This window comes from Moschus berezovskii, chromosome 13 (assembly GCF_049115385.1).
Source record: "Moschus berezovskii isolate FMDL1 chromosome 13, NW_MosBer_1.0, whole genome shotgun sequence".
NCBI lineage: Eukaryota > Metazoa > Chordata > Mammalia > Artiodactyla > Moschidae > Moschus > Moschus berezovskii.
This window is the reverse complement of record NC_142472.1, coordinates 34,743,887-34,815,975: the sequence shown is the minus strand read 5'-3', so window position 1 is coordinate 34,815,975 and position 72,089 is coordinate 34,743,887. Positions and strand designations below refer to the sequence as shown.

The window sequence follows — 72,089 nt, the reverse complement described above, 5'->3', positions numbered from 1 at the left end:
CTGAAACTGGTTTCCTAGGGCATCCACAACAAATACCACAAACAGAGTAGCTCAGAACCTCAGAAACTTGTTGTCTCACAGTTCTGCAAGTAAGAATCCAAAGTCAAGGTGAAGCTTGACCATGCTTTCCCTGAAACCCATAGAGGAAGGTTCCTCCCCTGGCCCTTCCAACCACTGGGAGCCCCGGACTCCACTTGTAGTAGCCTAATTTCAGCCTCTGCTTCCACCTTCAAGTGACATTCTCCCTGTGTCACTTCACGGAGGCTTTCCTCTGTGCATGTCTGTCTCTGTATCCAAATTTCCCCTTTCTGTACAGATATCAGCCATATTGGATTAGCGCCCACACTAATGACCTCATTTTAACCTGACGGGTTGCTAAGGGTCAGACACAACTGAGTGACTTCACTTTCACTTTTCACTTTCACACATTGGAGAAGGAAATGGCAACCCACTCCAGTGTTCTTGCCTGGAGAATCCCAGGGACGGTGGAGCCTGGTGGGCTTCCGTCTATGGGGTCACACAGAGTCGGACACGACTGAAGTGACTTAGCAGCAGCAGCACTCTGAAGACTCTGTTTCTAAATATGGTTACATTTTGAGGTACTAGGGACTGGAACTTCAACATATCTTTTTGAGGGCAGGTGGACAAAATTCATCCCTCTTCAGTTTTTTGCCTAGAGGTCACAGCCTAGTTCCCTTCCTCCACAGCGAATAATCAATTAGCTTTTTAGAGTACAACTTCTGCTTGATCACAGATCTTGGAATATGGATTTACATAATACACCCATCAAGGTAAAGCATAAGTGAGTCCATAACTTAGAAACCCCCTAATTCTTCTCCAAGTCCCTCTTTCTGTCCACTGGCCATGGATGGCTGCCCTCAACCTTGTTCCCTCCAGCCTCTCCTGGCCTCTACTGGCTCCAGTCACTGCCTCTCGTGCATGTGTGTGTGTGTGTGTGTGTGTGTGTGTGTGTGTGTTAGTCCTTCAGTTGTGTCCAACTCTTTGTGATCCCATGGACTGTAACCTGCCAGGCTCCTCTGTCTATGGAATACTCCAGGCAAGAATACTGGAGAGGGTTGCCATTTCCTTCTCCAGGGGATCTTCCCGACCCAGGGATCAAACCCAGGTCTCCTGCATTGCAGGTGGAGTCTTCTCTGCTGAGCCACTAGGGAAGCCCCTGCCTCTCATTCAGTTCAGTTCAGTTCAGTCACTCAGTCATGTCCAACTCTTTGTGACCCCATGAATCACAGCACACCAGACCTCCCTGTCCATCACCAACTCCCGGAGTTCACTCAAACCCACCTCCATCGAGTCGGTGATGCTATCCAACCATCTCATTTTCTGTCGTCCCCTTCTCCTCCTGCCCCCCAATCCCTCCCAGCATCAGAGTCTTTCCAGTGAGTCAACTCTTCGCATGCCTCTCATTAGCAGCCCTGAACTCACCAGACACTTCCTTTTTCCTCTTTCTTAATCTGGTTCCTTAACCAAAGACCCATAACTATATATCAGCTGAATGAAAATCTCTATACTCTGCCAAATAGGTACAGTCTATGAAAAATGACCCAGATGGTGGGGAGGACATTTTAGTTCATCTGAAGGGAAGCTCTTCACAATTCTATGTTGAAATCCAAGTCCTTAATTGAAATGTCAGAACTCTGGGGAAGGGTGATACATTTTGCCACTAACTCCTTCATGTGAATGGCAGGGGTAGGGTTCATGTTAGGACATTGTGGACTCCCCTGTGGAACAAAAAGACCATAAGGGAAGAAGTAAAGACTGTGCACACGTGTGGACAAAGATATATCAGTGCATTCTCGACCTGGTCCAAGCCAAGAAAAACCAGCTAATTTAAGAGGGGTCCCTAAGTTGTTTTACAGGCCTCGAGTCTTGGCAAAAAATGGACCTGTAAACATTGTCTCTATGTCCTCACTATAAGCACCCTGTTTCTCCCACTCTATAAATTCCAAATTTAAAAAAAAAAAAAGCAATGGGTGGCCTGTAGGAGGCAATCCCATTTAGATAGACACAAGAGTGTTCTGCTTTAAGGAGGAATAAAAGATTCCCTCGTTAAAAATCAGCCCCCCATCATTCCCCTCAAGGTTTACAACTCTCATCATTAGGATTACTCTTTAAGTTAAAGACATCCTATCTTTCCAAGACACACGATGGAAGCAGAACATTAGCTGAGAGGAATGCAGTGGGCCCTTAGTGACCTTTAGTATTTTCAGGAGCTTTGGGTATTGTATTCCTGGTGGTCACTTCAGTCAGCTGTCCCAAGGGAACAAGTCCAACTGTAGACATATGTTCGTTTTGTTCTCTGCTATATCCTCAGAGCTGTGCAAATCCCTGAATGTAAAATGAAATATGCATCTGCCTCTATAAAGCAGAGACAGGACAGCACCTAGCATTTCGTGTTGTTTGGAAGAGTTAATGATTAACACATCTGACATGCTTAGAATGGTTTCTGACACATAGTAAGCTCCCAGTAAATACTATTATTATGATCATTATCATCATCATCATCACCAGTGACTGCTAAAACATGGGAAGTAAAGATAGGAGAGGAAAAATGTCTAGAAAACCAGAACAGGAAGGCCCCATGGGCTGATGTGAATAGTTGCAGCAGGGAGGGTGGGGGAAGGAAGTGGGTGGTAAGCTGAAACAGAAAGAGAGCAGACCAGCTTCCCCTACCATGCAAGACTATACAGAAGCCCCTGTGGACACCGAGGTCCCAGGCACACAGCTCTGACCAAGGTCCGCTGGGGGCCTGGCACTGAACTGCGGTCATCCTTTGCCTCTGGGGTTGAGCCAGGACATTTGCCTGTCTGCCCTACTGTGCACAGAGAAGGGTGACAGAATGCAGGAGAGCACTGCGGGGAGGAGCCTCTGGATCTGAGAGTGAACCAGATCAACAGGGAGCACAGGGCACTGGAAAGGAGGTGTCCCGGATTCCCAACAAGGGCCTACAGGACAGCATCTGGCTGAAAGGAGAGGCAAGGCATTGCAACAGTTTCCCGGAGCACGTTACTGGTGGCTCGTGAAAAGGAAACGCATTCAAATAGGTTTCTGGGTTAAATACAGTTAGATGTACTTCTTTAGAATAAGCTTTCTCAGAGCTTCGAATATGCCACAATGCATTGGGCATTTCCAGAGGTGGAGACTGTGCAGTTTCCCAAATGTATTTGACCAGATAAGCCTGTTTTTAACACAGTATCCAGAAGCTAATGTCCTGCTAGAAAACCCTGGAGGTGTGGATAATGCTGGAGTGAGTGAGTGAAGTCGCTCAGTCGTGTCCGACTCTTTGAGACCCCATGGACTGTAGCCCACCAGGCTCCTCCCTCCATGGGATTCTCCAGGCAAGAGTCCTGGAGTGGGTTGCCATTTCCTTCTCCAGGGGATCTTCCTGACCCAGGGATCGAACCTGGGTCTCCCGCATTCCAGGAAGACGCTTTAACCTCTGAGCCACCAGGGAAACCCAAAAAACCCTGGAGATGCGGATAACGCTGGACACAGTATTAACTGAGCCTCACAGCAGCCCTGGGAGACCCAAGACTGGGGTCTCCAAGACCAGGTCATTTAGAGTTTCTGAGCCCTTGCTTCCTCATCTGAAAAATGAAGGGTTCTTAGTTTAGTGGTTCTTATCTAAGAAGCTGGTAAAAGCCATGAATCCTCTCCCTGAAACTAGGTATATTTATATATGTGCCAGACTCTTTTTTTTTTCTCACAAGTTCAAGGAATCATAAGTCTCTCAACCATAAGACATTCTAAGATCCCATATCCCATCATCTCTCAGATGGTGAAGGCACCTGAATTAGAAGGACATCATGACAGACAACCATCAGTCTCACCTACCCAGCACCCTTTCCCTTTCCTTTTGGTAACGGCACTAGTTTCCCTTTGTGAAACCCCCTTTTTTCCATCCTCAGTCCATGCGTTTCAAGAAAAGTAGAATAACTCTCTCCAATTCCAGAAGTGGGCACATCCCCCAAGCTTAGCCAGTCAGAATATTTTATTCCCCCGGTCCCAGCAAATAAATCATGGATGGCACCGTGTTCATGAGAGAGTTCTCTAGGGCATGTGCTGGAGCTATCAGATCAGAAAGGAAGGGGGAGGGGTGCGGGGAAGGAGGGAAGGAAGGCAGACTGGAAGGAGAGAGGGAGGGAGGGAGGCAGGGAAGGAGGAATTCAAGACTTTACATTGTGGCTACTAAACTAGCAGAAGAAACGCTGGCAGTCTACACAGCCACCTTTATCTTTGAGACGAAGAGCAGTTCTTGATGATATTAGCTGAATCAACCCTGACAACCTCCTCCTCCCCCGCAAATATCCCATTTATGTGAGCCAATATATAGTCTCTTCTGTTTACACTAACTTGCAACTGCATAATTCAGACCTCCGTCTTCGGTCTCCCAGGGCTGCTGTGAGGCTCAGTCAAGAGGCTCACCATGTTAATACTGAGATGACACTCAACAGAGAATAAGCCGGAAGGATATTTAATGGGGGACTGTGTGTTGGTAGGTACCAGTAGGAGCTGACTCCTGTTCCATGAGATCTGTGTGCCAAGAAGACTACAGAGACCTCAGCTGGATTCTTCCACCTGCTATCTGCTGCCTGAAATGCCATCCTGGAGCATCTGGGATGCAGGGTGTGGCGGGACGGGGGAGGAGGGGGGTGAGGTGCAGGGTTAAGCAGGAGGTGTGGGGGGATGGTTTAGCCTTTTGAGATTATAATGAATCTAATCAATCTTCTTCTTTGAAAAATAAGTGAACATATTTGCCTGCAATTCCAGGGCTTCCTTGCTGGCTCAGGTGGTAAAGAATCTGCCTGCAATGCAGGAGACTCAAGTGATGCCAGTTCAGTCCCTAGGTCGGGAAGATCCCCTGGAGAAGGGAAGGGCAACCCACTGCAGTATTCTTTCCTGGAGAATCCCAAGGACAGAGGAGCCCGGCAAGCTACAGTTCATGGGGTCGCAAAGAGTCAGATACAACTGAGAGACTAATACTCAGGGATTTACAAACTCCCTGAAGCCTAGAAGAGACTTCTCCCTCAAGGGGTTCCAGGACTGTATGACCTCACTTAGGCAGAGAGGAGTGGCTGGACTTGTTCCATGAAAGATTCCAATTTCTGCAAGGCCTGAAGCTGGGAAGGAAGAAAAAAGGGAGATTACCACCAGCATAGGAAGAGAAAGGAGGGTGGCCAATCATCCACAGACTCTGGCATTTAAACAAACAATGTGAATTAGTCTCACTACCCCCATCAGCCCTTTGAGGGCTTTTCCAATTCATGGAAATGGGAAGCCAGCATAGCTAGAGAGCCCCTTAGTCAAGTTTGGAATGAGCTTGTAGCCTAAGGTCTGGATTTCTGTTAAAGTGATTCCTGGAGAGAGAACGTTTTAAACTTCTGTCAGTCCTTCGTACCTTTTCCCAGGTAACATATTTTAATAAGAAGAATCGGGGCATCTGAACAAAAGTAGGAGGGAGAAAAGAGACGACAGATGTCCTCTGCAGGTGGCTTTGTCTGGGTGGTGGTGGAAAGCAGTAGTCTCTAAAAAAAGCAGTCGATCCTAACTTTGAAACCTTTTGCTGGATAACTGCTTTAAAGGGCTTTGTTCTTCCAATTGAGAGAGATTTTTTCTTAAAAAAAAAAAAAAACAAAATTAGCCAAGATCTTACAATCAGGGAACTACTGAGTATAGAGTTGGCCTTACATTTAATTACAAAGTTACAGGCTGATGATTTAACAGAGCCTCACCTATTTTTCTTCCTATCCAGAAATGTTTTTCTCTTTCTGATCTTTTATTATTTTAAATTATGAAAGTATGATAACACATTCACAAGAGACTTAAAAAATACACAACAAGGTTGCATATAGTTCCACTATATATACAATTCTTTTTCTAAGTAGATAAATTAAGATTCTTAGTTGGCGTTTCAATATCAAATTTTAATAGTAAAGTTTAATAGAATTAATATAAAAATTAATAGAATGAATATACAGAGAAGTAGATGGATATAGTAGACCTGGAAAAAGCACTGTGAACCAATAGTATAAATCTTAATTATGTTGAATTGGCTTTTTTTCTTATTAAAACTGTCCTCTCCTATGGGAGTCCAACTGTTCCATTCCCAGCCCTCTCCCCAGCCTCCTTCCCCCACACCACTTCCAGCAAGCCTGTGCTTGTGACCCTCTTGAGGGCTCCTACACAGCCAAGGTCGCAGGTAGGACGAGGAAGGTGGCACTGCAGCGCAGCTCCTGACATAGTCCTGCCACCAAACTGTCTGAGACCTTTATCTCCTGCCTGCCAAGACATCAGAAAAACACATTTTACAATCCAGAGCCTTTTGCTAAGAACAAGAATGGTCTCCCCTGTGCCCTATTTCAGTCTCAAACTGAGAGCAGGTAATAATTTACATTTGCCCAACTCCTCCACAGCGTGAAAATGCTTTTCTCTATCTTTCTGCCTGTTTGTTTGTTATACTTGGGACCCCAGAGGGGAGCCAAGATGTCAGATCTGCTCCACAGTAACTGCCTCCCTCTAATATCAACAGGGCTGGAGTCAGCATCACAATGGCACATGCAGATGCAGCCTGAAACCCGGTTCATGGGGCAGCTCGCTGCCAGTAGATTGTGAATGTTGTTGAATGTTTGCCTCCATAAATCCTTGAGAAATAAAAACAACTCATTTCTTACATGAAATAAGATCTTTACATCTAATAGTCAAGAATTAAACCAAGCCATCAAGTTTCACTTTGTTTTGAAAGACTGGTTTCGATACCAAACTCACTCAACTTGGCATATTCCAATAGGAAGCTCATTGTGCTAAGTGAGTGCTAAGTTGCCTCAGTCATGTCCGACTCTTTGCAACCCCATGAACTGTAGCCACCAGGCTCCTCTGTCCATGGGGATTCTCCAGGCAAGAATACTGGAGTGGGTTGCCACACCTTCCCCCAGGGGATCTTCCAGCCCCAGGGATCGAACCTGAAGCTCATTAAAACCTAAGAAACAGCTTAGGGCAAAGGCTTTCCACCTTCAACTCAGATTTCATACAAGCACAGGTCAAAGCAACCCACTCCAGTATTCTTGCCTGGAGAATTCCATGGACAGAGGAGATTAGCAGGCTACAGTCCATGGGGTCACAAAGAGGTGGACATGACTGAGCAACTAACACTTTCCCTGTCACTTTTCAGGTCAAAAATATGGTCACCAGGACCTGTGTTTTATGAATGACGAGTCAGTGGCACAGTCTTGGGGACTGAATGGGGGACTTCACCAAGCACCACTAAGGAGGGTTAGAAAGAATGTGGCACCTTGTGGGTTATAAGAAAGTGAACCTTCCTACACATTCTAGAATCCCTTGGAAGCCTCTCTCTGTCCTGCATCCACAGACACTATCTTCATGTTGCCCGTCCACATCAAAGGGCTCTGTGCCCTGAACCACCTATCCAGGATGGGAGTTTGAAGACGGTGTTGCAAGAACAAGCTCGCCCCAGGAACAGTTTCATGCCATGGAGATGGCAGCACCATCTGGCAGGAAGCTTTTACCTCGCTCCCTAGCAACTGCTCCCACACCCATGCCTCTGGCTTCCCTAGCTACCAGGGCTCCCAATCGCCAGCCCACCTCTGACAGCTTCCCCTGTGAACTCCTAGAACTACAGAGGTGGGGCCCAGGCATTCTGCCTCCTGGACCACAGACTGACTCTCAGCATCTACTCCAATTTCAATCCTGCCAAGTCAGCAGTATGTTAGTCAAACCCCCCAAGTTCCAGTGTTTTAATTCAGTGTCAGGCAGTCTTGTCAGATAATGCAGTGGATCTCAATCCTGGATGCACATTTGAATCTCCTAGAAGCCTTTAAAAATGACTAAGCACCAGGTACTAGCTCCAGAAATTCTGATTTCATTGGCCTGGCATAGAGCAGTGTTTGGTTTTTTTAAAGCACTGCAGGTGGTTCAAAGGTGAGTCAGGGTTCCAAATTAAGGATCCAACCCAAGAAAAGCAGAGTACCAAGCTTGTGTGCAAATGCAAAAAAATAATTTCTTGCACAATTATGACTGGACAAATACTAAAGAATGTTATCCCAGTTTAATTTAAACAAGTAATTTCACTAGATTTTTTTAATTTGGCTAACAGTGAAATACATATTTCATAATTATATTTTATAAAAAGCCAGTTCAGTTTTTTCTTTTTCAGGACAGCTCCATAAAACTGCATTACCAGTTGAATGTAAACTTCGTCTATGTGACTCCCTGGTTGAATATCATGCACCTTTAGATATAACTCTTTCATGCCTCTGAAGTGCTATGTGAAACCCTGAAACAGTCAGGTTATATAATATATAATAAAAATATCATTAACCACTTTTCCAATTAAATCTACACAATTTTTCACTTAATCCTCCTGACTGTTTCTGTTCAAGCTGAGGTCCACAAAGCACAGGAGAAATGCAGAGTCCACAGCTCCACCCCAGACCGACTAAATCAAAATCTACATTTTAACTGGATCCTCAGGAGAACCCACAGCTACATTCACATTTGAGAAGCGCTATCCAATAAACTGTTCATGAGTCTCCAGGCAAGAATGCTGAAGTTGCCAAGCTCTCCTCCAGGGGATCTTCCCAACCCAAGGGTCAAACCAATATCTCTTATGCCTGCTGCATTGGCAGGAAAGTTCTTTACCACTAGCAACAATGGACAGAGGAGCCTGGTGGGCTACAGTCCATGAAGGGACTTAGCACACATCCAATAAACTACTTTTATCAGCCTTGATGTTAGAATAACTTCTTTGAAGGTCCTCCCTTTGTGGCCTCAACCCCCATGAATACTCTGCTCCCATTAAACCAAACTACACCAGTTTCCAGACCTCTCAACCCTCTTCCCCACCAACTGAAAAGCCCTGTCCCCTACTTTCTGCCTAAAGGCAGAATTTGCTTTTCTCAAAGTCCCAGTTGAGTCTCTCAACTCCAAACTCTTCGCAGATCTTCACAGCCCAGGATTCTTGCCTGCCTGGGAGTCCCTTGGACAGCCAGGAGATCAAACCAGTAAATCCTAAAGGAAATCAATCCTGAATGTTCACTGGAAGGACTGATGCTGAAGCTGAAGCTCCAATACTTGGGCCACATGATGTGAAGAGCTGATGCACTGGAAAAGACTCTGATGCTGGGAAAGACTGAAGGCAAAAGGAGAAGCGGGCAGCAGAGGATGAGATGATTACATAGCATCACCGACTCAATGGTCATGAATTTGAGCAAACTCTGGAAGACAATGGAGGACAGAGGAGCCTGGCCTGCTACGGTCCACGGGGTCACAAGGAGTTGAACACAAATGAGCTAATGAACAATAATCTGACAGCACTTATCTAGCTACACATTCACCCAGCAGTTCACAGCTGTTCTTGTTTTATTACTTAACCCTTATTCTGACTTTAATTTTCCAAGTAACTTCTGCTTTATGTCTCCTGCTAGTCCATCATTTACATGTTTTTGCACCTGTCATGGGACTTTGCACATAATAGATTCAACAAATACTTGGTGTTTGGCTTTGGCTCAGATCTCTGAGTGCAAACTGTAGGATACAAAAAAAAAAAAAAAAACTATAAATATGAGTCTAGCAACTAGTAAAAAATTTACAACATCTAAGCTTTGCTGGTATTAAACCTTCCAACATGCTGAACAAAGGAGTTGCAAAATAATATACTGTACAGATACTGAACTAGTTCAGATATTGGAGAAAATAAATATCAAAAATGAAAATAAGACATAATATCAGGTATCAACTAACAATGTAAATATAAACATTTCATGTTACTGTTTAGGACAACTAAACAAATAAAATCCCTTGGCTACCAACAGCTGCTATCAAACAAAATGCATTGAAAGCCAACTCTAGACTATAATGTACAAAGAAAAACCTACAGGGCTTTTAACCAAAATTGTGTTTACCAGGATACAAGCAGTCTCAAAACTCTTTCCATTCCAACCCTGGATATAACAACCCCCATACACTGTGGCAGGAATATTCAGGAGTGTTTTTTTCCTATTCTTTCAGAAAGTCCATAAGTATTACTGAGAATTTAATAATGTGTCCTGTAGCAGGTCCCAGAAATACAAAAAGTGGCTAACACATGTCCTTACCATCAAGGTGCTCATAGTCCTAGCGGAAAGAGGCATAAACAGATCATTTTAACACAGTGTGGGACACACAGTACTAAAGTATACATACACGGGGCATTATGGAAACACAAGGAAGGGCAGTCTAACTCAATCTGAAGCAATCAAGACCATGGGCTTTTTGGAGTGGGGATACTGGAGTTGAGACTTAGAGTTGGCAAAGGAATTAGCTGAGTGAAAGATGAAGATTGATATTCCAGGTCAGGGGAAATCTGTAAGGAGAGGGAAGAGGACATTGATCACATGGTATGTGGAAGGAGCCTAGATAGTTCTGCTTGGTATGAGGCTGGAAGTAATGAGATTTTCTCTACAGAGGCACCACTTGCTAGTTGATAAGGTTGGAGGTAAGAGACTGTACTTTATCCGAAAGGCAAATGGAGAATGTCTAGGTTCGAAACACTTCATGCAGCTTCTGAGGTCTAATAAGCAAAATAAGAACAGCTTAGATTCTAGATGAACCACAACTATAATAAATGCCACAAAATCCTCATCAACACGGCTACTGAGATACTGATTCAAACATTTCATGGGTCATCTCTGTCGATGGGTAGTGGAAGAGATGACCTCTGAGATAAATCCCTTCCAGTCAAGATTCTATTTTCTGATTTTAAATGGCCAACACCACTATGGTCCTATAACATGGAACGATCCTTCTGAAGGCAGTTCATACCGCAGGACATATACCATAGTGTTATTAAGACAGTAAAATGAAAAGAGCCTTAAAAGTGTCATAAAATAGAGGCCTTCTCACTCCTAGCTAACTTCTCTTTCCAGCACATTGTATTTTTCTCCAAGTATAGCCTGTCACATCAACAAATGTGTATAATTATTATTTCTTTATCCTTAGTATTTTAATTTAAATTATTTAATAGGTTTTTTCACTTGCAAATGTGTTCAGTTATTTGCTTCATACCTACAAATGCACACATACACACTGTTACTCAATTTTGAGAGGTGAGAAGCTAGTTTATTTGAATGCTGGCATTTTGTGAAATTGTGCCTCAGTATAAAAAATAAATTGCTTAGTCCTGGATGTTCAAAACCATTTACACCGAAGAAAAACACCAGCAGGAAATAATCCTGTTTGGTTCAGGCAGGTGACAAAATACATTATACCCAAAGTTATATATGAGCTGGAATCATCCAACTGCCTGCCTTTTAAATATGTCATGTCTCCAACCTGAACTGTGCACACTGCCTTCTCTAATGGCTTCTAATCTAGGCCAGACTTCTCAAAATGGATAAAACTGGACTAACTCAGTAAACTTTTGCCAGTTCACTGTATTTGGATGCCGTGTCTCATCTTTCCATCTCACCTGTGTAGGTATTATCTTCCTAGCAGTGAATTTACTTCTTGGAGATAGGCAAATGTCTGTATTTACACTTTTAGCTTTTTCAGGACCACAAAATTCAGCAATCATTCATTAGGAAAAATAACAATGATGATAAAGTTTAAAACAATATTAAAAAAGTAACTGTCATAATTTTAAAAAATTAAATTAAAAAACAAGTAGACCAGAGGTGAAGAGCATGGGCTCTGGGGCCAGACTGCAGAGTAGTTCTTGGTTTCCTCAGTTGGTAAAGAATCCACCTGAAATGCAAGAGAACCCGGTTCAATTCCTGGGTCGGGAAGATCTGCTGGAGAAGGGATAAGCTACCCACTCCAGTATTCCTGGACTTCCCTTGTGGTTCAGCTGGTAAAGAATCCGCCTGCAATGCAGGAGACCTGGGTTCAATCCCTGGGTTGGGAAGATCCCCTGGAGAAGGGAAGGGTTGCCCACTCCAGTATTCTGGCCTGGAGAATTCCATGGCCTGAATAGTCCATGGGGTCGCAAAGAGTCGGACGTGACTGATTGACTTTCACTAACACTAGTTAGATGTCTTTGGAAAGGTCATTTACTCATTCAGAGGTCTCAGTCATCCAGCATATAAAATGGGGATAATAACACTGGTTCTTATAATGTTCTTGACAAGATTTTTAACAGTAATCTACACAAAGCATATAAATCAGAGTTTGGAACATGTGCTAGTGCTAGTTGTTATTAACACTATCATCAACATCAGCAACAGCAGCATTATGCTGTGCTGTGCTTAGTTGCTCAGTCATGTTCAACTTTTTGCCATCCCATGGACTGTAGCCCACCAGGCTCCTCTGTCCATGGGGATTCTCTAGGCAAGAATACTAGAGTGGAGTAGAATCCCTCCTCCAAGGGATCTTCCCAACCCAGGGATCGAACTCAGATCTCTCGCCTTGCAGGCAGATTCTTTACTGTCTGAGACACCAGGAAAGCCCCAAGAATACTGGAGTGGGTAGCCTTTCCCCTTTTCCAGGGGATCTTCCCTACCCAGAAATCAAACCAGGATCTCCTACATTGCAGACGGATTCTTTACCAGCTAAGCTGCCAGGGAAGCCCCATCATCATTATAAGGTACCACAATCCACTAATCTAAATTCTCAGAAACAGTTTCATGGAATGTCACAGTGTATTTCACATTCACATATCTTCTTTCCCAGCAATTCCTGGGATGTTTGAAATACAAGAGAAAAAGAAAACAAAAAAAACAACTCTTCTCAAGAGATTATATTACAAAAATTAGTTAGCAGAAAAGTACTATTGACAGACATTGTTGGTTGAAAGGCCAACCCCAGTTCCCTAGGTCCTCTTCCAGCTTGCAGTGTCCACATGGCACAATGCAGCTTTTCCCTTCTCCCTACTGAAATGATTGCCAGCCAATGAAGGAAACCCCAAAAAAATCAAAGACCTTAGTGCTAACTTGCTGAGCCCCACAGCCTGTGTCAACAAACCCCCACCCTCAGATTTGTCATCATATATGGAAAAAAAAACTCCTTTACAATTAAGACGCCATATTCAGATTTTCTGCTGCAAGCAGCCAGATGCATTCGTGACCGATAGAGAAGTTTATAGATTCCGTGCTTCTCTTGAGACGACCTGAGAGATAACAGTCTGCAGTGGTCATGCTTTCCCATTGCCACTGATATCTGATTTCTTTTCAAAACTAGGGTAAAACTAGGTCCCTGGCACTCCTGCTTCTCTTTTCAGCGTTCCACCTTTCCCTGAATAAGCTGCATCCTGGAAACATCCAGGTCTTCTAGTTCTTCCCCATTCCATCTTCTTGTTCCCAGGTGCTGAGGCACTTCTGGCTGCTCCTGCTGCAGGCTTTTCACTTCCTGCCCTCCTGGAAGCCACATTCTGGGTGACCAGCATCCTGACGCTAATGCTCCTCATTCCCCTTGACTCCAGCTTCATAAGTTTTCTCTTCAGTGTCACCCGGTAACAGGAGCAGACATCTTCCCATCACTTGTCTCTCTCCACCTTACCAGTTTTATTACTGCGGCAAATTTTCCTGGTGCCCTGCGGTTCTCAAAAACCTCTCCTGTCCAATCACTCCTCAGCCCCTTCCTACTTCCTAGCAAAGTCTAGTTTCAGCTGAATACACAATAAAACTGGTAAAAGCCACACAGTTTGCAAATAGCATTTCCAATTGTCATATTATATTATTGTTTTTAGACAATCAAACTGTTCACTGAAATACATTATCAAGACATTTTTGAATTGTCTATGGACTTATTTCAGATAGTACTTCTTCAGATCTGAAAGTATTCACCATTTCCATAATAAAAAAAAAAAGCTGGAACTTGGACTCAGTGATTGATTTTTTTCTTCATCAACTTAGTTCATATTTTGGAAACAAAGGTTTGTCTGTTTAATATTTTATGAAAGATTACAGTCATCTTGGATAAACAACAGTGTCAATAAATAACATCTACATAAGGATGAAAAAAAAAAAAAGCCTATATTCTTGCTGCCAGCAGAAAGATATATTTTGTGGGTCTTTGAAAGCCAGAGGATTAACTAGCATTTGGGGGGAGATGTTTGGAAAGATACAAAACCTGTCATATTTTCTGCTTCATGAACTAAACATAAACACTGGGAAGGCTGTTATGGGTGTGTTACAGCTGTCTGCTAACAGATGAGGCTTTGGAGATTGTGAGCCGAAGGAACCGCAAAGACCATTCTGTGTTTAATAAACCTTATACCCTGCAGTACTGAGATTATCCCTGATAGGGAGTTAAAATTTGGGGGAAAAAAATAAAACAAAAAAAAAAGTTTTCCAAGTCATGGAGGTGTAATATAAAATGCTTTGATTGTAAAGAAATCACATGGGTTGTGAAGAGAAGCAACTGTGAGAGATGTCATTTTTGAAATTCACTATAATTTACAAATAAGAGAGGCCTGAGCTGATAAAGTGGCATCCAAATTGCCATTTTAAAATGATCTATACCACAGGGAAGACCAAACAAAATTTGTTTGCTTTTCTAGTAAAACACATATGTGCATCAAAGTGAATTAGAAATATTTTTCTCAACTAAGAAAAACTTTAAATCATAATAATAATGAAGATAAAAATCATTTTCAGGCAGTCACTCAATGATACACCAAGACTACACATACATGACTCAGGCATAATGTAATCCTCAAGACACATATTTCCTAAAATAAAGAGGCAGATAGCCTGGGTGTGTTTCTGGCTTTTGCTGTGCTACTCTGTGCAAATAACTTAACATCTCTGAGCCTCACTAGCCACATCTATAAAATGCAGCTAATAGCTATGTTGCAGGTTTGTTAAATAAGTGAAATGAAGTGATATTTTCAGTATTCAGAACCGTATATGTGTGTATATATATATGTATATAGTTCAGTTCAGTTCAGTCGCTCAGTCGTGTCCGACTCTCCGCGACCCCATGAATCACAGCACGCCAGGCCTCCCTATCCATCACCAACTTCCGGAGTACACTCAAACTCATGTCCACAGAGTCGGTGATGCCATCCAGCCATCTCATTCTCCGTCGTCCCCTTCTCCTCCCGCCCCCAACCCCTCCCAGCATCAGACTCTTTTCCAGTGAGTCAACTCGTCACATGAGGTGGCCAAAGTATTGCAGTTTCAGCTTTAGCATCAGTCCTTCCAATGAACACCCAGGATTGATCTCTTCTAGAATGGACTGGTTGGATCTCCTTGCAGTATAAGGGACCCTCAAGAGTCTTCTCCAACACCATAGTTCAAAAGCATCGATTCTTCGGCAATCAGCTTTCTTCACAGTCCAACTCTCACATCCATACATGACCATGGGAAAAACCATTGCCTTGACTAGACGGACATATAATAGTAAATAACAAATAATAACAGCTGAGTAGATTACCTGATGCCTAATGGAATCAATTTAAACTAATCAGTCAGTGGAAGAGCCATGAAAGCCAGTCTAACTTCTTATCTCATACAAGAATCCTCTATGAACCAAAATCATGACCCAGCAATTCCACTCCTGGATATATGTCTGGAAAATATAAAAACACTAATTCAAAAAGACACATGCACCTCAATGTTCATAGCAGCATTACTTACAATTGCCAATATGTATTGTTAATTGCTAAGTCATGTCTGAGTCTTTTGCAACTCTGTGGACTGTAGCCCACCAGGCTCCTCTGTCCATGGGATTTCCCAGGAAAAAATACTAGAGTGGGTTGCCATTCCTTCTCTAAGGGAGCTTCTCGACCTGGAGATCAAACCCATGTCTCCTGCACTGGCAAGCCGATTCTTTACTGCTGAGCCACCAGGGAAGCCCCATATACAGAGCTCTAGATATATATGTGTGTGTGTGTGTGTGTGTGTGTGTATGCCATTTTAGAGCAACATGGATAGACTGGGAGGGTATTCAGTCAGTTCAGTTCAGTCGCTCAGTTGTGTCCGACTCTCTGCGACCCCATGAATCACAGCACGCCAGGCCTCCCTGCCCATCACCAACTCCCGGAGTACACTCAAACTCATGTCCACAGAGTCGGTGATGCCATCCAGCCATCTCATTCTGAGGTGGCCAAAGTATTGCAGTTTCAGCTTTAGCATCAGTCCTTCCGATGAACACCCAGGATTGATCTCCTCTAGAATGGACTGGTTGGATCTCCTTGCAGTATAAGGGACTCTCAAGAGTCTTCTCAACACCACAGTTCAAAAGCATCAATTCTTCGGTGATCAGCTTTCTTCACAGTCCAACTCTCACATCCATACATGACCACGGGAAAAACCATAGCCTTGACTAGAGTGAAATCAGTCAGATAGAGAAAGACAAATACTGTATGATATCACTTATATATGGAATATAAAAATACAGCAAATGAGTGAATATAACAAAAAAAAAGCAGACAAACTAGTGGTTACCAGTGTGGGGGGCAGTATAGGGGTGGGGCAGGGGAGGTAAAAGTATTGAGTATAAGATAGGCTATGAGAATGTATTATGCAACATGGGGAATATAGCCAATATTTTGTTAACTGAGTGTAATCTTTTCAAAATTGTATAAAAAAAGAAAACTTAAAAGAAAACTTGACACTCTCTGACCTGAAAAAGGAGTACCCAAAAACTACCTCCCTGTAATTTCCACCTTGAATTCAAAATCTAACATTCTAACAAATAAATCCAAGTCTGCTTCCACATGGCAAACCATAACAGTTTTTAAGGAGCATAATGCCTGCGCATCATCTTCTTCAGGACAAGCATCCTGTCTTCACCCTTTGAGACTCTGTTGCAGCCCCAGTTCCTTCACCATGCAGGACGCTTGCCTCTACAGGCACTGAGTTTGTAGAGCTCCCCAGGAAAGTGGGGCAGGAAGTAGCTGGATGTGGTTCACATGGCGACCTCTGTGCTACTCTCCTTCCAGACCTTGATTTCTGTCAACTGAGGCTGGGATGGTGCTCACATTTTTGGGCATCCATCTCACGTTATTGCTTTATACTTACTTTTCAATTAATAAATCTAGCCTCTTGGTCTGCTGAAAAGTCAAAGCATTCAGCTCCATCTTACACTGACATTTTCAAGCCTAAACTCAAAACTGTATATTTATCTCTATTAATAAGTCTCACTTGATTATTAATCAGAATAAATGTGCATGCAAATAGAATCATAGTATACCAAATCAGATTTTAAATTTCCTAGAGGAAATTTGGGGTTTTTTTACAGGAATCTTATGATCAAATTTTGTAAGGCAAATCAGTATCCTTCAATTGACTTTTTGTAATTATCTATTAATATATTATAGTTGCCTACAGCAGGAAACAAATATATTAAACTTTGTATTATACCACATTATCTTATTAAAGTAGATCTGCCTTCCTGTACTTTAATTAAGCCAATATTAAAATTAGTTTATTTTCCCTGAATGTACTGAAACTGGAAGATTAGCATGCAGAAGAGAGATCCAGGAGGCCACAGACCCAAAAACTATGCCTAGGTCTAAAATTTCCTCAAACTTATAATCCACAAAGGGCAAACCAAGAGCTGATCTTGGCTTAAAAGTCCCCTCCCATCCCTTTTATATGAAATAATTCTGTGAAAAAAAATGTTTCAACTGACCCTCTCCTATTTGTTCAATTTCCATTTAGTTTGTTTCCACAGTTGGCTCCCTCTCCTCTGGGACTTTCCACCAGGCAAGGCCCTTCAGCTAAGCCTTCCACAGGCTGAGTCTAGCTCATGTCTCTTGTCTCATCTCTGATAAAACTTCATCACTGTTACCCCTAGAGCTTAACCAGCCCACCCACCTGTATCCTCAGTTCAGTTCAGTCACTCGGTCGTGTCTGACTCTTTGCAAACACATGGACTACAGCACGCCAGGCTTCCGGGTCCATCACCAAGTCCCGGAGCTTGCTCAAACTCATGCCCATAGAGTCAGTGATGCCATCCAACCATCTTACCCTCTGTCCTCCCTTTCTCCTCCTGCCTTCAATCTTTCCCAGCATCAGAGTCTTTTCCAAGGAGTCAGCTCTTCCCATCAGGTGGTCAAAGTATTAAGAGTTTCAGCTTCAGCATCAGTTCTTCCAATGAATATTCAGGACTGATCTCCTTTAGGATGGACTGGCTTGCTCTCCTTGCAGTCCAAGGGACTCTCTTTTCAAACATGAAAAGACCCGTACTCTTAGCTCTACCCCATATCATAAGACCAGTCCTGACAAAGTAAACGGTTGTCAAGATCTTCTTTTTTAATTATTTATTTTTAATTGGAGGATAATTGCTTACAATATTGTGTTGGTTTCCATATATCAACATGAATCAGCCATTGGTATATGTATGCAGTTGGTAAGATCTTAAATCAATCCTGTGGGAACACAACTAGTATCTAGTGTGCCTGGGTGAGCCCTGGGAACCATGACTAAGCTAGTCCTACCCAGCAGCTGGGGACACTGTGCACGGCCTTCCTGCTCAGGTTCTGACTGAGCCTTCCTGTCCCCTGACTGGGCTGGAAGCTCTTCCCCAAGCCTGGACACTGAGCTGAGGGCCTGACAACTTCCCCAGCCCATTTGCGACCCTTGTTACTCAGTTGTTACCTGGGATCAGAAAGACCATGTACCACCATGTCACCTCCCACGAGACTTTCAATGTGTTACTGCCCACGGATCTCCCACCACACTGGAGACTCAGCCACAGTTTACCCCGGATCTTTCAACAATTTGAACTGCTGATATGAAAGAAAAGCTTGAAGAAGAAATATGCAAACCCACATACAGAGTCAGAGCTTTCTTTTTTCTGAGTCACAAAAAGGGGTCTCAAATAGCTGAAGACACGTGGCATATTCCTGGGAATAGCAAGGAGTCAAAGCCAAGATATACTGAGAATCCAGGTGAAGGTGTCAAACCTCTGGCAGCACCAATCTACTCATGGGGAGGTTTTCTAATCAGCAGGACTCAGGAGTGTTAGACTGATGGCTGAATTCACCCTGGCTTGGGATTTTGCTAAGCAGATGTGAGAGAAGAACAAACAAAAAGACAGAAGAGTTGATACTGTCAAACAGAGACAGAATCTCTCTTAAAAATCTCATAAAACCTAAATGGCTTGGGAAATAAATATAGAATGTGGGTAACAGAGAAAGAAAACAGAAGAAACTGGAGTCTGCAAAGTCCAATGTGACAAACAAATGAATGATTCTTGCCAGAGGCTATGTCAAGGAAGCAAAATCTGGATACAAAATTTCAGTGCTGAAGACAGGGGTGATGAAAAGATGCAGAGTATGAAAACAGAAGGACATGATAAACAGGTCTATGGTGGAAGCTATTGAAGAGAAGTAACTCAAAGCCTGGGAAGCCTGTGTCATTGAGGCAGGTGCTGAAGGCATCCCGAATATGACACAGCCTGAGGGTCCAGAGAAGGACTGAAGCCTGGTGCCAAAGTGGAACCTTTTTAGAATGGTGAGTGCATTGACTCTTTCAGGACAATAAATTAGACACAGGATGTGTTGCTGATCCTATTCATGATGCCAGTTGTCTCACTATATCTTACTGTGCACACTGTTCATTGAACCCAGGGTAGGCAAGGCACAAGCTAAGAGGCCGGAAGAAGACAAGGAGCGATAGGAACTGCAGACATGTTTACCCTCTCCTGGCTGGCTCAGCAGGCGTAGAAGCAGACATAAGATAATACAACATAACTGCGCACAACACAATCATGATGCCGCTCCAGTGTAGACCCAATGCAGCAGCATCCAGGGTTTTCATGGTGAAGCTCATACAGGCTTACTGCACACACTAGCCCATGACCAAGTGAGTACCTCCTGAGGCGTAGGTGCAGTGCTACAAGCGATCTCAGCTGTTACATAGTCATTATTGACAAAATGTGGGGCAAGAGAGCCTGAACATGCCATCTTGGCTAATTTGCTCTTTCCACGCACGCGACAATCAAAAAAGGAAACCTGAACTATCTCTGAGGCTTCCACGGTGGTTCAGGGGTAAAGAATCCACCTGTAATGCAGGAGACACAGGTTCAGTCCCTGGGGCAGGAAGATCCCCTGGAGGAGGAAATGGCAACCCACTCCAGTATTCTTGCCTGGAGAATCCCATGGACAGAGGAGCCTGGTGGGCTACAGTCCACGGGGTCACAAAGATTCAGTCACGACTGAAGCGACTTAGCACACATGGGACTTTAACTTTTCCATTTCTAAGACTGGATGGGGCAATGAGAATTCTTGGTTTAAATGTTCTGGTTAATTTCACAAATCAGATTTAACTTCACCAAGAAAAGTCATGAAACATGGTTCTCTGGCATAACAGTAGCAATCAAGTGATATGGCACTACAGCATGAAATTTCAATAGTCCATATTTCAATTCTATGAAATAGAACACTTCCTAGAATTTCCCTTAGCAAAAAGAAAATGAATTCTTGGGGATTAATTATTAAAACATATAATGTACAAAAATGCATTTAACAAATATTTATTTCATTAGTTTAGAAAGCTATTTCCAAAGCATTAAAATTCTTGTTACCTATAACCAAAAAGAAAATGCTGGAAGAAAAGAAATGAGACTGCTGCTAGCTAGAACAGTGGATAGGAACTAGAGTAAAACTGTAGAATGTTATATAAAAGTGACTGTCATGGGAAAATTCCAATCACCTGTAGCCTCCCTAGTCCCAGCCATCAATTTCCTTGGAATAGCATTCCATTTCAATATATCAGTTCAAAGAAGATGTGCTTGAAGCACTGAAGTTCTAATATCAAACCAAAAGTAAAAACTCAGGCATGTAAAAGCAAAAGGTAAAGTTCCCTTGGTCCTGATTCCTTTGATAAATAATTAAATAATAATGAAATTGGAGGGCTAATTTCACTTTAAAAATTCCAACTTGTTCAGATGAAAGTCTGCTAAAAATTGCATATTAAATGACGATGCTTTGAGGCCCCAGTGCTTGATCCAAGGAAAAACTCCTTTGCAGTTTTGGTTAAAGTAAGATTCTCAACAAATAACCCCCAAGTATTTTTCTGATTAGTACTCATACACTAACTTCACAAAAACTCAGAAAACTATTAGGTAGGGGAGAAAAGAGATTGAGCAAACTATGACTGACTTTATGATTTTGTATTGGGGTATAGATGATTAATATTGTGATAAGTTTCAGGTGAATAGCAAAGGGACTCAGCCATACATATACATGTATCCATTCTCCTCCAAAGCCCCCTCCCATCCAGGCTGACACATAACATTGAGCAGAGTTCTGTGTGCTATACAATAGGTCCTTGTTGGTTATCCATTTTAAATATAGAAGCATGTACATGACCCTCTTAAGGAAAAGTATCGTATGACATCTATGATATGTGGAATTAAAAAATAAATGATACAAATGAACTTACAAAACAGAAAGAGACTCATAGACTTATAAAGCAAACTTATAGTTGCCAGAGGGAAGGAATAGTTAGGGAGTTTGGACTGGTTAACAGTTATGGTAGAACCAAGATTCTTGGCAGGAAATTAATTTTTAAATACATTTTTTTAATATTTTTCTTTCTATATAGTTCCCCAGGGGCTTCCCTGTTGGCTCAGATGGTAAAGAATTTGCCTGCGATGCAGGAGGTCTGGGTTCGATCTCTCGGTTGTAAAAGGGAATGGCTACCCACGCCAGTACTCTTCCCATGAACAGAGGAGCCTGGTGGGCTACAGCTCATGGGATCACAGAGTCAGGCATGACTGAACAACGAACACTTTTAATTTCACTGTTAAGTTTGGGTTGGGTTTATTACTCTTTTTCATTTGGGAACCAATTTTTATTCATTGTACTTACATATATTATACATGGAGACTGAGAATTTTAATTGAAACTACAAAAGCCCTAAAATTTAATAATTTCATTGTTGAGGGCTCATACACCTTAACAAGTAAGTCAACTTTTGATATTAATATTTGAAATGAGTTTTTGTTTTTAAATCACAAGTAAAAAATCAGGCAAAAAATGAGGGAAAAAAGAGAAACACATGTACATACACACACAAAGCACTTTTTGTTTTATTCCTCTAAATACCAAAGTGACGAAGATTCCATTTCTGGGTAGCATATAAGTATGCCAGCATTTTTCTTACATTGAAAATTTGGAGGGAGAATGGGTACTTTATTCTATTAGCTTTGAAAATTGTGGGAAAATATGTATCCAAAATAACCCAGACCAAGTGGGAGTATATGTTATTAGCAAAACAAAATTAAAAAGTTAATGTCCGTGTGCTAGTTTAAAAAAAAAAAAGCCATACCTCTATCTCAGATCTCAAGAATTCAATGTTTTTCAATTTTCCATAAAAGATTATCTTCTCACTTTAACATAAGAAGGCTGAGTATAAGCAAAACTGTATTTATTTCATGTTTCATTCTCTGAAATAAATAAATCAACATAAAGCTACTTCTCAGCTTGACACAGTAACAGTTAAACCATCCCAGACAAGGATTCTGTAACCTCTCTCTTTTAATTTGACAACTTAATCTCCAAGACTCAGTCTGGAGCACTTGCTGACCAAAACATTTTATGACCTATTCCTGGAATTATTCAAAAGAAAACAATAAAACATATCACACTAAGTAATTCTTCTTTTTGGAACACCAGGGTAAAATCTTACAAAGATTTGATTGAACAACAGTGTCCCTCCGGAAATAAATTTTAGCAAAGATGCTTTGACCAGGAAAATCTTTTTCTCGTAAGATATGTAAGAAGAGATACAAAGCAGTAAGTATTCATTTGTGCTTTTCCTCCCATCGGTGACAATGTAAGAAGGTTTTATCTACCTTCATTTTTGATGGCAGCATAAATTTAAGATAAGCTGTTCCCCTTGTAGACAATCCACTTGTAGATGTGTTGGCCCTGGTGTCTATTTTTTTCCAAGTTATTTCTCAAGAAATTCTTTATGATCAGGAAAAAAAAAAAAATCCCTCACAAAATAATGCATGCTTGTGAGTATGACTCAGCATTTTTTTTCCTTTAAAATTAGTCACTTCAGAAGAAGACAGATCATTAAACCTTGCCCTAAATATCGAAGGTTCTATTTCAGCAAAGTATTTAGAGATTCATGAGTGACTCAAAGTAGATAATGATTAGAGTTTAAATCAAGGGAAGGACTATATAGCATTAGCCAAAATGCTGGAGACCAAAGAAGAGCGATAATGATAAATATCAGCAAAACCACTTACAAACAAGTTTCTTCCTTTATAAAAGCTTCAAATACAGTACCATACTAATTCATTGTATTGCTTAAAATGACAGTTTCTCAACATGTCACAATAAAAATAATCAAATGGGTTTGCCTTAAAACATCTTACATGTTGTCGAGATGGTATAGAAAAAGATTAGATTTTCAACCAAAATGTGACTGGCAGATTCTTAAAACTGGTGTCATATTCACTTTAAGAATATACTGCTCAACTTTTGCAGATCCCTTGGCTTACCTTTGCTCTTGCATCAATGGAGCATTTAATCTTGTCTGCCTTCTTCAACAAAACCAATGAAATAGTCACACTGTCCAGCAAGAATTGTTCTTTGAAAATATGAAACTTAGGTGTCAAAACTTAGTCAGAATGTGTGCTCCCATGCACAACTAGAAGCCTATGGTCAACTGGATAGAATTTTTCTTCTGAAACACCATTTGCTTTTTCTCCAAGTCCAAAGCAAAGATCTTTTTAGTAAAGTAACTGAAAAGACAGGCTCAGGATAAAGGGCAAGTACAGACTGATTTTTTTTAGAACTGACCTTTCTTTAAGCTAGAAATAAACTAATTTAGAATTTGTACACAAGAATCAGAAAGATGTCTTTCCTTTTTTATATTTTTTTAAAAAAGCAAAAATGTACTTTTTACCCAAATTTTGAAGGAAATATTGCTGGAATAAGAGCTATGAATCCAATATATTAAACAGGTAAAATCGGGAAAATCTTTTTAGTACAGCTGGCTTATAATTCCCATGTATTACTTCCTCTCACTTTTCTACCTTCCTCTTTGTCAATTTTCTACTCTTTTTGTGTTTTCTTTTATCCCTGTCCATAGGTTAGAGAAGTTTCCATGGTTTGACCTTCTTCCAATTTCTTGTCTCTCTCTACTTGATATTTCGTAGTTGAGTCTCATTGTATAGCACTTAATACATTTTACAACAATGACCACATTTGATTCTCATAGCCATCCTGTGATATAGTCCCGGAATTCAGTATAATCTTCCATTTTACACCAGAAATCATATATCTATTAAGTGGTAACATAGAAACTCACAGGAATCTTCCAATTGTTTTCAACCACTTCAAAGAAACCAGACAGATCACACAGAAAAAAAAAGTCTGTCCTGCATCAATTGGTTTTAACAATTAGCAAAGTCTATAGCATATGATATAGTTATACATATATAATATGTAACTATACACATATCAGCAGTGAATATGCTCAATATATTAAGTAATAAATGAATTAAAGATAGCTCTACTTCTTATCTTTGTATGAAATCTTACACTTTTCAAAGTGCTTTTAAAAATAAGACCTCTCTGATGAACACAGAATTTTATGAATTAGAATAATTGACTACTTTCGTCCCCAGTTTTACTGATAAAGACATTGGGGCTCAGAAAAAAGCTAAAGAACTTACTCATAAGTAGCCAGGAGTAATGCCAAGCTTAGAGCCTGAAGAATATCGATATAAGAAGGGTTTTTCAATCCCATATGAACCTGTGGACTATACTATAATGTTACAGTTAGGACTTATGGCTAGTTGTTTTCATCATTCTACACAAACCCAATAATGCACACTGTCTGTTTTTATCATGTGTGCTAGGCTATTTAATGCAGGAAACCCAGGTTCAATTCCTAGGTCAGGAATATCCCCTGGAGAAGGAAATGGCAACCCAATCCAGTATTCTTGCCTGGAAAATTCCATGGACAGAGGAGCCTGGTGGGCTACAGTCCACAGTGTCACAGAGAGTCAGACATGACTGAGCAACTAACACTTTCACACTTTCATGGCTAGTTATTTTCATCACTCTGTAAAGACCTGATAGTGCACATGTTTCTGTTTATATCACTTGTACTAGGCTATTGGGATAGGCAAAAAACCTTACATATTTTTACTTAGCAGATTGCCTCTAAGTTGTGTGTTGAAATAAATCCAATTACTCAGTTCCTTCTACATTCTAAAATATATAATTAAAAGATCAAAACACTTTAATAACTATTTAAGCCAAAATAACAGCTCGCCATGTCACTGTTCTGTATTAACACTCCTTTAAATAGAAAGCATTCATGAACTGAACATTCCTAACACATTACATGCATGTCCACACACGTATGTTGCACACACACTGTTTCTTGCAATATTTGTCACAAGGCACTGCCTTGCCTTTTGGCCCTCCAGATGGCCCATCGCTTCTAATCAAACTGAACTCCAAGTTTCCTCTTTCCTAATTGCTGGCTTCCAGAAGTAGCCATTTGTGGCAGCTGTTCCCTGCGGTCAATTGCAACATTCCATTGCTTGAGCCTAAGTTTCAACATAGCCTTCAGGCTCTTCCTCTGCCTACCTAGTTTATCGCCACAACCAGTCCTTGATTATCCATGCAGAAAGGGGGAAAGGGCAACAATAATTGAATATATCATCATCAGATGATTTTATTTGAGTGAACAAGAACTATTGCATCAACTAAAACCTGTGATCTGTTTTTTGATCTCTGAAGGCAGCAAGTAGACTTGGTGGAAAAAAATTTGGTTTTCAAGATAAAGTGTGTTTTTCTTAGTAGTCATTTGTTCATTCAGTAATTATAATAATGCAGAGATATATAATGCCTCAATCAAGTGGCTGAGGGATGAAATCAGAGGAGAGAGAAAAAAAGGAAAAAATAAAAGGAAAGAAGGAAGGGAGAAATGTGAATCATTATTTCAAAGCACCTACATCCTAAATGGAGACCTCCAGCTAAAATTTCAGTGATGATATTATTTCTCTCAGGCCAGCCCTGGGTTCTCCACTCTTTCCTCCTATCTAGCTAAGGCTGATTCATCATTCACATCCAACATCCAATTTTGTCTACTGGAAACTTCCCCTCAGCCTACCTCCCAACCACAGTAGCTTGTCCCTCTTGACTGTGCCTTCTTCAACCATCTATTATAACATGAGATCTAATTTTATAGCTTAAATGTTTTAATTATATTTAAAGCATATTTAATACACGCACTAAGACATTGTATGTCAGTTCAGTTCAGTTGCTCAGTCGTGTCTGACTCTTTGCAACCCCATGAACCGCAGCACTCCAGGCCTCCCTGTCCATCACCAATTCCTGGAGTCCACCCAAACACATGTCCATTGAGTCGGTGATGCCATCCAGCCAACTCATCCTCTGTTGTCCCGTCTCCTCCTGCCATCAATCTTTCCCAGCATTAGGGTCTTTTCCAATGAGTCAGCACTTAGCATGAGGTAGCCAAAGTATTGGAGTTCCAGCTTCAACATCAGTCCTTCCAATGAACACTCAGGACTGATCTCCTATAGGATGGACTGGTTGGATCTCCTTGCAGTCCAAGGGACTGTCAAGAGTCTTCTCCAGCACCACAGTTCAAAAGCATCAATTCTTCTGTGCTCAGCTTGCTTTATAGTCCAACTCTAGCCTTGACTAGATGGACCTTTGCTGGCAAAGTAATGTCTCTGCTTTTTAATATGCTGTCTAGGTTGGTCATAACTTTCCTTCCAAGGAGTAAGCATCTTTTAATTTCATGGCTGCAATCACCATCTGCAGTGATTTTGGAGCCCAGAAAAATAAAGTCTGACACTGTTTCCACTGTTTCCCCATCTATTTCCCATGAAGTGATGGGACCAGATGCCATGATCTTCGTTTTCTGAATGTTGAGCTTTAAGCCAACTTTTTCACTCTCCTTTTTCACTTTCATCAAGAGGCTCTTTAGATCTTCTTCGCTTTCTACCATAAGGATGGTGTCATCTGAGTATCTGAGGTTATTGATATTTTTCCCAGCATTCTTGATTCCAGCTTGTGCTTCTTCCAGCCCAACATTTCTCATGATGCACTCTGCATAGAAGTTAAATAAGCAGGGTGACAATATACAGCCTTGACATACTCCTTTTCCTATTTGGAATCAGTCTGTTGTTCCATGTCCAAACTGTTGCTTCCTGACCTGCATATAGGTTTCTCAAGAGGCAGGTCAGGTGGTCTGGGATTCCCATCTCTTTCAGAATTTTCCACTGTTTATTGTGAGCCACACAGTGAAAGGCTTTGACGTAGTCAATGAAGAGAAACAGATGTTTTTCTGGAACTCTCTTGATTTTTCCATGACCCAGCGGATGTTGGCAATTGGATCTCTGATTCCTCTGCCTTTTCTAAAACCTGCTTGAACATCTGGAAGTTCATGGTTCACATATTGCCGAAGCCTGGCTTGGAGAATTTTGAGCATTACTTTACTAGCGTGTGAGATGAGTGCAATTGTGTGGTAGTTTGAGCATTCTTTGGCATTGCCTTTCTTTGGGATTGGGATGAAGACTGACCTTTTCCAGTCCTGTGGCCATGGCTGAGTTTTCCAAATTTGCTGGCATATTGAGTGCAGCACTTTCACAGCATCGTCTTTCAGGATTTGAAATAGCTCAACTGGAATTCCATCACCTCCACTAGCTTTGTTCGTAGCAATGCTTTCTAAGGCCCACTTGACTTCACATTCCAAGATGTCTGGCTCTAGGTGAGTGATTACACCATCGTGTTTATCTGTGTTGTGAAGATCTTTTTGTAGAGTTCTTATGTGTATTCTTGCCACCTCTTCTTAATATCTTCTGCTTCTGTTAGGTCCCTACCATTTCTGTTCTTTATCGAGTCCATCTTTGCGTGAAATGTTCCCTTGGTATCTCTAATTTTCTTGAAGAGATCTCTAGTCTTTCTCATTCTATTGTTTTCCTCTATTTCTTTGCATTGTTCACTGATTAAGGCTTTCTGATCTCTCCTTGCTATTCTTTGGAACTCTGCATTCAAATGGGTATATCTTTCCTTTTCTCCTTTGCTTTTCACTTCCCTTCTTTTCACAGCTATTTGTAAGGCCTCCCCAGACAGCCATTTTGCTTTTTTGCATTTCTTTTCCATGGGGATGGTCTTGGTCCCTGCCTCCTGTACAGTGTCAGGAACCTCCGTCCATAGTTCATCAGGCACTCTGTCTATCAGATCTAGTCCCTTAAATCTATTTCTTACTTCCACTGTATAGTCATAAGGGATTTTATTTACGTCATATCTGAATGGTCTAGTGGTTTTCTCCATTCTCTTCAATTTCAGTCTGAATATGGCAATAAGGAGTTCATGATCTGAGCCACAGACAGCTCCCGGTCTTGTTTTTGCTGACTCTATAGAGCTTCTCCATCTTTGGCTGCAAAGAATATAATCAGTCTGATTTCGGTGTCGACCATCTAGTGATGTCCATATTTAGAGTCTTCTCTTGTGTTGTTGAAAGAGGGTGTTTGCTATGACCAGTGCTTTCTCTTGGCAGAACTCTATTAGTCTTTGCCCTGCTTCGTTTTGTACTCCAAGGCCAAATTTGCCTGTTATTCCAGGTGTTTCTTGACTTCCTACTTTTGTGTTCCAGTCCCCTATAATGAAAAGGACATCTTTTTAGGGTGTTAGTTCTAGAAGGTCTTGTAGGTCTTCATAGAACTGTTCAAGCTCAGCTTCTTCAGCATTACTGGTAATCATATTTAATTATCATATTTAATAAATATATTGTTATAGATTTTAATTATTTATTGTCTCCCCAGAAGCTAACACCATGCCAACCATTTAAGAGGTCTCCAATAAATATTCCTGAATAAAGAAATAAGTTAGGGACTTCCCTGGTGGCCCAGTGGTTAAGAATCTGCCTGCCAGTGGAGGGGACACAACCACAAACACTCCACATACCAAGGCGCAACTAAGCCCAAGCACCGCAACTACTGAGCCCATGCTCTAGAACTCACGGGTCACAACTACAGAAGTTCATGTGCCCTGAAGCCTGTGTTCTGCAAGAAGCCACTGCATACAAGGAAGCGTGGTGATCACTGGCCACAATTAGAGAAAGCCCATGCATAGCACCAAAGACATAGTACATCCAATAACACTTTTTCAAAAAAGAAATGAGTTAGTAAATGATAGGTTTAAGACAAAATGATGTAAGCCCCTAGTGGTTAAAAATGCAAATTTTGAGTCAGAATTCTGGGTTCAAATCCTTCAAGCTGAAAAAACTTGAGATTAAAGTAGCCTCAAGCAACAGGAGATTTTTAGTAAGGATTCTGTGAAGGTTAATTTTATATGTCAGCGTGGCTAGTCTATGGTACCCAAACACCAGGCAACATGTTGCAGTAAAGCTATTTTTTAACATGCAATTAACATTTAAATCAGTAGACATTGAGTAAAGCAGAGTACTGTCCATAATATGTGTGGGCCTCATTCAATCAGTTGAAGACCTTGAAAGACTGAGGTTCCTCAAAGGGGAAGAAATTCTCCTCAAAATTGTAACACAGAAACCCTGCCTGAGTTTCCAGCTTGCTTCCCTGAAACATTCAGACTCAAGACTGCAGCATCAACTCTTACCTAAATTCAAATTTGAAACTTGCCAGTTCCCACAATCATGGAACCCAATTCCTAAAAATAAATCTATTTCTCTCTTTCTTTCTCTGACTCCTCCCCTCCCTTCCCCCCTCTGTCTTTCTCTCTCTCTCTCTCTCTCTCTCTATATATATATATATACACACACATATATGATACAGAATAGCATGCAATATAATAATACATAAATATATGTGTTCTATATATTTTACATACAAAATATACACTAATTACATGTTATATGTATATTACACACATGTATAATAATTAAATATTATTATATATACTGTATAAATTATATATATTATATATAATAATTAAATATTTTATATTCTATAATGTGCATATATATTATATTTATATGTATCCTATTACCCTGGAAAACCCTGCCTAATACAGATCTATACTAGGGAACCCAAGAAATGCAAACAGCCCTGTCTTACACAGAAAAGGAAAGACAGAATTGGGCTCCGGGACCAGAGCCATTCAGATACCCAGTTACTCGAGGCCTCAGCAGCAGCAATTTGTACTTCTCCTTCTATAGCTTTGTCATCAATGTGGCTCTGATATGTCTTCACGTCTCCACCATTCTCCAGAAGCTAGAGACTGACTCTTCATATGCCAATCTGTTTCTCTTTTCCCTGCCTTGTATCTTCTGCTTAGTCATGACTTTGGTTTGTCGTGATCCTCACGGTGCTAACACTACTCCATGGCTTTTCTCTAAGCAATCTTTCAGTTTCAGCTCCTCCGGCTGACCTCTTTTCTATCGTTACAATCCACAGATCACATTCTTGACAGAGAGAATTGAGTCAGTACAGCTAATTTCTTGAAGCCAGATGATATCTTAGGACTCTGGACAGCCTGGGAATCGGCTGCCCCTGGGACAGGTACCAGTCTCTGGAACAATGAACTGTGACTGGGGACAAGAATCATGTGATGCCTAGCAAGGTCATCTGAGACTGCTGGTTCCTGGGGAACTATAAAAAATTTTTCCTTGGAGGATCTTTTAAAAATTATAAATAGAACTACCATATAATCCAGCAATTTCACTTCTGGGAATATATCCAAAGAAAATGAAAACACTCACTTGAAAAGATAACTGCACCCCCACGTTCATAGCAGCATTATTTATAATAGCCAAGGTATGGAAACAAACTAAGTGTCCACCAATGGATGAATGCATAAGGAAGTAACAAATGGAATATTATTCAGCTATGAAACTGAGGATATCCTTCCACTTGCCACAATATGAATGGATCTTGACAGTATTATGCTAAGTGAAATAAGACAGAAAAACAAATACTATTTGATCTCATTTATGTGTGGAATCTAAAAGAAAAAAGGTGAAATACATGGAAAAAGAGATCAGACACTTGTGTTTACCAGAAGCAGAGGGTGTAGGAGGGGAAATTGGAGGAAGGTGGTCAAAACATACAAACTTCCATTTGTAAGATTAATAAGTATTAGAGAAGTACTATGGGCTTCCCTGGCGGCTCAGTGGTAAAGAATCTGCCTGCGATGCAGGGAACCCAGGTTTGATCCCTGGGTGGGGATCCCCTGGAGAAGGAAATGGCAACCCACACCAATATTCTTGCCTGAGCAATTGCATGGACAGAGCCTGGTGGGCTACAGTCCAGAGTCACAAAGAGTGGGACATGTCTGAAGAAGCTGAGCATAGCATAGAGATGTAATTTACAATATGATGACTGTAGTTAACACTGCTACATGATATATAAAAAAACTGATAAAAGAGTAAATCCTGAGGGCTCTCACTGCTAGGAAAATATTTTTTCCCTTTCTTTCCTTTTTATTGTACCTATATGAGAAGATGTATATTTATTGTTGTTGTTGTTCAGTGGCTCAGTTGTTTCTGACTCTTTTTGACCCCCATGGACTGCAGAATACCAGGCTTCCCTGTACTTCACCGTCTCCTGGAATTTGCTCAGACTCATGTCCATTGAATCAGTGATGCCATCCAACCATCTTATCCTCTGTCATTCTCTTCTCTTCCTGCTTTCAATCTTACCAGGATCAGAGTCTTTTTTAATGGGTTGGCTCTTCACATCAGGTGGCCAAAGTGTTGTGATAATCATTTTACAATATATGTAAACCAAACCATGATGCTTGTATGCCTTAAACTTAACAGTGATGTATGTTAATGAGTTCTCAGTAACAGTGGGGGTCAGGGATCAGGGAAGGCAAAGATATAACACACTTTGCATTCAGATGCTGCAGATGGGCTGCAATAGGTGTGGGATGGCTGTCCTAAGAGATAAGTCACATAGGCTTTCTCTTCTGTAGATAATTTGGCATTTAAATCATTAAGACTCAATGCTCTCTGGTGGTCTAGTGGTTAGGATCGACATTCTCCTTAGGACTCTATGTTAGGCCTATTCCTTAAAATGTTAAACATAGTGTCACCGTATGAACCCATAATCCACTCCTAGATACACACCCAAGGGAAATTAAAACAGCTGTTCATATCAAAACTTGGACATGAATGTTCAAAACAACATCATTCATAATAGCCAAAGAGTTGAAAGAATCCAAATGTCCATCGACTGATAAATGAAAAACTGAAATGTGGCATATTGACACAATGGAATATTATCTAGTAACAAAGAGGAATGAAGTCCTGACGCAAGCTATAATGCTGATGAACATTTAAAACCTAGGCTAAGTGCAAGTCACTCACAGAAGACCGTATAGTGTACAATTTCATTTGTATGAAATCCTTAGAACAGGTGGGGGATAAATAAATCCTCATGACAGGGAATAGATCAGTATTTGTCTAGTACTGGGAATGAGTTGATGAGGGAGAATGGGAATTGACTATTTATGGGTACAAGGTTTCTTTTGTGGATGATGAAAATGTTCTAAAATTGATTGTGGTAATGGTTGCCCAACTCTGTGAATAGCCTTTCCCTTCTCCAGGGGATCTTCCCAACCCAGGGATTGAATGCAGGTCTCCTGCATCGAAGGCAGATTCTTTACCAGCTGAGCCACAAGGGAAATCCAAGAATACTGGAGTGGGTATCCCAGCCCTTCTCCAGCAGATCTTCCCAACACAGGAATTTTACAATTTAAATTGGTAAATTGAAGAGCATGCAAAGTATACCTCAATAAAGTTGTTTTTAAAAATGTTAAGCTTCCCTTGGGAGGAACTGTGAGTACACGATGACATGTCTGGATGCTCGGGGCTGGTGCATGGGGATGACCCAGAGGGAGGATATGGGGAGGATGGAGGTGGGAGGGGGGTTCAAGTAGGGGAACATATGTACACCCGGGGTGGATTCATGTCAATGTATGGCAAAATCAACCAATATAATATTGTAAGGTAATTAGCCTTCAATAAAAAAATAAAAGAGGAAATGGCATTGACAGAAAAGGGACCAGCCTCGGGACGATGACTAGGGTGGGAACTCTCTCATCCAGACTTATGGAGAGAGCATTTGGCACCACCAACGGTGGCAGCACCACCATTCTGACATGTCCCCAGTCACCTTCAGGGACAGGGAAGACTCAGAAGTTGCATCTGTTACAAAACTGAGTCAGAGATTATGACCAGTATTCATAGTTTGTCATGAACAGTGTTCACAGTATTCCTAGTATTAACACTATCGTGAGCCCTATTCTTTTATTCTTACATTAGATTGGGGAGAGCCTTCAGAAATATTTATTATCTTTGATGGAGAAGGGGTTGACCAGGAATAGTCCAAATTCCAGAGCAACATTCAGCTACCCCCATAGACCAGCTGCCCCCTCTTGATCTCAGCTCCTTGATGTTGTGGGAAATTGCAGTGGGACTTTTAAATGATCTCAGCCCGATCAATGTGGGCCCTTAAAGACCACTCCTTGCTTGGGGAGTACTGTTGAATTGAACTGTGGCAAGGGCACCGCTGAATAGATGAAGCTTATAGCTGCTGGGTGAGTATGGAGCTGTACTGCCCAATACAGTAGCCCCTGGATATAAGTGGCTATTTACCTTTAAATTAACTTAAATTTTAAATTTAGTTTTCAATCATGTGAAGCCACATTTCACATACTCAGTAACCACGTGTAGAAAATAGCTATTATACTGGACAGCCCAGAAAGAGAACATTTCCAGCATCATAGAAAGGTCTGTTGCACAGTGCCACTTATCATGCTCACTTGATGTTCAGGATGAAGGGAATGGGAACACAGTCTTACTAGAATTTTCCTTACAGAAAAATGACCCTAAGATTTCTAGGAAGATAACTTGTGAAGATAGTTCCAAGAAAAAAAAAAGTGTTTGAGTCCCCTGCCTGAGATTTTGAACTTTTTAAGTTGACCCATTTCCTAGAAGGGGCTTCCCTAGTAGCTCAGACAGTAAAGAATCTGCCTGCAATGCAGGAGACCCAGGTTCGATCCCTGGATTTTGAAGATCCCCTGAAGAAAGGAATGGCAACCCACTCCAGTATTCTTGCCTGGAGAATTTCATGGACCCAGAAGCCTGGCGGACTACAGTTGCTCAGTTGTGTCCGACTCTTTGCGACCCCATGGACTGTAGTCCACCAGGCTCCTGCGTCCATGAAATTCTCCAGGCGAGAACACTAGAGTGGGTTGCCATTCCCTTCTCCAGGAGAAAGTAAAGTGAACACATCATAAAATATAGCCAAAGCCCCACCACATGAAATCACCTTTGCAGTGCCAGATGCAGCCCCATTTTATCACAAGTATGCTCATACACTGGGGCATATGTTGGGTGCGTAATTCAGCAAAGCTCTTATAGAAGTCACAAAAAGTCAGAACATTGGTGATTTTCAAGAGAAATTCTAGGTAGGTCTCTGAGAAAGATTTCTGAAAGCTGACAAACAGCTATGATGAAGAATGCCAAGTTTGAGGAAGGAAAACCATGGAATTCACTGGGGTTCACAAGCACTTCTGTCAAAGGCAGCCATGCTCGCACACGGTTCCTACTCAGGTGTCGGGAGCTCTGAGAAACTTAGTCATTCTAGCGGGACAAAGGAACAAGGTGAGAAATATTACAGGACTTAATAAATAACTGGAAGTTGGAGAGCGTCTGGAATTACAGTGCAACACTGACAATTACAGCAAGGAGAGTTACTCGAGGATCACCTTTTCATTGTAACATTTATTGGTCAAGATCTTTTTTTGTAACATTGTAACATTTATTTTAACCTTTTCATTGTAACAGTTATTGGTCAAGATCTTTTTTTACCCTACTGGGTTGGAAATTGGGTGGCCAGTGGTAGAACCTATTAGTATGTACATACCTCTGGGTTTGCCTCAATGGCTCTGGTTTAATATTGTTCAGAAGTACTTATCAATGGAGTCATTTTTCACTCACAGAAGTCCCAGTTTGGACAATAAATATATGGTGCCCTACCCATAATGCTATTCTCTAAATGTACTCCAACATGCCAAAGGCAAGATGCATTGTTTTCAGTGGCTAGTGGTTTTACTGCCAATTTCCATCCCAGGAAATGTCACCTTGGGTGGAAGACATTACTTCACCAGGTTGGTATTGCTGACCATTTTCAAAACTATTTGATATTGATGCCTTTTTTAACCTGTTTGTACTTCTTGAATTCAACTTTAGTGTCAGTTTCGCTTGGCACGGTCTTCTTCCTGTCCTTCACTCTTCAAGAATTTTTCCTTTGGCTTTCTGTTTTCTTACCTTTGCTGTCTATTTTTCTACATTTACTGTAATGTGTGTCTTCTATTTGTGGTTTCCTTTCTTCCCACCTTCAATTTGTCTGTCATGTTTCCAATGACTATCTTTATAGTAAATGATAGCATTTCACAAACATCCAGTGATCGGATGTGCAATACCCGGTAAGTAAGCTTTCCATTCTACATCAGCTGTGGTGTGTGAAACTTTAATCTTATAGGTTAAATTTTCTAGTTCCTTTAAAACTGTCCGAAAAGCAGTCATCTGCAGGTAAATGTTCACTAACCAGTTTGATGGGAAAGGGGAAAGGAGATGTTGCGGGGACTTGGGGTGTCATGATTTGTACTGTTGCTGATTCCCATGGTGTAAACACCCCACCATGGATAACTTCAAGCTACCAACATGACCTCAACCAATCTGTGAAAATTTAATAATTGTCCCAGATGAGCCAGTATGAGCCAGTTCCAGCTGATCACTGCCAAACCCTTGGCAAAGATACAGAAATTAAAATTTGGGGGAGGGGGGAAGGGATAAAGGGTGGAAAATCACATAATTTAAAAAATCATTTTAATTATTTGAATTTTGTATTATTATTAAAGAAAAAATATATTGAAAAAATAGATTGAAGAGACACAGATGCACAGAACAAATACAGGGACATCAAGGGGGAGTGGAGGGGAGTTGGGATGAATTGGGAGATTAGGATTAATATATATACACTATTGATATAATGTATAAAATGGATAACTAATGAGAACCTGCTGTAGAGCACAGGGAACTCTACTTGGTGCTCTGTGGTGACCTAAATAGGAAGGAAATCCAAAAAAGAGGGGATATATATATATATACAGCTATGTGTGTGTGTGTGTGTTAGTCGTTCAGTCATGTCCAACTCTGTGACCCCATGGACTACCACCCACCAGGCTCCTCTGTCCATGGAATTCTCCAGGCAAGAATACTGGAGTGGATCACCATTCACTTCTCGAGTGGATTGGATAGCTATATGTCTACATATAGCTGATTCATTTTGCTGTACAGCCAAAAACAACACATTATAAAGCAACTGCTGCTGCTGCTGCTGCTGCTAAGTCACTTCAGTCATGTCCGACTCTGTGTGACCCCATAGACGGAAGCCCACCAGGCTCCCCCGTCCCTGGGATTCTCCAGGCAAGAACACCGGAGCGGGCTGCCATTTCCTTCTCCAATGTGTGAAAGTGAAAAGTGAAAGTGAAGTCGCTCAGTCGTGTCCGACCCTTAGCGACCCCACGGACTGCAGCCCACCAGGCTTCTCCATCCATGGGATTTTCTAGGCAAGAGTACTGGAGTGGCTTGCCATTGCTATAAAACAACTATACACCAATAAAAACTTTTTAAAAATAAAAACAGATTGAAAATAAGCTTATATAAAAAAATAACATAAAAGTTTCCATTTGGTAATTAAAAATTCAGTAGGGGCTATTTCTGATACAAAAAAGTGTCAGGTGAACTAACTTGATTCCATCCTCCCAAAGATTATTCTCAAATCTCGAGGACATTATTATGCAGTGAGAAGTCTAGGCTCCATGACTGCCACACTAAAGCAAATCCATGGGCCAGAAAACCTCCACGAGCTGGAACTGAGCCTCAGGGCAGAGAGTGAAAAAGTCAGATGCTATCAGAGCTATAGATCACTTGACTAGCTATTGAAAATCCTTTGGCATTTTAGCAAGGTTATAAAACTACCTTTTCTCTATTCTGAGAGATTCCAGAAGGGTCTAAAGGTTACATTTGGTATCAGTGGTTTTTTTTAACAGATCTAAGCATTATTTTTGTTCAAAGTCAATTTATAGCTTTGTTTAGTCCTGATGGCATAATACATCACAGAAACTAAAGAAGGTTAGAGGTAGGGGAAGTCCTTTGAGGAGTAAGTCGTATAAGCACCATTCACATTCATTCAAATGCTTTCATCAAATGTAAGAGAATATACACAGAATGCACTAGCAAGAGACACCCAGTGAAGGGCAAAATGAAAACTATCTAGAGAACATTCTGCAGCCAACACAATGTTACCTCTGAACTTGAAATATTTGGCCTAAGGGGAAAATCTAAGGGCTAAAGATTTACTGAACCCAAATTTATTAAGATAAATGTCTTTGAACACATTAGCCATATATCATTGTAGATTAAAAAAGAAAAAAACTCATATGCTAAACTTTAGGGCTTCCCAGGTGGTGCTAGCGGTAAAGAACCAGGCTGCCAGTGCAGGAGAAATAAGAGATGTGGGTTTGATCCCTGGGTGGGGAAGACCCCCTGGAGGAGGGCATGGCCACCCACTCCAGTATTCTTGCCTGGAGAATCACATGGACAGAGGAGTCTGGTGCGTTACACTCCATAGGGTCGCAAAGATTCAGACATAACTGAAGCAACTTAGCACGCACGCACATGCTAAACTTTATAGATAGCAGATTAAAAATAAAATACTCCATTTCCTCCTCCAGAGGATCATCCTGACCCAGGGACTGAACACACATCTCCTGCATCTCCTTCATTGCAGGCAGATTCTTTACCACTGAGCCACCTGGAAAGCCCCAAAATAAAATAGACTCTGTTTTAGACTTGTAAATTGATGTATCATTTCTAGAAATAGTTCCTATTTATTAAGCTAGATTGGGCTTCTCTCTTAGCTCAGCTGGTAAAGAATCTGCCTATAATACAGGAGACCTGGGTTTGATTCCTGGGTTGGGAAGATCCCCTGGAAAAGGAAATGGCAACCCACTCCAGTATTCTTGCCTGGGGAATCCCAAGGACAGTGGAGCCTGGCGGGCTGCAGTCCAGGGTGTCACAAGAGTCAGACATTACTTGTGACTAAACCACCACCAAGTCAGATATTGTGCTAAAATCTCTCCACAAAATATTTTATTTAATCTATTATGAACCTCCAGAAGTAGATGCTATGATTCACATTCTACAGATTAGGAAACCAAAACTTAGGTCAGTTACTTACCCAATGTCATACACCTAGAAAATGGCAGAATCTGTGTTAAAACTCAAGTGTGACCAAGAGCGCCTACATTTAAACAAATTGCTACCCTGTCATAAACCTTAAAAACCTTAAAAGTATCTTATACTAGAGAGCCTCTTGATGAAAGTGAAAGAGGAGAGTGAAAAAGTTGGGTTAAAACTCAACATTCAGAAAACTTAAATCATGGCATCCGGTCCCATCACTTCATGACAAATAGATGGGGAAAAAATGGAAACAGTGAGAGACTTTATTTTGGGGGGCTTCAAAATCACTTCAGATGGTGACAGTAGCCATTAAATGACACTTGCTCCTTGAAAGGAAAGCTATAATCAACCTAGAAAGCATACTAAAAAGCAGAGACATTACTTTGCCAACAAAGGTCCATCTAGTCAAAGCTATGGTTTTTCCAGTAGTCATGTATGGATGTGAGAGTTGGACTATAAAGAAAGCTGAGCACCAAAGAATTGATGCTTTTGAACCATGGTGTTGGAGAAGACTCTTGAAAGTCCCTTGACCTGCAAGGAGATCCAACCAATCAATCGTAGAGGAAATTGGTCCTGAATATTCATTGGAAGGACTGATGCTGAAGCTGAAAATTCAATACTTTGGCCACCTGATGCGAAGTATTCACTCATTTGAAAAGACCCTGATGCTGGGAAAGACTGAAGGCTGGAGGAGAAGGGGAGGACAGAGGATGAGATGGTTGGATGGCATCACAGATGCGATGGACATGAGTTTGAGTAAGCTCCAGGAGTTGGTGATGGACAGGGAGACCTGGAGTCTGCAGACCATGGGGTCACAAAGAGTCGGATATGACTGAGCGACTGAACTGAACTGATACTTTTTGAACCAATCACCCCACTGCTACAAACCTATCCCAAGACAATATATCATAGGCAGGCACAATGTAGCAAAGGAAAATTGGGAACAATGCAAATGTTCATTAACTGAAGAATGTTAAATAACCTATTCATACAACAGAATATTTTTTAGTCAAACAATTGTATTCATCAAGGACATTTCATAAGATGAAAAACTCATCATGTAATGTGAAGAAAGTACCCAAGTTATAAAGCAAAATAGTATTCCACTATACGACTTCCCAGGTGGCTCAGTGGTAAAGACTCTGTCTGCCAAGCAGGAGGCAAAGGTTTGATTCCTGGGTCAGAAAGATCCCCTGGAGAAGGAAATGGCAACCCACCCCTGTATTCTTGCCTGGGAAATCCCATGGACGGAGGAGCCTGGCAGACTACAGTCCATGGGGTCACAAAGAATCAGACACAGCTTATCGACTAAACAACAACAAAAATTCCACCATACGAAATAAATGCAAATGTAGATGGGGAGAGCTAAAAGAAAAACACAGCAATATTTTATCTTTGATGATCTCTGTGGTTTAGGGTTATATATATTTCTTACATTTCCTTCTTCATCTTCTTATTTTTCATTTTTATGACGAAATATATATCATTTTTACAATGAGAAAAAAGTCATGTTTAAATTCAACAAGAGCATCCATGTAGTTCTTATTGCCACATCTGACAAAGGAAATGTTGGCACTAAGAAAGGTCGAAGAAAAGTATCTAGAATGGTCAGAGGAATGGATGACAAATTAACACTATCCGGTCTGGGAATTATTCAACAATTTCTGAAATACTCAGGCAGGGAATGCACAGTGAACACAGTCCCGGCTGGGGAACATAATGAATAGGATTCCCAGCCAGAAATAGGACAGGACCCAGGTCAGCTCCAGTGTCTCTCATGTCCTGCGTAACCAAGACCCTTGGCCCGGCTCTCCCTACCTCCAGTCTCTCATCCCCCATTCACTCTTTAACTCACCATAACCAGGTTTCTCGCCCTAATCTCCCTCCTCCACAGTGATTGCTCTCACTATCACCATCAGCATTCTCTTTGTTGTCAAATCCAATAGTCACATTCAATCTGTCCTTACAGGAGTGACTTCTCATTCACAGGAGTTCTTTATTCTAAACATTACTCCTCTTTCTCTGTTCTCTAAGTTCGTGTGTATTGTGTAGCTTGTTTCTTAGAGATTTTGTAAAACTTCTGATAAAGTTATCTGAACCTAAAATGTTCTTTGTAAAATGGTCTTTTATTTCTTCTTGAGTCAGCATTTGGAGATTATGTTTTTCTAGAAATTCATCTATATTTGCAAATGCATAAGCTTAAAGTTTTCTGAAGTACAAATTTATGGCTAAAACTTCTCTGTATACATCTTTGGTTGCACCCATCAGTTTTTATACAGAGTATATTTAGGTGTGATTCTAAATATTTTCTAATTTCTATTATGATCCCTTCTTTGACCTATGGGTTATTTAGAAACTTCTTTCTTAATTTTAACATATATTGATTTTTTTTAATTTATCTATTTTTAGTGACTTTTAACATAATGGCATTTATGGTCAGAAAACATATTGTGTATGATTTTATCATTTTTAAATTGCTTAAACTTCCCTCAAGGCACAGGATACACCAATTTTTATAAATAACCCATCTGCTACTAAAAAGAAATGCATTCTTCACTTTTTCATGTCTGTATGTGACCATTAGATCAAATTCGTTAACATGTTGCGCAAAACTTTCTCTTTCCTTCCTTGTTAATTTTGTTGTTAACTAGTTCTGTTATTTATTGAGAGAGATGTGTTACATCTCCCACTATGATAGTAAAGTTATTTTTATTCACAGTTCTGTTGATTTTGCTTTATCCATTTGAAACTATATTATATGGAGCATCCAACTTAATATTGCTGCATCATTCAAAGGGACTGAATATGTTATCTTTATCTCTAGCAATGCTTTTTGCCTTAAAAGTCTATTTTTTTAAATAAATTAATATAGCCGGTTCTTTGGTGAAAATTCATCCCATTCATCTTTTTACATCCTTTTAATTACAATCTTTCTTTATCATCTCCACTGTTTTTCAAATGATTCCATAAGACTACTACCACTGTAACATTCTAATTACAATTTTAACTTCCAAAATGGATTATTTACTTCTCAAAAGAAAGAAGAAACAGAACTGGCATTTCTGGAATTATGGTTTGTGGCTTTGAGTATCATTGGTTTGCCATGGTAAGCCCTGCTCTTTCTCTGACAACCAGTTCTTGTTTTTAGCTGAGCTCAGGGGCTCTGCTGGAAAAACATACATGTGTGGGTGGATGCTGGGGCAGGAAGAGGGAAGATGTGGTCAAGACAGGTAGAGGTGAGTAAGCAGTGCTAAGTGTGGAGTGGGTGTCACAAATCCAAATGCATACAAGAGCCAAACAGCTATTTTAGCCAATTACACAGGGCAGAAGAGAGCTATCTGTACTGGGGATCACTCGTCCTTCCTAAGGCAGCTATTTATCCTCCATCAGTCCTTACCCAGTTTGCATAGTGCCAGGCTTTTTTTCGGGGAAGACTGAATCTAAATTTGAGTGGGAAATCTACTGAATTTGAAAATTTGCAGCTAATCCATTATTTTAATTTATGCAAGTTAAATAAGTCATGTCTGTTATCTACATCTGCAAATCCTTGTAAAACCTAAAAGAAGGGAACAAGTGGAGAAGACCTTTCCCAGCCCTGGTCAACCTCTCAAGTGAACTAACTCATTCCTCTTTACACAGAGAAATCCCTCCTGGGAAATGCAAACCTAATTCATGTTCTAGCTCTTGAGAAATGGGTTTTCAAGATCCTTGGTCTGGTTGACTGCCACAAGCAGCATTATATGCTGGTCATCCCTAAAGACAGAATTGGAAAATGGTAGGAAGCCAAAGTAAGGCTCACACATGAAGGGATTCCAAAAAGTTGCTACCAAAACAAAATTCAAAATTTTGCCCAGGGCCCCTGATGGCAGCTGTATGTCCAGTCTGAGAAAAAGATGTGGAAAAAAGAAGTGAAGAAAAGGTAAGCTGTCCCCTCAAAAATAAAAAACCTACAGATACATATATATATATATATATATATATATATGTAAAAGAAGGGAAGAAAAGGTAAGATGTCCCCTCAAAAACAAAAGCTATACAGATACATATGTATGTATATATAGGCATATGCACATGCAAAGTCCTTAATTAGTCTGCTCCTTTGTTATTTCAAAATAATAAAATATTTGTGAAATATCTGCAGGGAACCTTTAGAATCTACACCACCACCTAAAGGAGGTGCTTCAATGACTGGCTGACAAAGGTGCTCGTTACAAAAAATAATAATGATAAAAACAAAAGAAAGAAAAAAGACTGAGTTGCTACTACGTACAAATCACTTCTAGATGCATATATATATATATAATTTTAAGATGTACTTGAAACAAAACTGCACAGAACTTCCATTTTATACTGAGAAAACTAAAACACAAAGGAGATAATTTAATAAGTGTTAATGTTACTTCAGGCTTCAGTTGGTGGCTCAGACAGTAAAGAATCTGACTGCAATGCTGAAGACCCAGGTTCGATCCCTGGGTTGGGAAGATCCCCTGGAAAAAGGAATGGTTACCCACTCCAGGATTCTTGCCTGGAGAATTCCGTGGACAGAGGAGCCTAGACAGCTACAGTACATGGGGTCGCAGAATCGGACATGACTGAGCAGCTAACACACAATGTTAGTTCAGTTCAGTTCAGTCGCTCAGTCATGTCTGACTCCTTGCAACACCATGGACAGCAGCACGCCAGGCTTCCCTGTCCATCACCAACTCCCGGAGCTCGCTCAGCTTTAAGCAACAGGACTCAGTGTGTAGTGAAAGCAGGAACCCTGAACGGTTGCAAGAAAACACTTAGTTAGGCCTGAGTTTTAAAATCCTTTGCTGTCTCACCTTTGCCACAACTGAATTCCTCTTCCCTTCCCTCCACATGAATGTCTACAAACATAAAAGACAAACTTTACTCCAAATTTTTTTTAAAAACTACATTTCCTTTTTTTTATCTCCTTACACAACTCAATCAACTAATACCGTAGCAAATTTCAACTTTACATGATACTATTTCACTATCCACCTTCTTATATTTTTAGTATATTAAGATAGGTAAGTCAATTTGTATTGTCTCAGATAAAGAAAATACACTCATTATAGATTAGAACATTTTTAACAACAAAAACATTCTATTTGCTTTCATCATAGTTTCACTTAACAAAAGTGTTCCGTTCCGTTCCGTTCAGTCGCTCAGTCGTGTCCGACTCTTTGCGACCCCGTGGACTGCAGCCTACCAGGCTTCTCTGTCCATGGGGTTCTCCAGGCAAGAATACTGCTGTGCAAAAAAAAAACTCAGTCTTGTCTTTCAGATAAAAATAAATAATGAGCAAGAGAAAGTAGATAATTAAATTAATTCTCATTCTCTTCAATATGCACAATGACAATTTCTCAGGGAATTGTGATAAAAGAGATTTCACTGGAAAAGAAAATTCATAATTCATCTGCCATCTCTCTGGTCAATCCTCAGATTGACCCTTCAGAGCAAAGCCTGTCATTATTCTTCAGCATTTTCCTTATCAAAGGTTTATTTTGCAAATAAAAATTATACATGCATAACCCACCTCCCAACTGAGTGAAATTTAACTTATTTTCGTTCTTTTGTAGATTCATTCTGAAGTGAACAGCTTCTCCCCTCTCAATCTGACCTCAGGCCCACCTTGCTCATAGCTGCTTTGGATCTGAAAATTCACGAGGGCTTTGATGAAATATTTAATAGCAAAGACAATGTCTTATTTACTTCAATCAGTTTCTACTGAGGTGTAAGGAATTATGGAAGGAAAGGAGAGGATATGAAAATGGTAACCTGCTAAGTATTTGCCTGCAAACAAAATTAATCTTGAAGTATAGATTTCCCCTACCATTGACTCAAATCTATCTTTGAAGAGTTCACCCATTTCCAACAGGAAGGTATTTGGTAAAATAGAATCATTTACATTTAACAGAAATTTTACTTAACAATTTTGTCATAAAATTATGTCTTCCAAATATGCTCGCTTATTGATATCTTTTGGCTAAGACATAGGCATATATAGCATGATAGAATTCTTTGCAAAAGAAGACCATTTTAGTTTTTCCAACCCGATTATAAAGTTTTGACTGTTCGCTTTAAGTAGTTGTTGTTGTACGAGGGGATAGATAATTATAAAAAGAATTATATTTCTCTGGTTTTTTAAGAAAAGAATTCATGAATTGCTTTAATGAAGAACATTTTAAAAATATCCAGCAGTTTGTTTCATCCATATTTCCAGGACCTTTGGCTAAAACCAAAAATCCATTAGTTTTTCTGAAACATTTCACTGGGCATCACAACTTATGCATAAATAAGCTCCCCTAAGGGCCCACATTATCCTCAGTGACGCCTGTATTATAGTTTCCCATAATTCATGAGCAGGCCCAGTGCATCATGGTCAGATCACAGCAGAGGAGCAAAGTCTGATGGCATTCTGCTGTTGACTAAATGGGACAAGAACATCCTGGTTCTATTCTCCCCATTTCAGTCCAGAATCATAACAATCTTATACCAATATCCATTCCATAGAGTATAATTCCAGTTCTAAGATAGAACGTTATTTTTATATTGATAAAATACAGTGGGTCTATCTCATGGAAACTGGAAAGGAAAATAAAATGCTGAAGTGATACAGCGTATTGAAAACAGAGCCATTACTTTGCCAACAAAGGTCCGTCTAGTCAAAGCTATGGTTTTTCCAGTAGTCATGTATGGATGTGAGAATTGGACTAGAAAGAAAGCTGAGCACCAAACAATTGATGCTTTTGAACTGTGGTGCTGGAGAAGACTCTTGAAGTTCCTTGGACGGAGAGATCAAACTAGTCACAAAGGAAATCAGTCCTGAATATGCATTGGAAGGACTGATGCTGAAGCTGAAACTCCAATACTTGGCCACCTGATGTGAAGAACTGACTCATTTGAAAAGACCCTGATGCTGGGAAAGATTGAAGGTGGAAGGAGAAGGGGAGGACAGAGGATAAGATGGTTGGATGGTATCACTGGCTCAATGGACAAGAGTTTGAGTAAACTCCGGGAGTTGGTGATGGACAGAGAAGCCTGGAGTGCTGCAATCCATGGGGTCACAAAGAGTCAGACATGACTAATAGACTGAACTGAATTGAACTGATGAACATTCAATATATAGCAGAGAATATTCTCTCTCCTTCCTGGAATAATGAGGCTTCTGGGTTACTTGTTCACAACTGTTTTGCCCATATCTGGGGATTTCTTCAGGAGATCAACCAATCCTGCTAGTCATCTACCATATTGGTCTCTACTTGCCCAAACAGAAAGGACTCAACAGAATGAATGGATCCTAAATAAGATACCAAATGAAAAAATATCAAGAAAATTAACATTTCCAGGAAAAACACTGACACGTCAGAATAAATAAACTATCTGTCCAAGAACCATGGGATAGACTCCTATTGACTGTATTAAGTTCCTGCGCAACAAATTACCACAAATTTGATGGTTTAAAACAGCCGAAATTTGTTCCTTCATGGTCCAGAAGCCAGGTGTCCAAAATCTAGCTCAGCCTTCAAGTTGAAAACTTTCAAAGATGCTTAGTGCATTCGCACGTTCAGTCACATAAGTTCAAGTGTCTGGCGTACCTTGTCACATGTACGCATCCTCTAGCAGTGGTTGTGCTTATACTGTGCAGAACTGTACAGTAGCGCAGTATCTTTATTTCAAGTCCAGGATGTCTGGAAGCAAGCAGCAGTGACCTTGCTGATACTGCTAAGAAGTGCCAAGCGATAACAATGGAAACAAAGGTGAAAAGAATTGAAAGAGTGAGGCAAAGATGGAATTGGAGGCCCAGAGCAAGGACCAAGAGAAACAAAAGGAAGAAGACATAACTGAAGAAACAGATTCACGACTCAGGAAATGGCAAGGGGATTTTCTTTATTTGAGGAGGCAGTGTTGGGTTTTGGGCACAGGACACAAACATAGAACAGCACACGAAGGTTGCAGCAGCCATTCAGAATGCAATCCAGTGCTACCGTGTCATCTACGATGAGGAAAAAAAGGGCTACTACCCAGACATCACTGGATCATTTTTTTCAAGAGGGTAGATAGAACTGAATCCAGCAGGGAACCAGAACCTGTGCCATCAGCAGCAGGCATGAGTGAAATTGCAGCTCGCCCTCCGTCTCCTGTTTCTGATGATCCTTCAGCTCTACCATCTCCCACCTCCTCTCCCTCCTCCAGACAGTAACTCTTCTAGACTGTCCACTCAATGCCAGCATCTGTATGCCAGCTGTTGTACTGTTCTACTTTACTTTCCAAGGTACTTTACAGTAAGATTAAAAATGTTTTCTCTATTTTGGGGGCTTGATTTTTATGTATTATTTGTGTGAAAAGTAGTGTAAACCTATTACAGTACAGTACCATATAGCCGATTGTGTTAGCTGGGTACCTGGGCTAATTTAATGGACTTGCATTCTCAGAATGGAACTTGTTCGTATGTAGAGGACTTAGTGTACTCCTTGGTTTGTGGGCCCATCACTCCAGCTTCTGCCTTCACGATCTCACGAGCTCATCTTCTCTCTGTGTTCCAATCTCCCTCTGCCTCTCTAATAAGAACACTTGTGTTGGCATTTAAGAACCTCCATATCGCTAGTGGTAAAGAACCCATCTGCTAATGCAGGAGATGTAAGAGACATGGGTTCGATCCTCGCATCAGGAAGATGCCCTGGAAGAGGGTATGCAACCCACTCTAGGATTCGTGCCTGGATAATCCCATGGACAGAGAAGCCTGGTGGGCTACAGTCCATGGAGTTGAAAAGAGTCAGACACTACTGAAGCGAGTTAACACACACAACATATAATCAAATATCCTGATCTCAAAATCCTTAACTCTATCAACATCTGTAAAGACACTGTTTTCACAATTACAGGTTCTGATAATTAGGAAGGAGATCTTTTTTGGGGGGAGTGTGGGTGGCGGTGGTATTTTCAGCCTATCACACAGATCAGGACCATAGTTCAAGAATTTAAACATAAAGAAAATGGTTGGGGGCGGGGAACCTGCATTATCCATAAGCCTCACACCATCCACGTCTTTCTCATGTCATGATTATATGATGTCAGGTGTTTGGAGTCATGTTCAGGGTCTTAGTAATAATGATGTTTGTGGATCAGTGGATTCTCTGCCTTTAGGTTAATAATAAAACATAATTGTAATGGAGGCAGGCAATATTCTTACCTGATATTAAACTAGGACCAAACTTGTTCTCTGATAAGGATTTGAGGTTTTGATCAAAGTGTTTTAGCTTAAAAATTATCTAGAGGCCAACAGTTTTTTTTTTTTTTTTTTTTTAACGTTCACAGGATATTGTCACTGACACCAATAGTTACAAATAAGAAGGCAGAGTTTCCTTTTAAAAATGTCAGGTGAGGCTCTGGGAAAATATCAGGCCAGCTTCTGGGTCATGGTGCTTAGCTTTCAGCTGCTAATGTATGTAAATAACTCCATCCAGGGACCCAGCTGTTGTATGTTGAAATGTGCTGATGAAACTAAATTGGGATTCTAGAGAACACAAATCAAATTGTAAGCAAAATGACTGAAATACACCAGCCCTCCTTTGCAGCATCATAGGCCACCCAAGAAAAATGACTAATGGGTAATAACACTCAGTCCTGACAGGAATCATAAGCTAGGAAGGAAGTTACATGTAAAATAATAATAAAGAATATTAAATTGCCACCAGGCCCCCGCTAGAGACAAATGAAAACGGAACAGATTTCTTACCACCAGTCACTTATTCAATCCCTTTGAAAATGTCCCTGGAATCTGCAGACAGAGAACGCGTTCACTCACATTCCCTTTCTACTAGAAAGGAACGTTTTCTCTGACCTGGAAAAGACCGATAAAGGATGACCTTCTGAAAAGGAGGCTCTTAGAGGTACCCTCTGACCAGTTCATTAGCCTTCCTTGGGCAACAAGGTAAGAAAACAGGCCACCTTTACCAGCTACTGGTAGAGAAAATGATGCACTTTTGCCAAGATAGCCATAGTTTGACGGCTTTTCATTTCATCCCTTGTAATGCCATTCTTATATGTAGAATACAAAGTAATTTTTAATTGTCCGTGTAACTGACATTATTATTTCTACTCTAAGTGATATTTTTTCATCACAAGGTAATTTGGCTACTCACTACCAGTTTAAACCCAAAGCTGTGTCATTGGTCACTAGAAAGAAGTGAGCTCCTGCTGCCTGCTCACTCCTTATCATCAAATTGTAAGCAAAACCCACCCTGAAGCTCCTGTCATCTCAGACACAGCTACACACCTCTCCGCAAAGGATGGGTAACAAAACACTGCAACACAGGGCAAGCAGCCTCTAATCTTGGATGTCAGCTTATTTTAGAGTATTGCTCTAGTTGCCCTATTTGTTCCTCCTTGACTTTACTAACCTGTTAGGATAGCAGTTCTCAGCACTAGTTGCTCATTAGAAATACCTAGGAAATGTCAATAACCAGACTTGAAGTCCAAAACCCATCCAAGTCTTATTACAGGGAAAAACAAAATCTGACCCCATGTGGAATCTGTTTGTTTTACTTTAACCTTTGTTTCCCATTGTTTTTGGACTTCCTCAGGGAACTCCACCCCCTGACTGAATGTTAAGCCAAAATGCCTTTATTCAGGAAGACATCCTGACCCTGTCCAACTGTGAATAGCTACAACCAAGAAGAAATTAACACATTCCATCCCCGAGTGAGAGACTTTATTTTGGGGGGCTCCAAAATCACTGCAGATGGTGACTGTAGCCATGAAATTAAAAGACACTTGCTCCTTGGAAGAAGAGCTATGACCAACCTAGACAGCATATTAAAAAGCAGAGACATTACTTTGTCAACAAAGGTCCGTCTAGCCAAAGCTATGTTTTTCCCAGTAGTCATGTATGGATATGAGAATTGGACTATAAAGAAGGCTGAGCACCGAAGAATTGAAGCTTTTGAACTGTGGTGTTGGAGAAGACTCTTGAGAGTCCCTTGGACTACACGGAGATCCAATCAGTCCATCCTAAAGGAAATCAGTCCTGAATATTCATTGGAAGGACTGATGTTGAAGCTGAAACTCCAATACTTTGGCCACCTGATGTGAAGAACTGACTCACTGGAAAAGACCCTGATGCTGGGAAAGATTGAAGTGGGAGGAGAAGGGGAGGACAGAGGATGAGATGGTTGGATGGCATCACCGACATGATGGACTTGAGTTTGAGTAAGCTCCGGGAGTTGATGATGGACAGGGAGGCCTGGCGTGCTGCAGTCCATGGGGTCACAAAAAGCCGGACGTGACTGAGTGACTGAACTGAACTGATCCCCAAGTCTGGCCATTCCAGAAGATATTTGCAAGATAAATGGCCTTTTTACTTTACTTCCTCACCTCACCACCTTTCTGTTTTATGAAAGAACCTGGTGTCCAGACCCCATAAGATGGTTATTTTGAGACATTAATCTGCCATCTTCTTGGTCTGCCTGCTTTACGAATAAAGTTATATTCCTTGCCTCAACACTTCATCTCTGATTTATTGGCATGACTGAACTTGGGGTAACAGTCTGAGGTCGGGCCCAGGCACCAGTATTTTTCTTAATTCCTAAGTGATTCTAATGTACACAGGTTTGAGAACCATTATTCAACCTTGCTAGCTTCTGCTCCTTTTTACCTTCCACTTCTTCCCAGACTTTCTTCCACACTTAGCTACCTAAACCACCATATTTACCCACTTCTTTTCATCATTCTAGGACCTCTTGACCTTCATTTTGCTGCCTCTTGCTACGGTATTCTCTTGCTCTTCTCCAGTCTTGATACAAACTTGGCAAGACCTTCTGATCAAATTTTTTCCAGGTCCTGTCTTCTCCTGGCTATTCCCAATAGAACATCCACCAAGGTTACAAAAGTACCTTGGCAAGAGTCTAACTACCCACACACCATTTTCCTCCTTCATTTAAGCCCATCTCAAATCTGAAAATCCACATAATCTTTAGCTCTTGGAACTCAGCAACATTCAATGCCTTGCTCTACATTTGGACCAAACACCTTACCCTAGTCATTTATTTGTCCATCTATCCATTCTCTTTTCCATCACAGGACTTCTCAATGTCAAAACTACCACATGTAAGGTTAAATCATTCTTTGTTGTGGGAGGCTGTCCTGTATATTAATAGAATGTTTAGCAGCATCTCTGGTCCCTGCTCAGTAGATGTCAGGAACAGTCTTCCTCCAACTTGTAAAACAGAAACATCTCCAGACATTACCAAATGATCCCTGGGGAGAGGGAAGAACTGCCCCTCCATCCTGACACCCCATTGAAAATCACTGCTCTGGATGTTTAAAATTACCTCAATTCAGTTTGTTCCTCTGCCATCTGGTGTATATTTCCTTCCCAGTTTCAATTTCACCCAAGTTTACAATCCATTACTCTGAAGCATCTACTTCCTCCTGAGTTGGCAGCCTTCAGCTTTGATTCAACTTCACAAATGATGCCAACTCCAAAGCAGCTAAGACAGATCCTCACATCTGTTAGTCATCCTTAACCCTCCCATTGCAGAGAAGCAATGATAATTTCTCCATTATATACCTTTGTTCCACAAAGACTGGCCTTATGGCCCTGTGAACACCAAATTAATTTATATAACAGTGGGAGTATTAATAGAAAGAACATAGATCAGACCCTTTCTTAAAATTACAGATGCTAAGCTGGTTCCTGACTCTAAACACACATACCTTCCTGAACAATTATTCATTTCTCCCTTTAAATAGGGAGAAATGTTCATTTGTTCTTGCAAAGCCCTCTGAAATTTCAAATTGAGTGGAATTTCAATTCATTTTGAGTAACAGTTCTTAATTATTTGAGCTAATGCAAAGGGATAAAGCACAAAAAAATAGAAAATTTACATAAGACAAATTTAAGCACATACTGACACAGATACATATTCTCAAATTTTCAGAAATTAAAAGGTTACTAAAAGTTATTAGACTGATTTTATTGTGTGACTCATAACTCATCCAAGTGAAGAATTTCTAATATGCTCGAGAATAACATTGGCAAAACAACCAAAGAAATGACTTTCCATAATTCTTCATCATAATTGGAGATAATTTTAATGTCAAATTATTGGTAGAGCTCAAGAACAACTTTTATTTGCCTTATAACTGTCTATATTTTCTTACCTTTATTAAGCCCATATTATTTTACTATGGTAAACTATACATAATGTAAAATTTACCATTTTAACCATTTTTAAGTGGACCTTCTGTAGCATTACATGCATTCACATTGTTGTGCAGCCATAACCACCATTCAATTCCAAAACTACTTCATCTACACAAAGCCTACATGGGGGCTCATTGTTAAACCGGCTCATTATGTTTACCTTGCAAACAAAAAATAAAATCACAGTGACCCTTGAGACTGACCAAATTGCCAAATAACATTCTGTTTTCCCACTGGTACCTACCTTCTCAAGGCTACAAGACCACCTGATTTCAGACTTTTGGCTACATGACCACAGGACTCAGCTATAGGCTAAAAATTAACCATCCCTTCAGAAAATTTTTCATTGGCAAGGGTATAAGAAAGACCCTATCAGAAAGGGAGGACACTGGTTCTCCTTAAGGGCCAGTCACCCTCTCATTTCCGTCTAATAAATTCCTTTTCTTTGCCTGACGGCCTACTCACTTTCTTTTTCTCCACACTCACCTTACAGTCTTCTCCAATGACAACAGGTTTTCCTAGATACTGCCTCTCCTCTGCCTACTAATAATCTGCTAAATGTCATTTTAAATTAATTTCCTGTAGCTCTTACTGAAATAAATGTAAAGTCTACCAAAATAATTGTTTTCAAGGACAGCATTTATATAGGTTTATTAATTCAACTTTCTTATACAAAAGGAGAATTCTTGTCTTTTCATAACCATGCTTGATACATTCCCACTATTCAATGCCTGACTCATCCTGACCTTCTTCCATCTCCCTGTCAACAGCCTAGGGGAACTTAACATGTACAAGCCCCAAAGGTTCTTTTCTCCTGTTAGATCCAGGAACTAAGATAAAAGCAGTGATTTTCCTCACTTATCCTTAAATTGCACTAGAATTAAATTATATGATGATAATAGCAAGAAGCTTTTTTGAGAATTCTCTTAAGACTCTGGGAGAAGATTATGCATTATAGGGGAGAAATATAACAACAATATAATGAAGTTTTGGTTTGGCCTGCTATAACAAAAATACCATAGACCACCTAGCTGAAACAGCAAACATTTCCTTCTCTCAGTTTTGGAGGTTGGGATGTCCAAAATGGAGGAACTGGCAGATATGGAGTCTGATGAAAGACTGCTTTCTGGTTCATAGACACACATCTTCTCGTTGACTCTACATGGTGGGAGAAATGAGGAGTCTCTCTGGGGTCTCTTCTATAAGGGCACTAACTCCATGCATCAGGGTTCCACCCTCATGACCTAATCACCTCCCAAAGTCTCCACCCTCAAACTCCATCACAGTGGGAATTAGGATTCCAGCATATGAATTTTGGGAGGACATATTCAGCCCATAGCACTGTTGCTATTTCTTGCTCACATTTTGAAAGAAAGCCTCTCAGATCCCTGGATAAAACATTGACCTTACAAGCTGTGTTTCTAACATAAACTGAGGGGGAGAATTTATACATTTGAATACACGTGGTTCTGACCTGAAAGAAAAAAAAAAAAAACATATCTGCTATTGTAAGATCAGCGCATCATTGTACACATCATTTATTTTTTAAAAGTCCTTAAAGCTGTCATTTTAAAAACTCACAACTCTCACCAGCTGAATATTTGGAACAGTACACTCTAGCGTGTCAGGGAAGTCAAATTTCTTTCGTACAACTCTTAAGAGGCACCTCTTGAAACTTTCCAGTTAAGATTTTCAAAACTCTGTAACAAATAACAGCCCCAGAGGAAAGCCTATAATATAGCTGTCAGTGAACTTAACTTCCATCATAAAATGGAAATATTGTCAAGTGTTTTGGGCTTTGGAGCAGCTGCCACCTAACAACTATTCAGAAAAAAAAATACCCAAATCATCATAATTCCTGCAACTTTCAAGTCAAAGAGGATAGTCATTTTTATGTATTTATTTATGAAAACTACAATTACAAATTTCTCAAAAAATATATATATAGGTATACAGAGGGAAAAGTGGTTCTTGGTAGTGTTACCAAAAAGGTAAAAGCCAATTTTAAGTTAGTGCGTTTTTTCCCTAATACATAAAAGAATGAATAACATAAGCACTCATGCATTTATTCAACACACTTCTACTGATGACCTATTATGTGCTAAGCAGTATGGAGCCCTGAAGCAAAACTAAAGAAATAAATGCTTTTTCCCCCCCTGCAAATGGGCAAATAGATGTCAAAGGTGAGTGAATATTAAGACTACACTATAAAGAAAAGCAAACAACCCAAGTCACCAGGAAATCTAACTCCTAGTTTCATTTCCTTCACATTCCTCTCACCCTAACCTGTGACTTTCCTTCAATGTTTTCCAAAGAAGAAAGACAAAGGCTAAACAAGAAGATATTTGTACTGCCCTTTCCATCAACATACAGAAATGAGGGCTTGATCTCACTTTGGGTTCTTTTTCACCCACCCAGAAAGTAATGGAGAAAGATAATGAATTAATGGGGAATAATTTGTAAATAACTTGGGAAATTGTTGCCAGTTACTATAACAAAAGTTAAGCCCCAAATTTTAAAAAATGCCATTGCTGGCTTCACCTTTTCCACTCTGAAAAACTCAGGAAGGGCAGCACATAACAGAGCACCATTCTTAGTAGCTATTCAGTGTACTTTTTTAATTGTGAGGGGAGGTACTATTCATAAAAGTCCAAAAATGCAAAGTGTATATATAATGCCCAATATGGCTAAGTTTTCTGTGATTTTTGGTTGTTCCAGAGGTAAAGTTTCCTTAACTGGCCAGTTCACCATTTTGCTCTCTGTTGTGGAAGATAAAGAAAGCAAACCTGAAAGGACATGCCTGTTTCTCAGATATTTGAGGGGTTCAATGAATGATTGTTGAAAGCTGAAAGGATGAACTGCTATTTCAGGGTTCTTGATGCATTAATGCAGGTAGGTACTTGATAAACTACCCACTAAATAAATAATTCGTTAGGTTTCTCTCAAGACTACTTCCTAATACATCTCTTGAGGATGAGATCTAAGGATTAACAGAAGAGTTCCTCATTCAAATACAGCGTTCCCACAGCAGGGAAAGGAGAGGATAGACAAATTCAGACAGTAACATTGAAATTATACATTACCATACGTAAAATAGATAGCTAATGGGAAGTTGCTATATAGCACAGGGAGCTCAACATGTGACAACCTAGAGAGGGGGATGGGGTTGCAGGGTGGGAAGGAGCTTCAAAAGGGAGGGGACATTTGTATACTTAGGGCTGATTTGTGTTGTTGCATGACAAAAACCAACACAATATTATAAAGCAATTATCCTCCAATTAAAAATAAATCCAAAAGAAAAACCACACTGTTCCCAATATTATTGCAAACAAATCTCATGTAAAATTGCATGACCTGAATAAAGAAGTTGTGGTACGTATATACAATGGAATATTACTCAGCCATAAAAAGAAACGCATTTGAGTCAGTTGAACTGAGGCAGATGTAGAGCCTGTTACACAGAGTGAAGTCAGTCAGAAAGAGAAAAACAAATATCATATATTAACACACTTTGGCCACCTGATGCGAAGAGCTGACTCATTTGAAAAGACTCTGATGCCAGGAAAGATTGAAGGCGGGAGAAGAAGGGGATGACAGAGGATGAGGTGGTTGAATGGTATCACCAACTCAATGGAAATGAGTTTGGGTAAACCCTGGGAGTTGGTGATGGAGAGGGAGGCCTGGCATGCTGTGGTCCATGGGGTCACAGAGAGTCGGACACGACTGAGTGACTGAACTGAACTGAACTGAACTGACGGAATCTAGAAAAATGGTACTGATGAACATATCTGCAGGGCAAGAACAGAGACTCAGGCATAGAGAACAGACTTATGGACATAGCAGGGGGCAGGAGATGGTGGGAGGAATTGAGAGAGTAGCACTGAAATACATACATTACCATATATAAAATAATAGATAATGGGAAGTTGCTGTATAACACAGGGAGCTCAACACAGCATTCTGTGCCAAACTAGAGGGGTGGGAAGGGGTGGGAAGGGGTGGGGGTGGACAGGAAGTTCAAGAGGGAGGGGACGTATATATATTTATGGCTGATTCACATTGTATGGCAGAAGCCAACACAATACTGTGAACAATTATCCTCCAACTAAAAATGAACTTTTTTTTAAGTTGCATAACCTTAAATGTTTGAAGGGAGAAGAAAGGTGAACAAAACCTTACTCCACAGGCAGACTCATGTGTTCTGCCTGTGACTCTCCTGGAATTCTCCAGGCCAGAATATTGGAGTGGGTAGCCTTTCCCTTCTCCAATGCAACCCTTTGATTATTTCACATTTTACTTAAAATTCTTCATCCCTAAGAACTATAATGTTCAAATCTTTCAATATCATATATGAGGCTTTCATGGGCTGCCCAGGTGGTTCAGTGGTAACGAATCTACCTGCTAATGCAGGAAACATGGGTTCGATCCCTGGGTCAGGAAGACCCCCTGGAGAAAGAAATGGCAATCCACTCCTGTATTCTTGCCTGGAAATCCCATGGACTGGCGGGCTACAGTCATGACATGACAGTGAGTATACAAGAACACAAACATTGCCTCTCCAGCTGTTTTTTCATTTGGTTGATTGGTTGACTTTTTTGTTTTGGTTTGGTTTGCTGTTTTGGGTTGTGCATTTGGAGGGGGTTGGCTTTTTGCCATGAGTTTATGGTTCTTACTATCCCTGAGTCTTTCCTCATTAAGTTGGCCTGTGCCTAGAAGGCACCTCCATTTCTTCTTTACCTTGAAGCCTCAGTTCTGGCATCTCCTCCCCTCCAGCAAGCTTACAGAGTTAGACATCTTCCTTTCTCACTCCTTATAATTATCTCACTCCTTATAATTATCTCACTCCTTATAACTATCCCAGCACTGCCCTTCCAAGTTACGTTGTCATTATTCAACAGCTCCCTTACTAATGCTCAGCACTTACTCATGTGTCTCTGAGACGGGCACAACTAAACACACAGTAGGTACTCAAAGAGATTTTGAATGACTGAATGACTAGTGAACGACTGCCCATAGAGAAATGTTGCAGAAGGCAAGTTAAGAGTTAATGACCAAAAGTAACCCTCTTTGCCTCTTTTTCACTTAGCCCCAGAGGGCACTTTGCCTGTAAATGAAAGGGGAGGTGGTTTTTGGCCTCAGAACAGCACTGGCCTTGAAACTTACTTCGTGAGTAGATCAAAGAGCTTGAGAGACATCTCTGCTATTACTTTGCCAACCAAGGTCCATCTAGTCAAGGCTATGATTTTTCCCGTGGTCATGTATGGATGTGAGAGTTGGACTGTGAAGAAAGCTGATCGCCAAAGAATTGACGCGTTTGAACTGTGGTGTTGGAGAAGACTCTTGAGAGTCCCTTGGACTGCAAGGAGATCCAACCAGACCATTCTAAAGGAGATCAGTCCTGGGTGTTCATTGGAAGGACCGATGCTAAAGCTGAAACTCCAATACTTTGGCTACCTCATGCATCGAGTTGACTCACTGGAAAAGACTCTGATGCTGGGAGGGATTGGAGGCAGGAGGAGAAGGGGACGACAGAGAGTGAGATGGCTGGATGGCATCACTGACTCGATGGACATGAGTTTGAGTGAACTCCAGGAGTTGGTGATGGACAGGGAGGCCTGGCGTGCTGCGATTCATGGGGTCGCAAAGCGTTGGACACGACTGAGCGACTGAACTGAACTGAACCGAACCTAACCATCAAAACACTAGCCCAGCAGATACCAACAGTTCTCAACCCCATCACCACCACCACCATCACTGAGCTCTCATCGACAAAAGAACGTGAACTCCTCCCTGGAATTCTACAACTTCAGGCTATCTTTAAAGTTTAGGGATTTGTCTTTTAAATTCACGTAAATTTACCATTCTTTCCATAAAATGGAATCAGTCTTTGTAAATCAGTTACCAGGTAAATTACTTAATTACCTAATTCATATATCCACACCTCAGTTAGTCCAACTAATGTTCCAGGAAGGTGCCCCATTATTTATAGTTTCCCATCCAACTCCCTCAAGAGGTGCCTCATTAAGAAGTATGGGAAACTTTATAGCTCCTCTAACGTACTATATTCTTAAAAACCAAGTATCAGTCATAATTAATGAAAAACAAACTAGAATAAAAACTGAGGGAGGAGGACTTCCTAAATTGAAAATAAACAAAGGTGTGTGTGGGGGGTTTGGGTTTTTGGCTTTTTTTTCTTGCAAGGGGGTCTTGTCCTCAATGTGAAAGGTACATAAAACCATTATCTATCTAATGACTCTATAGTTATTTCACACTACCACCATCCTCATTCCCTTTCAGTTCAGTTCAGTTCAGTCGCTCAGTCGTGTCCGACCCTTTGCAACCCCATGAATCGCAGCACGCCAGGCCTCCCTGTCCATCACCAACTCCCAGAGTTCACTCAAACTCATGTCCATCAAGTCGGTGATGCCATCCAGACATCTCATTCTCTGTCGTCCCCGTCTCCTCCCACCTCCAACCCCTCCCAGCATCAGAGTCTTTTCTAGTAAGTCAACTCGTCACATGAGGTGGCCAAAGTATTGGAGTTTCAGCTTTAGCATCAGTCCTTCCAATGAACACCCAGGATTGATCTCCTTTAGAATGGACTGGTTTGACCTCCTTGCAGTCCAAGGGACTCTCAAGAGTCTTCTCCAGCACAATTCAAAAGCATCAATTCTTCGGTGATCAGCTTTCTTCACAGTCCAACTCTCACATCCATACATGACCACGGGAAAAACCATAGTCTTGACTAGACGGACCTTGGTTGGCAAAGTAATGTCTCTGCTTTTTAATATGCTATCTAGGTTGGTCATAACTTTCCTTCCAAGGAGTAAGCATCTTTTAATTTCCTGGCTGCAATCAGCATCTGCAGTGATTTTGGAGCCCAAAAAATAAAGTCTGACACTGTTTCCACTGTTTCCCCATCTATTTCCCACATTCTCTTTAGAGTTTCCAATGAATCCTATTATTTCCACAGCACTCAAACAAGAAAAAAGCATCTCCAGGTGCTTTCTCTCTTGGCATCGTTTCATACGAAAAAAGACTCATATATTTGTATATATGTAAAAAGATATTCAAAAGAGCACTTTTTGAAGCAGAAAAAAAGAAATGTGGAAACTTAAATGCCCATCAAAAAAAGACTGGTAAAATAAATGACAGCACATCTAGACAACGGCATATCACTCAGAATATTATGAAGCCATCAAATAAGATGAGGTAAATCATTGCTACATGTACAAGCAAGCATTGCAAGAGCTCCAGGGTCAGTGGTTAAAATAAGAAAGCAAGGCAGGGAATGGATATAAACCCTACTGAACACACAAAAAAAGAGAGAGGAATTATTTATGTATTCATTCATTCCTATATCCATTCATTCACTCAATGTATGGAATATTTCTATAAAGATTTACCAATGATTACGCCTGATAAGGAAATGGCAACCCACTCCAGTACTCTTGCCTGGAAAATCCCATGGATGGAGGAGCGTGGTAGGCTCTAGTCCATGGGGTCACAAAGAGTCGGACATGACTGAACAACTTCACTTTCACTTTCACCCCTGGGAAAAACTAGCGGCTAGAACTCCAGGAGTTGGTGATGGATAGGGAGGCCTGGCGTGCTGTGATTCATGGGGTCGCAAAGAGTCGGACACGACTGAGCGACTGAACTGAACTGAAGGATGGATATCTACTCTTTATGATATACACTCTTACACTGCTTAAATTTTTCACCCTATATTTTTCGGAAACTAAAACAAAAGCTATCTAGAGGAAGTACAGGCAAAAACAAAGAGGAAGGCCAAAGCCGGCCTTGCTACCCCACCCAACGCACAGCTTCCTGTGTCACAGCCCTGCAACCCAGGGCCCGTGTGGCCAACTCCAACGTCTGTGGTTTCTCAACCCGGGAAGCACTGTTTTCAGTCAAGAGCGGTGAGACATCAATGACCAGGGATGATTCAAGAAAGAGCCCCTATATCCAAAATACAGATATATCTGTACATACAGATGATTTACTTTGCTGTACAACAGAAACTAATACAACATCATAAAGCAAACTAAGATAATAAAATAAATGGGCTTCCCAGGTGGCTCAGACGGTAAAGAATTCACCTGCAATGAGGAAGACCTGGGTTTGATCCCTGGGTTGGGAAGATCCCCTAGAGGGAGGGCATGGCAACCTACTCCAGTATTCTTGCCTGGAGAATCCCCATGGACAGAGGAGTCTGGCAGGCTACAGTCCATGGGGTCAAATAGAGTCAGACACAACTGATCAACTAAGCACAGCAAATAAAATAAAATTTTTAAAAAAATGCAGAGCCTCTTCCCATATTCTTTAGATTTTTATCTTCATTCACTATACTTGTAATTAAGGCCTATCTCACAGCTTCTATTTCCTTTCCCTATAAACTTTAAGAGGTCATCTCTATCTACAACCCCATCCTCTGTTCAAAATAATTCACATGTGTTGCCAAGACTGTGGTCAAAGGAAATGTTTATGAAGGGCTTTACCTCCACACTGAGGACCAAACCACCTTGACAACAGGGGTTCTTGACAAAAAAACTCTGGGGAAAATGCCCGTTCTCTCCTGGCCCAGCTGGCTAATTTCCGAAGAGGAGCCCTTCTAATGGTATTAACCTCACAATAATTTAGGAAGCATTACCAGTATTTAAGGGGCTTCTCTGGTGACTCAAAGGTAAAGAATCCTCTTGCAATATAGGTGACGCAAGGGACTCAGGTTCGATCCCTGGGTTGGAAAAATGCCCTGGAGGAGAGGATAGCAACCCACTCCAATATCCCTGGAGCTTCCCTGGTGGCTCAGATGGTGAAGCATCTGCTTGCAATGCGTGAGACCAAGGTTTGATCCCTGGGTCGGGAAGATCCCCTGGAGAAGGAACTCGCAACCCACTCCAATATTCTTGCCTGGAGAATTTCATGGACACAACAGCCTGGCTACAGTTCATAGGGTCACAAAGAGCAGGCCACGACTGAGCCACTAACAGGAACTAACCAGTATTCTTGCCTAAAGAATCCCATGGACAAAGGAGCTTGGCAGGCTGCAGTCCATACGGTTGCAAAGAGTCAGACATGACTGAAGTGACTGAGCATGCACGCATGCACGTTGCAATATTCAGAGTGCCCCTTAAATGAAATCAGATCAGTGTCTGAGCCAGTCCATACCCTGGAGCCAAGAGGAATAATTAAAGGAGTGGATGTTTTATTCTTTAGTGTTTAATAGAATACATAACAAGTCACATAATCAATGATTCATTACTTCACACACAGGGAGGAAAACAGTATCGAGTATTTCTGTTATACAACTGGTTGTGAACAGAGAAAACCAAAATTTCTAGAGCATTTAGATGGTTGAAGAAATTCTCACTTTAAGTCTGGTCATGTCTGAAAAGAACTTTGTCAGTTTTTTAAATATAGAAGGATTGTTTTTTCCTTGGCTTTCTGTTTTGTTAGAAAGGCTGGTAACTGTATGATGATCTTTTTTCCCCCTTTCTCCTTCAATCACTGAGGAAATGGCTCAGTGATCCATATCACTGAGCATATAACATGTTCAACAATTTCATAATCCCAGGTAACTCTGTGGGAATCTTACATCGTCTCCCAGATAAGAGTTTTTCAGATGTCCAGAAAAATTTAAATAACATACAATTTATAACTTCAAAATTAACATCCATAATGGATATTTTAACCTTTGTCATTAATGTCACAAATGCTGTTTGAGTGATCATAAATGAACTGTCATTTGTATTCAATAGTAATAGCAAAATTCACCTGCCTATGAAGTCACAAAGACAGTTGTATAATAGTTTACATTACAATTATGTCCACATACCTCGAAACATGTTTAAGTTTTTTTAAAAAACTTGGGGAAAAAAAAAATCACAAAATGTCTAAGGTGACAAGAATTCTGGATCAACTAGTTCAGCTTCCTACCACACGAGATTATACTGTAATATAAATATTCTGGTTGAATTTCTTCCATTGAAGATTCAAGGGTCCCAGTAGAGAATATTAATCTTCAAACATTAATCCTTTTAGATGTTTATTGTCCAAAATTGTGACGAAGAAAAGTTAACTTCAACACAGCATGTTTCTGGCTTTAGGAAGGCTTATTTTAGGTACCATAGCCACTGGAAACAGAAGAATATTTTATTTCTCAATAGAGAGATTTAGGTCATCTAAGAAAACTAATTCAGTTTTTAAATTAGTTATAATAAGGACAAACAGGAAAAAAATCCAAAGAATTTACTCTGGTAGGTTTAGAATAAAAACAGTTTACCATAGAAAATTTAAGTCAATTGAGTAAAGTACTTATGATTTAGACTATAAAAGAAATTCTTAGGGAATTCAACCCCAGTCAATACTTTTCTAAATACCTGCACTATCATTTAGCATTTTTCATGTGGAGTACAAAACTGTTTTTTGAGTATTAGATTAGAATTTATCATAATTTGAAAAGTAAAAAATTATCAAAGCTTCAACTTACATGGCTTTAATGTAATAACATTACAAGGAAAAATCTAATAAAAATGGAAATGTGTCATGAGCGCTGCCAGTTGCCCATTTTGTCTGAGAATTCAGATTATGCATTTCCCCAGAGAAGCAACAGGCCATATATATATATATATATATGGATCTGGTTTGAAAGAGAAAACAATTTGGGCTAGTATTAATACAAATTACTTTGCTATCAACACCAAAACCAAATAAAACACAAGAATAAAAATCGTCTTGAAAGGGAAAAAAAATTAAGTTTCACACATTCAAGGAGTATTTTCCAAAACACATAATCTGAAAAAATGAACATGGATCATAGTTCTACATGTATTAAAAAACAGACAATTTTTCAAACACTTGGTGCAAAAGCATTGGACATGGTACCTGTTTTTCTAACCACCACTGTCAACTATTCTTTTACAAAAAGTTAAATTTGTTATTAAAATCTCAGTAGTATTAATTGACCAAATGGTAGCTGAGCCATTACACATGTAAATACATACTGCACTGAGTCAGATGAATGCAGTCATAATTTCTGAATAATTCATGACCCTCTTCCAAGTTACTGAATGTCTTTGGAGGGCTTACTCCAAAGGGCTTACTCACACGTACCCTCAGAATCTCATCCAACCTACAGATGACAATCAACACTCCAGCCCGTGATGCAGACCACTAAGGGTCCTTCTATGGCTCAAAGCACACGGTGAATAAGGGACCCAACAGGGCAGTGGCCAAGTAATCTTACCTCAGTTACAGTGTCCTCCCAAGGGAAACATGAGTTTCCTACCCAGCCTTTACTTTGGGTTGAAGATAGAATTTTTCACATATCAACTTCCAACTTTAGAGAGGACAGTCATCATACGAAACGAGGTCAATTTACTGTCTCTGACGGTTCAATTTCCAGTCTTTCAGCCAATGAAAGAAGTAAGGGAGACCTGAAGGCCATCAGGGATGTCTGGAAGGAGGAAAATTTTGCCAAGCAGTGGAACAGTCAACTCAAAGTTTTACAAGAGAAAACATTTTAGACTTGATTGGCAGAGACAAAACTCAAGCAGTTTCCCACGACTCCTGGAGTTGAGCAGATTTAACAAGGAAAATCAGAAGCTCAGAGTCTTGCCACATGTCAGTGGCTTTGATCTGTCCCCAAGATGTTCTCAATTATGTGCTTTGTGTTGCACAATACAGAAGACCACATGGGGTACAGAAATCTCTGTGATACTCACTTTTGGCCAGCAGGTGACATTCCTAAATCATTTCAGGTTTGAAACAGGGGTATGTTCTAATGTGTTACCTAGTCCGAGAACATGCTCAACACCAGCAAATATGACTTCCTGAACTTGTTTCTGCTTCCTTTAAAATTACAGTCTTTGTATATAAAGCTAACTTTACTTTTCTAAAAATGAACCTCCAGTGAAAGACCTCCAGTCCTTCTCTCCCCTCAATAAAAAAAGAAAAGAGTTAGTGGATTAAAAATACGGGTACCTTGGTTTACAAAGATAGTTAATCAACATAGTAGAATACAACTAATAGCCAAGCAAAAAGAATGGAGCAAATTCAGCTTTATAATTACGCATTTTTTTCCTAACCCAATTTCCCCATAGACAAGGATATAAGAAACTCATCAAAGCATGTTGCTTTAGTATATACACCATCTGATGCCAGTTACTAGGGTAAATACAGGTAAGTTTATAGCATTTAGTAAATGAATTAAAAAACTAAATGATTCGTGTAAAATGTTTATATATGGTATATACAGATTGGATCACATGAGGCTAAGAATAAAACTGTTTTAATTCTTAACATGTTATGGACATATAGGAAGATACAGTACAAGATTCATTTTTAAAAAGAAAAAAATAGCGCTAATTTCAACACTGAAAAGACTCTTACAAAATCTTTTAAAAACATACTTCAGAGAATGATGCTGAAACAAATGAAAAAGGAAAGGCTTCTCCTTAATCACAGAATATCCAAAGGAGCCTCACAGCATGAAAGACAAGGATTCATTTCCCTTCACTTACAGTGTAGATAGGATATACAGTGGGGATTTATTCCATGGTAGAGTAAAGGTATAAGGCAACCAGGTCTCCTCCTGCTTCAGCTGCATTTACCTGGGACACCATTTTACTGCTCAGCTCACGCTGAAGTACTTATTTGCCTTCATTTAAAAATATTCCCACTTTCCAGTTATCTACAGATGGCAGCCCTCAGCATTTCTGCTTCTCTGCAGCTCTGTCATTTGGAAAGACTCACCTTCACTTCAAACCACCTGCATCAAAAGGGCATTTTCAGGTTTGCCCAGAAGTCAACATTGGCTGGGCTTGGAGAAAAAAAAGGAATTTTTTAATAAGAAAACTAAATCTAAGTAACTCAAAACATATTTTGCTCAAGGTAATAGATTTTAAAATCAGGACTTATAATCAACAAGAAAATAAAAGTTCAAAAACTAAAGCCCTACTGGGTAACTCTTTGGTTAGGTTATATAAGTATCAGCAACTTCTAAGTTTAGGACTCAAAACAGTTCAATCAACTGCCAGGTAGGAGGAGATCTGTGATTGATCTTTACAAAACGCTCTGCTTGTTTCTTGTATGCTATTTCGTTAATGTGCATGTACTCAGACGGACGGTACACACTTCCAACTGTCAAACAATAAATGAGTATATCTGCTCCCCCCTTTCCCACCCCTCTTAACTTCCTTCCTCCCTCCCCACCCTACCCCCTAAGTCTTAAGAGCTAAGGTACTACAGCCATTCACTGCAAGAATACGGGCTTTCCTAACACCCACAACGTGCGTTACCACCCAGCTCCGTTTACAGTCACAGCAGTGCTTGGTGGCCTGGGCTGTCGCTCTCTTTCCCCTTCTGGCCAATAAAGGCTGCCATGTCAAGCCGTCGAAAACCAAGGGCTTCGGGCGCTGAGCCCAGGAGAAAGGGTGCCTCCTCTGGCAGAAGGGGAACTTCCTGCAAGTTTAAGCCATAGGCGAAGATCTTTAAATCGGCGCGGAAACCAGAGGCTCCCCCGAAGAGCCAGCAAGAGATTCTTCTCCTACCTGTCACTGTTCAGAACTTTTTCACGTGTAGTCACTGAACTGCCTAAGCACTGAACCCATTCCAGCTCCGGAGTCGTCCGTTCAGCCTTCTAAAACTCTACCTTTAAAGAAGGTCAAAAGACTGCGTAATCAATGACCTTTCGAAACTATTCCCAGAGCGCTACCAAGTGTCTTAAACCGCGAGTGAGTCATCAGGGCGTATAGAAGATCTTCTGTACAACTGGACAGGGTCCAATCAGGGTCGGAACAATTCAGTCATTCCCAGCTACTCGGTGGCTTTGTGGCCACACTGCCCCGCCCCCCGCTAGATCCAAACTAAAGGACAATTCGGGGGGAGGGTTGGTTTGGGGCCGGGGGCAGAGGAAACAGGGGAGGGGTACGTCTGGGCTCTCTCTTTCAGTGGGGTCCGGAGAAGACGGAGAAGCCGAGAGGCTCTGCGGCTGCAGCCTGTAAAGTGAGGGGGCAGTGGGTCTACGGGAGGTGGGGAACGGGGGGACGCGAGAACGTGGTGAGTCGGAGGGGAAATCTAGAGTCCCCTCCAGGGCCAAAAGGAGAGGAGGGAACGGGCGCGCTGGAGTCGCCAGGGGGAGCGGGGAGCTCACTCCCTGCAGAAGACGTACTCGGTGTAGCTAGTCCAGATCTTGTCCTCGCTCTGGTCGGTGCTGCCGGCGAAGGCGCAGGTGCCCGTGGAGCTGCACGCCACCATGTGGAAGCCCGACTCGGACAGCTTGTCGAAGGCCTGCTCCAGGAAGTTGAACTTGAGGTAATAGCGCGAGGTATAGCGCTCCGGGGGCCGGTCGGGGTCCCGGCTCTCGTTCAGGGTGTCCCCGAACACCTCCTTGGCCAGCGACGTCTTGCCGCACACGGTGATGCGCGCCACTCGCCGGAACTTGGCGTCCGCCTGCGCGTCCCGCCCGATCGTGTAGGAGCCGCGGTAGCCGATGGTGATGTAGCCCGAGCGCCGGCTGCCGTCCAACGACTGCGACGGCGTAAGCAGCGGGCCCGCCGCGCCCCCGGACGGGCTGCGGCTAGCCAGCTCCAGCGTGGGCGACGGCGCCCCGGCCGAGGCGCCCTCCTGCTGCTCCGGCTCGGCGGAGCCGAGCGGCAGCAGATCGTCGCCCAGCGAGCCCTCCTTCTGCACCCCGCGCCGGGAGTGCGGCGGCGGCGGCCCGGGGCCGGGCTGCTGGGGCGCCCCGAGGCGGCGCACGAGCTCGGGCAGCTCGAAGTACTCGGCCTCGCGCTGCAGCCGGCTGCGCTCGGGGAAATAGTCGGGCAGCACGAGCTGCAAGTCCCGCAGGTAATCCAAGATGTAGCGGAAGAGGAAGCCGTCTCGGTCCAGAAAGAAGCGGCCTTTGCTGTCCCGGGCTAGCTCTTGCGGCTGCTGCTGCGTGAACATGCGCCAGAGCAGCGAGTCGGGCACCGACACCACCGTGCAGCGCCGGGTCACATACACCTGGCCCCCCACGTTCAGCTCCACGATGTCGGGGAAGAGTGGCGGCTCCGCCGAGGACGACGAGGAGCCGCTGCCGCCGCCGCCACCCCCGTTGGGTAATCCACGAGTGCTGTCGGCCAGAGCCATGGCCAAGAGGTGGCCGGGGCCGCCGCCGCCGCCGCCTCCTTTCTCGGACGCTCGCTCAGCCCTGCGCCCCGGCCGCAGCCGAGAGCCGCTCGGAGCCGAGCGCACGATGCGAGCGCGCCGCTGTGCGCCCCCGCGAGCCCCGCTGCGCTCCGCCCGCCTCGCCCGCGCGCTCCAGGGGAGTGCCGGGTGGAAGCCTGCGCGCCGCTTAAGTAGAGCCGCCCGCCGGGGCGCCGCGGCGCGCAGGAGGCGGGGGCGGCGGCGGAGCGGCGGAGCCTCGCTCCCCGGGCGGGAGGGGGTGGTGGAGCGGGGAATCGATTTGCATCTTAAACGCTGACGCCGCGGCCGGCGGCTGGCTCCACCCCGGCTCGCGCGCAGCCCGGGGGCCCCCGACTTCCCTCCCGCCCCGTCGCCCCGCACTCTAACGCCTTCCCGCTCCAGCCCAACTTTCTTCCTCCTCCAAAGTGGAAGGTCCTGGGCCCGGCCCCTGGGGAAGAGGAGCCTTCTTTGGAGGGGCAGTCCGGTGTGCCTGCTCCTCTCCTAACTGCACCCGGAGACTGTGGAAGAAGCATGTAAACTTTCCAGTTCCCCCAACCCGGGGAGTGGAAGTGCCTTGGCCACCCCTCTCGCCCGGAAACAAGCCGCTTGAAACACTGGAACTGTGGCGCCGTAAACACACCGGTCGTCGCGTCGCTGAAAGTTCTAGAGAGAAACCAAAAAGTCTGGAGAGATGGTGGGGCCGCCCCCAGCCCGGAGGCAGCTAGATTTTGTTCGCGTGTACGAGTAGCCTCGAAAAAAAGCCCTGGAAACAAAAACCTAACCTCGGTATCCTGCTCTCCCGTAATTTGTTTTCTGGGCCAAAAGGCAAACTCATTAGTTAGGAGACCTCAGAACTGGAGGAAACGGGCTGAAATGGCAAAGAGGGGGACTTCGGGGCAAGTTCTCTTCTGGGTGGCCGTCGCGGTCTCCTCCCCGCTTGCCCTCCCCTCGAGGCCAGGCTGAAGAGGCGTACAAGGTGAGGCCTAAGGGAAAGCTCTGTCTCGGGACCCCTCTCAGCACCGGGTGAATGGCTCTGTGCACTAGGAGAGTTTGAAGATGTAACTGAATTTAGAAAACCTACCTTTCAAACCCTGAGTCTTTGTTGTCGCCAAGGTCCTTGCGCCCCTGCGCTCCCGCAGGCCTCAGTCATTCCCCTTTAGCCCTTTCCGAGTTCCCTCTAGTCTCGAGGTCCCTGTGCATTTGAAGGCCTTCTCTAGACCTCATTTGGTCTTGGAACTCCTACCCCCTTCACAATGCAGCACACAAGCCTCCTCCGGGAAGCTTTCCCTGACTTCTCAGGCGAGTGGGCCTTGGGTGGCTCCTTCCATGTACCCTAAGGTCCAACACAATATGAAATTTCACATTTCTGAGTGATTATCAGATTTCTGACTTTAGCAGATAAAGTGCTCCTGAGCACTGCAGAAAGAGGACAGAAGAGAAGCTAGTGAAAGAGGTGTTCTTTTTGTCGTTCAGTGGCTAGGTGATGTCAGGTTCTTTGTGACGTCATGGACTATAGCACTGCCAGGCTCCTCTGTCCTTCACTATCTCCCAGGGTTTGCTCAAGCTTATGTCCCTTGTGTTGTAATGCTATCTAACCATCTCATCATCTGTCCTCCCCTTCTCTTCCTGCCTTCAATCTTTCCCAGCATCAGGGTCTTTTCCAATGAGCTGCCTGTGCAGATGGCTAAAGTATGAGAGCTTCAACTTCAGCATCAGTCCTTCCCATAAATATTCAGGATTGATTTCTTTTAGGGTTGATTGGTTTGATCTCCTTGCAGTCCAAGGGACTCTCAAGAGTCTTCTCCAACACCACAGTTTGAAAGCACCAATTCTTCAGCGCTCAGACTTCTTTATGGTCCAGCTCTCACATCCATACATGACTACTGGAAAAACCATAGCTTTGACTATACAGACCTTTGTTGGCAAATCATGAAGTCAGTGGATATATGTTGTGCGCCAGCTGTTTGGCCACACCAGGTAGAAGAATGCAAGGTTAAATACGCTCCAAAGAGCTTTCAGTGTAGCTGGGTAGGCCAGAGTTAGAAGTCTGAGCAGTTTATCAGATCAGTGTGAAGCACAGACTGTCAATCAGTATAAATCAGGCAAGATCTTTGTTCTTGATTATAATGTTTCCCCTTTTGTGTAACTACCCAATGAGCTTTACAGTCTCCTCACGGATAAGTGTCATTTTTACTTTGAAATGTTTATGTCTGCTGAACAATTATCTCATTCGTGTCAGTGTGCTGAAATAAGATCAAGCCCCAAATCAGCTCACTTAATTGCAAGGACAGATTCGGATACTGAATATATTTGACCACTCTCTTTTTGTTTGTTCTTGGGTATAAATAATAGCTGACACAGAAGTTCCAAGTTCCAATGCTGATATTCTAGGCGGCTGTGCTCTTTGTTAAATCAGTGTCAAAGCCCTAAAGAAACCAGTCTTTTTTGTAAATCCAAGAAAAGCCTTCTTTGTATCAATTCTGTACATATTTTTGTATCATTTCTTTGTTCATCATTTTATCAGCAAATCCTGTCAGTTCTGCCCTCAGAATCCTTCCAGGCTATTAATGTTTCACCACTTGCCAGCCATCACCTGGGACCAAGTCACCCACTGGACTCCCAACTACTTCCACCTTTGCCTCCTACAGTCTTTTATCACCAGAACCAAAAGAGTGATCCTATTTTAACTAAGTCAGATCATGTCACTGTCCAGAGCCCCTCACTTGCTTCTCATCTCACCAAAGAGTAAGAACCAAAGTCCTTTCATTGCTTATGATACTCTACTCGATCGAAGCTGCCCCACTAGGACCTCTCAGACCAGCATGCCTGCTAAGCTTCAGTAGTATCCAACTCTTTGTGACCCCATGGACTGTAGCCTGCCAGGCTCCTCTGTCCATGGGATTCTCCAAGCAAGAATACTGAAGTGGGTTGCCATGCCCTCCAGGGATCTTTAGACCCAGGGATACAACCCAGGTCTCTTAAGTCTCCTGCTTTGGCAGTTGGATTTACCTCTAGCGCCACCTGGGCAACCCTCTCAGAGCCCTTGCCACTTTCCCATGAACTCTTGCTTTAACTTCGTGGCTCAGATGGTAAAGAATTTGCCTGCAATGCAGGAGACCCAGGTTGAAATAGGAAATGGTAACCCACTCCAGTTTTCTTGCCTGGAAAATTCCATGGACTGAGGAGCCTGGAGGGCTGCAGTCCATGGGTCACAAAGAGTTGGATACCACTGAAGCAACTCAGCACACATGAGCGGCTACACTTCTTGCTTGCTTTAACCAGGTTACCCACTACTCCGCCTACTGTTGGCTCAGGGCCTTTGCACGTCCTGCTCTTTTTCCCTTCTTATTTTCTTCATCTCTTGTTCAGGTGTCTCCCTTCTCATCTTCTCCAGGTCTCGGCAGCAAGACCTTCCTTTGATCACCCCACTTAAGCGGCACAACCCCACCCAGGCAGAATCACGTACCCTGCTTTATTTGTTTGCTGTTTGTTTCCCTACATTAGAATATAAAGTCCAAGAGATTAAAAATTGGGATTTGCTTGATTCAGCACCACATCCCCAGTGCCTGGAACAGAACTGGCATATAATAGACATTGGATAACTAAGTGTTTCTCATTTGTTTATTCCACCAATGTTTATTAAAGGTCTGCTACTATGTTCCAGACAACATGTTTAAAAAAATAATCTCTGCTCTCTGGGGGCTTACAGACCTGTGAGGGAGACCGATAGTAAGTAAATAAGTATATCTACTTCAGGTAGCAATAAATGGCATGAAGAAAATAAAAATGTGAAATGAGATAGAGGGACTGGTCAGTGAAATAAGTTCTGGGATACAGTATATAGTATGTATATGAGAATATACATACGTATCTGTGAAGAGCCAACTCATTGGAAAAGACCCTGATGCTGGGAAAGATTGAGGGAAGGGGGAGAAGGGGGAAACAAAGGATGAGATGGTTGGATGACGTGACCGACTCCATGGACATGAGTTGGAGCAAACTCTGGAGATAGTGAAGGACGGGGAAGCCAGGCGTGCTGCAGTCCGTGTGGTCACAAAGAGTGAGACATGACTGAGCGATGAACAACAACACTGTATACAGACTGGCTGGGAGCCTCTCCAGGAGAGTGGCATTTGAGCTGAATAATAAGAGAGACAGCCATGGGACGTTCTGAAGGAAGGGCATTCCAGGCAGAGGGAGGAGCAAGGGAACGGAGTCTGGGTCAGGAATGAGCCTGGTATGTCTCACAGCGGAAGTTTGTCTGCTGTATCATCTTCATGTGTCCTGTGATCGCCAGAGTACTCTTGAAGAGACGGGACAAGCTCACATGTGAGCGATACTGTATGTGCCCAGACATCTTCATTCTGTATCACTTCACACATTCATCTGTCAGAGGCCGGCCCACTGCACAAAGTCGCTGGGATTTCCTTACAGATGTCTTGGTTGTGCATGAGAGGAATAATAATGAATGAAATGGGTGATACCAGACTGAATAACATTCTGGTTAATTTTGTAATGTTCTATTTCCTGCCTACTGGTTGGTGTTATGAAATTCAAGAGGAAATAAAATAGGGAACTTTAATGCTGGGACTTAATGGGCTGGGTGTTTACAGAGGAGGGGAGAGCCATAACTCTTTAGGCTCTTCAGTAGATTAAATACGCTTAATTGTCAGAGGGTAAGGGAAGTTCAAATGGTAGAGACTCTGCCTGCAATGCAAAAGACCTGGGTTCGATCCCCGAGTCGAGAAGATCCCCTGGAGAAGGGAATGGCTACCCATTACAGTATTCTTGTCTGGAGAATTCCATGGACAGAGGAGCCTGATGGGCTACAGTCCAAGGGGTTGCAAAGAATCAGACATGACTGAGCGACTAACACTTTCACTTTTCAAGGGTAGATTTGGGAAGCCACTAGCTCTGCATCACGTCTCAATCCAGTTTCTAGTGATGGATGCATTGATGGTGATTGTTCCTTTTCGAGTGACTCTGTACTTTCCTATATAAGAGACGGAGCTCTGTCCTTTCATCCTGAAATGTAGGGTACTGGCTGCATCCTTGTACCTACTTTCTCATCTGATTTGTATCTCTTCCCTACCTATTGCCTTTTGTTCCAACCAGCTTCCCACCCCCAATGCACACAGTAGATATTCAGCACACCAAAGAGTTGAGAAAAGAATGAAGACGATTAAGAAAAATGTAAAGTTAAAAGGGGAGGCAGAACTGGGGTGAAATGAAGTGAGTGCCTCTGAGGACTGAATAAATGTAATATATGTGAAAACGATCTGTAAGCTGTAAAGCACCATTCAAGTGTCAGAATCAGGATTTTCTACTGCCTATCAAGATTGACAAGTCTACTCAATAAATAATGAATAAATGAATGGCAGAAACATGAAAATGAATGCTGTGAGGAAAGAGGGGAAGAGACCGAAGCAGAAATTGTCCCAAACAAATGTTTAGCTCGTTCATCATCTTCCCGATATACATGAATCTTATCTGTACGCAGGCTTTAAAAATCA

The 72,089-nt window shown here is 41.7% G+C and overlaps 1 protein-coding gene across 2 annotated transcripts; it reads right to left on the bottom strand.

The window, feature by feature from the left end:
* Positions 1–60,612: 60,612 nt before the first annotated feature.
* KCTD12 (potassium channel tetramerization domain containing 12) lies at positions 60,613–66,720 on the bottom strand. 2 transcript variants are annotated; one of them, XM_055426490.2, is made up of 2 exons: positions 62,657–66,720; positions 60,613–61,544 (listed from the first exon to the last, which is right to left on the bottom strand). In XM_055426490.2, the coding sequence occupies exon 1, from the start codon at positions 66,538–66,540 to the stop codon at positions 65,560–65,562; it is 981 nt and encodes a 326-aa protein (XP_055282465.1). In that variant the 5' UTR covers positions 66,541–66,720; the 3' UTR covers positions 60,613–61,544; positions 62,657–65,559. The 2 variants fall into 2 exon arrangements, with proteins under 2 accessions (XP_055282465.1, XP_055282466.1); XM_055426491.2 differs by having other exon boundaries at positions 60,613–62,866; positions 64,165–66,720.
* Positions 66,721–72,089: the final 5,369 nt, after the last annotated feature.

Coding starts and splice junctions, on each gene's coding strand:
- KCTD12 (XM_055426490.2), bottom strand. CDS start 66,540: ATGGCTCTGGCCGACAGCACTCGTGGATTACCCAACGGGGGTGGCGGC.